General features: G+C 33.6%; 6 protein-coding genes across 7 annotated transcripts; 3 read left to right on the forward strand and 3 right to left on the reverse strand.

Annotated features, from left to right (window-relative positions):
- The first annotated feature begins 945 nt into the window (after positions 1–945).
- LOC142548014 (dnaJ protein homolog ANJ1) lies at positions 946–3,639 on the forward strand. The gene is made up of 6 exons (XM_075656388.1): positions 946–1,224; positions 1,854–2,019; positions 2,115–2,256; positions 2,377–2,653; positions 2,748–2,946; positions 3,048–3,639. Exons 1-6 carry the CDS (start codon positions 1,075–1,077, stop codon positions 3,365–3,367), a joined length of 1,254 nt encoding a protein of 417 aa, XP_075512503.1. The 5' UTR covers positions 946–1,074; the 3' UTR covers positions 3,368–3,639.
- A 571-nt stretch (positions 3,640–4,210) lies between these two features.
- On the reverse strand, positions 4,211–8,410 carry LOC142548025 (putative receptor-like protein kinase At1g49730). The gene is made up of 7 exons (XM_075656398.1): positions 8,095–8,410; positions 7,003–7,258; positions 6,414–6,466; positions 6,275–6,342; positions 5,273–5,362; positions 5,117–5,186; positions 4,211–5,050 (listed from the first exon to the last, which is right to left on the reverse strand). Exons 1-7 carry the CDS (start codon positions 8,165–8,167, stop codon positions 4,746–4,748), a joined length of 915 nt encoding a protein of 304 aa, XP_075512513.1. The 5' UTR covers positions 8,168–8,410; the 3' UTR covers positions 4,211–4,745.
- Positions 8,411–18,649: 10,239 nt separating this feature from the next.
- Positions 18,650–20,377, forward strand: LOC142519457 (E3 ubiquitin-protein ligase PUB23-like). Its single transcript, XM_075622488.1, has one exon. It carries the CDS (start codon positions 19,070–19,072, stop codon positions 20,273–20,275), a length of 1,206 nt encoding a protein of 401 aa, XP_075478603.1. The 5' UTR covers positions 18,650–19,069; the 3' UTR covers positions 20,276–20,377.
- A 3,501-nt stretch (positions 20,378–23,878) lies between these two features.
- On the reverse strand, positions 23,879–25,464 carry LOC142519466 (E3 ubiquitin-protein ligase PUB24-like). The gene is given in 3 exon segments (XM_075622499.1): positions 23,879–24,273; positions 24,275–25,275; positions 25,352–25,464. Coding segments are annotated over 2 exon segments (1,236 nt in total). The 5' UTR covers positions 25,274–25,275; positions 25,352–25,464; the 3' UTR covers positions 23,879–24,036.
- A 5,309-nt stretch (positions 25,465–30,773) lies between these two features.
- On the reverse strand, positions 30,774–39,187 carry LOC142548037 (BEL1-like homeodomain protein 1). 2 transcript variants are annotated; one of them, XM_075656412.1, is made up of 5 exons: positions 39,085–39,187; positions 37,891–38,732; positions 36,693–37,036; positions 36,561–36,621; positions 30,774–31,817 (listed from the first exon to the last, which is right to left on the reverse strand). In XM_075656412.1, the coding sequence occupies exons 2-5, from the start codon at positions 38,593–38,595 to the stop codon at positions 31,032–31,034; spliced, it is 1,896 nt and encodes a 631-aa protein (XP_075512527.1). In that variant the 5' UTR covers positions 38,596–38,732; positions 39,085–39,187; the 3' UTR covers positions 30,774–31,031. The 2 variants fall into 2 exon arrangements, with proteins under 2 accessions (XP_075512527.1, XP_075512520.1); XM_075656405.1 differs by having other exon boundaries at positions 37,891–38,757.
- Positions 39,188–65,090: 25,903 nt separating this feature from the next.
- On the forward strand, positions 65,091–70,386 carry LOC142548054 (transcription factor LHW-like). The gene is made up of 10 exons (XM_075656418.1): positions 65,091–66,004; positions 66,821–67,051; positions 67,145–67,226; positions 67,418–67,459; positions 67,554–67,613; positions 67,704–69,104; positions 69,217–69,318; positions 69,398–69,538; positions 69,623–69,748; positions 69,826–70,386. Exons 1-10 carry the CDS (start codon positions 65,910–65,912, stop codon positions 69,964–69,966), a joined length of 2,421 nt encoding a protein of 806 aa, XP_075512533.1. The 5' UTR covers positions 65,091–65,909; the 3' UTR covers positions 69,967–70,386.
- The last annotated feature ends 1,583 nt before the right edge of the window (positions 70,387–71,969 follow it).

Here is a 71,969-nt window from a genome sequence, read left to right on the forward strand (position 1 = left end):
TTAAGAAATTTTAAACTGATGCTCTGATATCACTTGTTGGTCTCACGTGCAACATCTTGAGATATAAATATGAAAATAAAGAATAAAATTGAACATTGAGATTTATGTGGAAAACCCCTTAAATTTTTTAAGGTAAAAATCACGGACAAGATGAAAAGAATTCTGCTATAATATTTTATGACATATAACCACTAACTTTGTTTCCAAATAGAACAAACATTCTCTTAATATAGAATAACAAACACCTCATAAATATTATAGATCTACACACTCAAATGCTATGAGATAGAGAGAAAGAACTCGAAAGAGATGCTCGGGATGTTTAAAAATAATTCTCACGTCTAAATGCAAAAGTTCCTCATATTATTCGGCCAAATTTAACAAACATCTTGTCAACTTTTTTTATTAAATGACATTCATCCACCATTGAATATATTAATTTTGTCGACAAGATAGACAAGGGATTATAGCCTTTCATAAAATAGATGCATTTTCCGCCATGAGAGGAAATAACTTTCTTTCCATGGTTGATTACAACTTTAAGCCTCGAGAAATTTCGAAACCGGACGATCAAGGAGAGAAATGTCGACGAAAGACGAGAAAATAAAATAGAACCACACAAAATCTGAAATCGCGTTTAGGTTGAAACGTTTTCGAGAACCAACTGGCCGAAGAGTCGTTAAAAACGTGTTTGCTTGAATAATTTATCTACTGGAACATCTACACCGTTGATTTCAATCGACGGTTCAGAAATTAATAATTAATTACATTTTTTTTATATAGAAGGGAAAGCGCGACGAAAGAGGTCGAGAATTCGAGATCCTTCTACCCGATACAATAAAGTAAACAAAAGAACCCGCCAGTCTAAAATTCAACGGCCAGGATACGTTTGTTTCTCGATCTCTACCGTGGAAGAACAGTATATATATATAAAGCCATATGCGCCTGACTCACTCCAAATTCTGTTCGCAGCCTCTTCCTTTTCTTCCTCCGAAGAACGCTTTTCAGTTTCTCGATCTGGTTGCGCGTTAGATCAATTGATTCGATACTAGGTGAATTTGACTGAGATCAACGATGTTTGGGAGGGCGCCGAAGAAAAGTGACAATTCGAGGTATTATGAGATTCTCGGGGTGCCTAAAGCTGCGACGCCTGATGATTTGAAGAAGGCGTACAAAAAAGCAGCTATTAAAAATCATCCTGATAAGGGAGGTGATCCAGAGAAGGTAATTACACTCAATTCCTTTCGATGATCTAGGTTTTGCTGGTCTTTTCCGGTAATTGACTTAAAAATTGACACGGTGGATTCGGTTATGATTTCGATATATACGCGATTTTTGTGCTTGATTATTTGCTGATTTTTAATGGGCAGACGTGATCTATGAGTGACGAAAGTTTTTTGCATTGATGAGCTTTGAATCTTAAATATAGTAGTTTACAAGTTTGGTAGTTGCAGTGTTATGCCTATTGAAACTTAAGATCGTTCGAGAAGTATGATGGATATTGATCGAATTGTTTAGTAGCAACTGCATGATGGATATTGAGCGAATTTTTTTAATAGCATCTGTGACGGACAATACATCTTCACATCAAGATTCTGTCGAATCCAATTATTTCGTGTTTTTCCTTTTCGGTTTTTGCCTTTGTTTAGACATTCTGTGTATTGGATCTATTAGCCATGCGGTATGTAGCTTGTGATTGTGGGCATTTTTATGATACAGCTTCTCTTGGTTGTTGTGTTGTGTGATTTAAATTTGGATTGAGATTATGACGTTTCAATTTTCTCTTCCAGCTGTTTTTTTATTTATGTCTTTTGTCATAACTGAAACCTAATTTTGTGTTTTTTATGATGCAGTTCAAGGAGCTTGCCCATGCTTATGAGGTGCTCAGTGATCCTGAAAAACGTGAAATATACGATCAATATGGAGAGGATGCACTTAAAGAAGGAATGGGAGGCGGTGGCGGCATGCACGACCCATTTGATATCTTCTCATCCTTCTTTGGTGGGAACCCGTTTGGAGGTCGGGCACATTTCAGTACACTTTGATTTGACACTTGCGTTATTGCTTTAATTGGCTGGTTATATTTCTCTAAACGCTTGTTTTGTTGGTACCAGGGGGTGGTAGCAGCAGAGGTCGAAGGCAAAGAAGGGGTGAGGATGTAGTACATCCGTTGAAGGTGTCTCTTGAGGAGCTTTATACTGGAACAACTAAGAAGCTTTCTCTATCCCGCAACGTAATATGTTCGAAATGTAGTGGGTAGGGATTCATCCTTTCTTTGGGTTTGAGTGTGTTGCGGTGGATTTTTTCGTTGGTTGCAGAGTTTACATCTTTCTATCTTGTTTTTTTAGCTTAACTGTCAATCTTCGAATTCTGCAGTAAAGGATCAAAATCAGGAGCTTCAATGAAGTGCTCAGGGTGTCAAGGATCTGGTATGAAGGTCACAATTAGGCAGCTTGGGCCTGGAATGATTCAGCAAATGCAGCATCCTTGTAATGAATGCAAAGGCACTGGAGAGTCTATTAATGATAAAGATCGTTGCCCCCAGTGCAAAGGTGAGAAGGTCTCTCAGGAGAAGAAGGTCTTGGAAGTCCATGTTGAAAAGGGCATGCAGAACGGACAGAAAGTGACATTCCCAGGGGAAGCTGATGAGGCGGTATGTTGGCATTCTCTTGAATGTTTTTTTAGGATTAATATTCTAGCTGAATTTCCCGGATCAAAATGTTCTCGAATTTGTGTTTTCATTGCAGCCTGACACAGTCACTGGAGACATAGTATTTGTACTCCAGCAGAAAGAGCATCCTAAATTCAAAAGAAAGGGTGACGACCTTTTTGTGGACCATACACTTTCTCTGACTGAGGCATTGTGTGGATTCCAATTTGTATTAACTCACTTAGACGGTAGACAGCTACTTATCAAATCACAACCTGGAGAGGTCGTGAAGCCAGGTAACATATTTCGTTATTCGCTCTGCTTCATGAACAATCAGTGTACTAGTTTATACGGAACTACTCACACATCTTCTCTTTGTGCTTAATATTTTTTAAAGGTTCTTACAAGGCCATCAATGATGAAGGAATGCCAATGTATCAAAGGCCATTCATGAGGGGTAAACTTTATATTCATTTCAACGTTGAGTTCCCAGATACACTAAATCCAGATCAAGTTCAGTCCTTGGAGAAAATTCTTCCTCCCAAGCCTGTTTCGCAGCTGACAGACATGGAAATTGATGATTGCGAAGAGACGACTCTGCATGATGTCAACATTGATGAAGAAATGAGAAGGAAGCAGGCTCAGCAGCAGGAAGCTTACGATGATGATGATGATATGCATGGAGGAGCCCAAAGAGTGCAATGTGCCCAGCAGTAATGTTTTAGTGGGGACTCAGAGATGATATTCTGAATTAGAAGTATTGCAAGTGTTATTGCGGTTGTTTTTATTTCTTGAAACTGTGTTTGTTTGGCCCCAAGTGTTGCGACCTTTATGACCATATATTTCTATGATATTTCCCTATAAATTGCTGGTGTTCTGATTTTGGCTTTTGACAGTAAAAATGTGCGATATGGCTCGTAGCTCCTTTTGTGGATTTGTTTGGCAAGTATTGAGAACAATGTTTACTGTGATCGACATCATTACGTAAATTTCTGAGTGGCTTGTCTATGCTTCATTATTACAGTTCAATCCGTCTCATTCGATTATTACTCTAAAATTTTTTTATGGAATATTTGTTTCATTTTATTTTCAAGAATTCTTATTATTTATGAAATATATTTAATAAACTTGATAATGTAAAAATAATTAAATTTAAATTATATTAAAAGAAACTATATGCTATTTGTAAATCTATATTGATAAATTATGTAGTATTAATTATTTAAACTAATTTAATTATCTTTTATTAATTTTATACTTTTAAAATTGTCATTAAATTATTTTTCGTATAAACTGTACATTTATAAGTTATATTATAATATTTATAGTCACTAAAAATTTGGAGCAGGGCCAAATTTGGTGCAGGGAGTGGAGGTTATTTTGCCACCATTTGATATGATTTTACATAACTCCATAATTCTCTCGGATAGAATCATATCTCGTGTAGCATAGACTGGATCAGATGAATATAACATTGTAAGAAAAAGATGGAATTAGTCTTTAGTTGCGAAAGGACCTAAAAATCCGACGACCTTGGAATTAGTCTTTAGTACCCCCTCTTTGTAAAGAAATTAGAGAGCATTACTTTTGACTACTAAAATTCAGTGCATGTAATTGATGGCAAAATCGAACTGATTAAATAAATAAATATCTAATGAAAATCCCTGAAAGATACAAGTGATCAAGATCTTATAATGGTTGTTCTTCTAAAGCCGCGAAATATTCTCCTGCTGCTCATTGCGCTCTCCTATATGTTCTGAGTGATAGTTGGGTATTGAGACCTTCACTTTTGGATGAGATAAACGATGCCAAGTCCATCTTCGATCAGCGGTAATGTAACATGTAGGCCACCGAGTGTATGATGGTTTGTTTCATCCTACCCGTGCAGGCAGTGCCTGCACGGGCAATGAACGGCCCGGATCACTCCACATGAGTGATCCGGGCCCACCTCCATGTAAAAAAAAAAAAAAAAATTGGCTCGAAAAAATCCGAGCCGTTGGATCGACCCCTGCAGGCAGTGCCCGCAGGGGTAGGGTCGACCGAACCGTGTATGAGCAGGTATGTGATGTTGCAGAAAACAATGCAATTACACAAGTTATTTTCGGACGATTCCAACCTTCTTCTGCAAATACCACAGTATCTGGGGTGTATGGATCCTAGTTTTATCCACAGATCGAATGCATAATCTTGCAACTTTTAGAAGACCAATGAGTTCTCCTTGATCATAGTTGTTACCAAGATCGGGATCTATCATCTTATGCATTGATCTTGGAAAATTGGATTCTTGAACCCATTGGGCTAAATCAACGCCACCCGTTTCTGAGGATTGACCAGTAACCAGCTCAAGAATGAGCAACCCAAGTTGAAAGATCATGTTTTTACATTCTTGCTTCGTACATCCTGTAATAAAACGCAAATTAGAAACTGGTAGAACCCTAATTTGCATCAGACGAGTTAAAGTGATACCTTTTGAACAGCAAGAAGAGGTTGGCAGCACATCATTTCCGGCATAACCAAGAAAACCAACATCAGAAATCTGTATAAAGGGATTGGATAATTATTCCGAATGTCTGTTTTGAACAGTTTTATCAATGATAGTGCACTAAAAATTTTTTAAACTACCTTCGGAATCAAGTTATCATCCAGCAAAATGGTTCTTGAACTCAAGGAGACGAGATAAACAGGCGGATCACAGAAGAAATGCAAATATTCCTGCATCAATATATAGTTCATTATTAAGATTCTAAGTGTGAACCACAATCTGGTATAGAAAAAGATCAATCATTGATTGAAATATAAGTGAAGAATGCAATGTGATACCCCAGGAGATAGGCTCGACCCACTCTCAATAGCCCGTAGGAATTAAGGTCCAATATCCAGATAGTTCCGGGTGGTCATCTTAATGGCTAGGGTTGATCAGGAGGTCATCTCATTCATCCGATAGCTCACCCCAGCCGACCTCCCATGCTTCCATAATCTCATCGATCAGTAAAACGTGGCCGACCTCCCAGCAAGGTCTTGGCCAACCTCCCATAATATATTATCACAGCGATTGAGAAGGTCTCAGCCGATTTTCCGAGCCGAGGTCCCATAGAAATGCTGGACTCGCTCAGTACATGTTAGACGAGCTCATGTCTCAAGGAGCTCTCACTCAAATATACGAATATATAGTCCGCATAATTAAAGCTCGTAGAGATTTAATCTAATCTTATCAAAGATTCTGAGAATCCAAAGTCCAACAGATTTAGACCTTTACAAAGATCAAAGTTTTACTCATCAAAAATTCTAGTCACACAAGGACTTTTCTCCCATATATACTATGTTCCGGTCATTGTTTATTCAGTCACACATTCACTTATTTTGAACACACACAGTAGTTTTTCTATTTTCTTATTCTCTTACTTGAAGTCGGAGAGACTACGCCAGAACAACATTTCGGGCCCTTTCTAACATTCTTACTTGTGCTTCCAGATTCGAAAGTTCGACCCGAGCTTCCAAATCGAGATCCAACCTCCCAGCACCTCTCGTGATTTTCATCAGCATCACAATGCAAGTGTAAATTGTATGGTTGATTGATGCAGTAGAAGGTTACATACAAGGGGGTAATAAACTTTAAGAACTAACCAATGCAGCTGCTACACCAATGGCTATCTGCAGCCTTGCTTGCCAATGTAAGGGAGTCTTAAGGGGATCTGAAATGGGAAGGAATTTTCAAGACAAATGCAAATAGGGTGATTAAGAAGATGTTTTTCTGCCAAATTACCTGATAGATGCTCCATGAGACTTGTGTCTTCACTGTTTTCAAAAACAAGAAACCTGTAAATGCACAAATTAATGCTAACAGACTCAAAATCTTACCATTTAACCAGGTATACCATCAAAAGATAATGAAAATTAACTTTGGGAATATTCGCATCTATAGTGAACGTGAAAATCAGTAAATCATTGACCTTTTTGAGGCAAGAACATGAAGAAAGATGTGTTTACCGAAGATTTATTTCATTTTAACATGTCGAGTCCCAAGATCAGATGATAAGTTCTTCGAAAATACAGTACATACTGGTAAAAAATTGACAGAATACATCCCTTTCTTAAGTTGCAACAAGAGCATTCATCAGATGAATATAAATTTTCTATAAGTCGATCTAATCATAAACAGAGTGTGGAAGACTTAGAAATGTAGTATGGAAGCTTACAGATACCCAGAACACGGAGATAATAGATCAAAGACAAATACCTGATTCAGAATATTCATCCGAGAAAGGATCTAATTACTTATGACTAATCCCGTCATTTAGAAAATCAGAGCTCGAGAAAGAGTCAGAAATAAACCTCGGCCAGATTATTAATACCTCCTATAACCAGTGGAAAACCCAATCAGTGCAGCTATGTGGCGATGATTCAAACATCCCAAGAGTTTAACTTCCCTATAGAAGAAATCATCATCTTCATCATTTGCTTTGACTTCTTTTACCCTAGCGACAAGACCATTTCGAAATACAGCCTTGTAAGAATCTCCTTCAGGAGAGTTATGTATAACTCTTTTAAACCCATCAGTCGCCTTCTTTATATCATTGTAGGAGAAGCATTTCACAAGAGATGGTGAGCCTTGAATATATTCAACGAAATTATCTATAAGATTATTTAGAAACCTACACTCACCAAGATTAAGAATATGCAAAAGCTGCTATAAAGCACAGTTAATTACCATGCCACCATATTATGCAGAGACGTCAAAGTAACCATATAAGTAGGTCAAAAAAGTATTGCCAAAAACAACTTTCAAAAAGAAAATTTACAACAGACAAGTATTGAGAACATATCCATGGTGAAATCATGAGCCTAATGAACATCCTCACTTCTACAGTACTGTATAAAATAAAGTTTTCCACATGTATGACTTGTGCTAGCTACCAGTATTGATAATGCCTTTATATAAACTTCAATCAGGTTCTCATTTTTATATACAAGTCTGAACATGCCATTTTGTTTCGCAAAACCTCTCCGAATGGGTTCAAGACAGAAGTTCAAAGAATCAACTCTACAATGTTGGTCATAAAAAGAGAGTCAATTACTCAATTTCTTGCTCCACCATACAGTTCAAATCAATAAAACACAAAATAAATAACTCCACCACATTTTTAGCACAATTGACATTGCAAGGTGGCAATTGAATCAATTCATACAATAACGATTCTGAAAACTAATATTCAAACGCAGCAGAATATGCCCATGATTCAAACACAATTCTTGAAAACATAAAACTATTCATCACCAGTTATCTATTTTCTTCATCACAAAAATAACAACAATAACTTTCCCAAATATATATATATATAGACACACACACACACACACACACACACACACAAGGAACTTGCCAAATAAACCATAAAATTAATGAAGAAATAAATCCCACAAAATTTTCAAAATGAATAACCTACCGAGACTGGATCGGAGGTGAAACCAAGAAAATAGCAGCAGTCTGATCTTCAGAACCAGGTTTTCAGAACCCATTACTTTTCATTCAAAAATTAATTGTTACTGATTGGAGCTACGGACGACAGATATAGAATATGAAAGTGAAAGTGATGGGAATTATTGTGGGAAGATAAGCTGGCACTGTGAATCGTTGGATCCATGGCTTTCGCCTTAAAATCTGAGTAAGAATGTTAACTTTTCCTCGGCAGCGTCAGTTACTTTTCTGTTTGTTCCGTTAAAAAGAATTCCGAATTTGGGAAGCTCAATTCAACTTCACTGGCGTGGCCTCCAACTCCAAGATAATATATACGTATATATGATGATATTCCCGACATTTGGTATTCATTATAATATTTTAATTCAAAGTTTTGAGAGTATAATAATAAAAAAATTAGTGGGAGGCCCCTTGCCATTTCATTTTATAATTATTAACTTTTTGACTATTGAATTCGTGGTCATTGCAATTTATAAATTATGTTAGTTCAATAAACTGTACTGTATTATATGAAACAAAATCGACAACAAGTTACAAATTATGTTAGTTAGATAAATTACGAAACAAATACGTTGAAAAATTATTGGTAGGGTTGATTGAATACATACAATTGGTCAAAAGTTTATATATTTAATCTGCTTGGGACCGATGAGCTAAGGAGATTTTTTTATTATTATTATTGTAAAAAATGTTGTGACCATTACTTAAAAATATAATGTATTTTTTAAAAAATATTGGAAGATTTATTCTTTAAAAAATAAATGATCATTTTATTTTTTATTTTATTTGAAAATTTTATTTATTTGATGTATAAAGCATTATTTTTTAAAAGAAGTCTGCAACATTTACATTATACCACATTTCCGTCAATTACGAGGTCGGTTATATATACATTAGTTCTTCAAACTAAGCGATTTTCTCACAGAGTAGGTCTTTTGTGAGACGATCTCACATATTTTTATCTATGAGACGGGTCAATCTTACCGATATTTACAATAAAAAATAATACTCTTAGCATAAAAAGTAATACTTTTTCATGGAAGAGATCTGTCTCACAAAATACGACCCGTGAGACCGTCTCACACAAGTTTTTGCCTTTCTCACATGTCATTTCTTAAACCAAAATTTAAGATATTCTCCTTGAACACTTTTATCCAAGTTTTCAATGAGCTATATTTCCTTCCACTAGCTTCTTCCATTAACATGCCAATCAAATATTTGTCGGATTAAAATCGTGTTTGCTCTCCACTTCATATGACCAAATCATGTTAGACGTTTCTCTCTAGTCTTATCCTATATGAGAGCTATGCTTAAATAGTTCATAATACTTTCATTCATGATTTAATTCTTATGCGTTTTGCCACATATCCATCTTAACATGTGCATCTGTGCATCTTTGCTACCACTGTGATACCCTTGTCCCACATCTTAAAAATTAAAGTTTTAAAATGAGTTCATAATGGGCTTAAAATCGACTTTTATAGCAACTTGGGTTAATCATTTTCGTAAAATGAAGACGAATACGAAGTAGTTGCTATAGGGGCCAATTGTGCAGTCACGCCGGCACGAACCCTGGCTCAGGACATGACAGAATGGTATCAGAGCCGGTCACTGGCATGGAACACCGAGAAATAAGTGCTATGCGGGCAAAGTACTATGTGCATGAGAGCCACCTCTTGAACCTACGGAACAAAGTGCTACATGACGGGAGCCACCTCTTGAACCTGTAAGAGTCATCTCTAGATTCTTAGCACTGGTGGATCAAGTGGTCAGGCCGCGATGAGAACGTCACGTTCTGAAGGAGGGGTGATTATGATACCCTTGTCCCACATATTAAACATTAAAGATTTAAAATGAGTTTATAATGTGCTTACAATAGACTTTTATAACAACTTGGGTTAATCATTTTCGTAAAACGAGGACGAATACAAAGTAGTTGCTATAGAGACCCATTGTGCAGAGTTCAGTCACGCAGGCACAGGCCCGGGTTCGGACTCGAGGAGTGACAACCGCCTTCTTGTGCATATTAATTCATGTAGTGGCCCAACACTCTGAGCCATAAAGCATAGCTAGTCGAACAATAATCTTATAACATTTTCCTTTCAATCTCGCAGAGGATCTATTGCATAAGACACCTTCATCCATAGTGCTTTAATCATATGGTCTCTATCCTCTCTAATATCCTCAGTCTTTTGGATAGTAGATTCTAAATAACAAAAAAAGTCACACTTTGTAACTTCTCGACCGTCAATCTCAATTGAACTATCAATTCGTCTAGATTCAAGACCAAAGTTATAGGCTAAACATTCTTTTTTTTTTCGAGTAAGACAATTATCTTTTTTCCGTCTACTGATTTTTAAAAAATCGAGAGTTACGTCTAGAATGTTATCTTTCCTTAAACTAAGGTAGTCACTTTCTTCTGCTGGGTAATATCTCATCTCTGGTTCAATATTCTGGTATGTCTTGACTGATTTTTATCTGGAAACCATAATTTGATAATCAACATAAATATACTTTTCGGATAAACGATATTTAGAAAAAATAAGATAATGAAAATCGATATTATATATTGAAAGAACAAATACGATAACCCACAAAAAACTTGTACGAACTATTTATAACTACAAATTGAAATCCATGCAATGCAACACTATGTATCCTAAACTGTAGCCAAAATTTCAAATTCTATGACGACGTAGGCATTATGAAACGGCATAAAGGGCAAAAATGGCTCGTCTTCAACCACGGGATAACGCAGTCTCCATGAAATACATGCGAGCATGGAAGCTTAGTCACCTGCTCTTCCTCCCGCAATTCTCCCAAGCATATAGTGCACGAGCTTCTCTCAGAATCATCAACTTTTTCCAATGTCAACTTTTCGAGTGATTCAATGCACGACTTGGCCGCAGATTTGTATGCCAGCAAAGACGATTCATACCACAATTCATGCACAGTTCTCGGAACACTGATGGCTGTCCAGTATTCCTTCTCGAAACCATCTGGATTCACCCTCTTCTGCTCCTTGTACCAACTGGTCCACGCCTCGAACTCCTGATCCGGGATCGTCACCGATTTTTCCATCGTCAAGGATATCGTTAGATTCTCGCCACCTATCAGGCTGAATTGACTCATCGTGCAGAACATGAAATCAGCGATACGGCTGACCAAGTCGTGCTCGCCGTGCAATAGATTTTCGTAAGATTTATCGAGCATGGGTTCGAGTTCATCCGTCTCTCTGTAACACTTGATTTTGTCGAGTTTAAACGGCACAAGCTCCCTGTTTCCAAGAATTCGTTTGACCCATTTTCTTAACTTCTCGTCTGAGGCCGGTGGAACAGGTTGAATCTTTATTCCGTGGCTAAGCGCAAATCCACTGAAGGGAGATCGATTCTTCTTGTTAATATTATCGGAGTAGAATTTTACATCAACGTCGAACATGATGCTGATTGACTTCAGGTTCTGCGGTGATTGCGTTGATATTGGAAAAAAGTTGAATTGATGAATACCAACATTGATTGAATAATTCTCGTGGGAATTCAAAGGTGGTAGCCATGCGGGTCGCGTCATTTTCTTGGAACTTTAGAAGAGATCTACGAACGAACAAATATTAAAAGTTGAATGAAGGAATATATTGAAAAAATTAATGAATGGGATATAACTTTGCATCCTAATTGGTTTATAATCGTGTTTTGGATTGAATTTGGTCGGATTTGAAGTTATCTGATCGTATCAAAATATACTTTTTTGAATTTTAAATCAATGAAAAAGGATTTACTTAATATATTCCATCGTTGTGTGGAGGCATGTCAAATTATAATTAAAGAATTTAAGGATTCTAGCCAATTTCAAAATCATATTCTTAAAAATAGCTTATCTTTATAGCTACTAGCTTCCCATATTTTAAAATTAATAAAATGCCTTTACTTATTAACATTTTTCTAGCACTCATAAAAAATAATTGATGTATTATAATAGTTAAATTCATAAACAATTTTTATGAGATGGCTTTTACGTACAAATTTATATTTTGGAGTTTGATTATTGTAATTATTCAATTTATAATAATTAATTTATTTCAATAACTTTTTTTATATAACAATACCAATAGATACTTTTAGGAAATTATAGATTTGGCTATTCATTGAAGTCCTCGGGTACCACCTGGCGTGGCATGCTTCCGTAAGAATTTCATATATAACATGAAATTTTATATAATAATCATTAAAAAAAAAGGGTTGAATTCAAAATGTGATATGGTTATTTTGTAAACGTACAACCCATTTCGGCACATCTCCTTTAATTGAAATTCCTAGCAATCAACTAAAATGCAACTCTGTGTATAACCACGAATAAAACTTTAGTTGGCTCGAAAAAAAAAAAATATATATATATATATATATATAGCAATAAATTGTTTTAATTTTTATAATATATACAATTTATTGCTATATATATATATATATATAAATATTTAAAAGTCATGGTAAATTGGTGTATGTGGACATCAATATCGATCCTATTATAACAACAAAAATAATATTTATAATAATACACATTATTGACAAATGAGTTTTAATATATTTATAATAAAAATAATTTGGATATATTAAAGATATTTTTGATATTACAAAATCTGTGTGTACACCATACTTATTTAAATGTAAATAATACAAAAAAATAATTATTTACCAAAATATCATAGGAATTTTTTTAATTAAAATTTTATAAAAAAGTGAGGTTTCAAACCCCAAACCCATCATATGGTTTATTTTTATTTTTTTTGAAGGACATTATATGGTTTATTTAGATGTATACTGAAAATAGATTTTAATTTACAATTTTTAGCTCTGTATATATAATGCTCCGATCCGCCAAAAAGTATTTCCACCATCTCTCAGTCATTTCTAGTTTAACTATTACAAAATCACCTGAAATCTTGATCTGCCCTACCGGCAAACGATTATGTTAGCTACGGGAACTAAACTAATTAAGACATGTGAAATCATATCGACCAAGGAGCTACACTAAGTCAAGAAAAATTAATACCATGGATCTGATCAATTTTCGAATTAATTAACGTACTCGGATTTGTCAAATAGGGATCGGAGAATGTTAAACCTTCATCTATATATACGCAAAAAAGAATTTCATTAATCGTTCATACCAAAACTTAAAGATCTAACTACGAACCAAATTAACTACGAATTGAAAAGAGATTTAAAAAAAAAAAATTATGTCAGCTACGACGTAGGCAACATGAAACGGCATAAAGGGCATAAATGGTTGGTCTTTAACCACTGGATAACGCAGTCTCCATGAAATACATGCGAGCATGGCAGCTTCGTCACTAGTTCTCCCTTCACCAATTCTTCCAAGCATATAATGCACGAGATTTTCTCAGAATTGCCAACTGATTCCTCCAGTGTCAACTTTTCGAGTGATTCAATGCACGAATTGGCCGTAGATTCGTACGCCAGCAACATCGATTCATACCACAATTCTTGTGTAGTTCGCGGCACACTGATGGCTGTGTAGTATTCCTCCTCGAAACCATCGGGATTCACCCTCTTCTGGTCTTCGTACCAACTGGTCCACGCCTCGAACTCCTGGTCCGGAATCATCACCGATTTTTCTATCCTCAAGGATATTACTAGATTCTCGCCACCCGCCTGTCTATATTTACTCATCGTGCAGAACAAGAAATCCGTGATACGGCTGACCACGTCGTGCTGGCTGTGCAATTGATTGTCGTAAGAGTGATCGAGCATGGGTTCGATTTCATCCGTCTCTCTGTAATACTCGATATTGTCAAGTTTAAACGGCACAAGCTCCCTGTCTCCGAGAATTTGTTCTACATGTTCTCTCAACTTCACCTCTGATGGTGGAACAGGACGAAACTGGATTGCGTGGAAAAGCTCAAGTCCTTCGAAGGGGGAAAGATTCTGCTTGTTGAAATCATCGGAGTAGAATTTTACATCAGCACAGAACATGATGTTGATGGACTTCAGGTTCCGGGGTGGTGATCGCGTTGATGTTGGACAATAGCTGAATTGATGAACATCAAAATCGATGGAATAATTCTCGTGGGAATTCAAAGGTGGCAGCCATGCGGGCCGTGTCATTTTCTTGAAATTTGAGAAGAAATTTATGAATGAACAAATACTAAAAGTTGAATGAAGGGGAATATATATAATTAATTGTATAAGTTTGAATCCTAATTGCGAATCGGTGGTTTGCTTTGATTGAATTTTGTCCGATCGTACGCTGATTTGAAGTTATCTTATCGTATCAATACTTATGAAAATTCACTAAATAAGAACTTTTCGATCGATCGGATGTGTAATACAAAGGCGGCTTTGTATTAAGGAAAGTTCTGGATATAATACAATCTTTGTCAGTTGGTGGACTTTTGATTAGATGGGAAGACTTCATTATCACATCAGTTAACAAATAATTTATCGCTTGACCAACATACGAAAATTTCAAAAACAGCAGATTTGTTTTGTCAAATCTCTCCCTCAATTTTTGTAAGATATATCAATGATCTATCATAGAGACGGATTTAGTTGATTTGAATGGGCCAATTTATCAAAATACAATTCACTGATATATGTAAGTAACTAAACGATAAATTTTAGTCATGATTTGTTTTGATGAAAACTTGTCAAAATTTGATTTTCATGTATTAATTTGGATTTCTGTATAGTTTTGGTCATTTTTTTGTCCAAAACAATTAAATTTACTTTGCTTATTTGTAATCGTATGGCTCATTTGAGGTTGAATCAAGGGCCCAAATTTAACCACACATACATGGTGTCCACTAATTTTTTTAAAATCACATATGTATGTGAATTTTGTCCATCAAAACCATGTGGGGGCAGTGCCCCCACATATAGCATCGAAGCTACCCTCATTTGACAAGAATAAAATATATATTACACATATTAAAATCTACCTAAACGAAAATAAAAGAAAACAAAAAAAAAATTCTTCCCATTTTGAAGTACTCAATACAAGAAAAAATACATACGACAACAGTGAAAAATCGTTGTTGTATGTGTTGAAAAACGTTGTTAAAATTTCTGTGGTTAAAGGGTTCGCTCAAAGACAACGATTTTGCACCGTTGTTGTAGCTACAATTAGCGACGGATTTATTCAAAACCGTCGCTAATTAGCGACGGTTTATTTCATGTTTTCTGTTGCTAATATTAGCGATGGTTTATTTCATGATTTTCGTCGCTAATATTAGCGACGAAATTTTCATGAACTCCGTCGCTAATATTATTGACGGTTTTTTCATGATTTTCGTCGCTAATATTTTCAGTAAAATAAAAAAAATTACTTTTAATAATTTAAAAAAACTCACAATTTGAATATGCTAACAATATTCATGAACTTAACTAATACTTAAAAATTTACCAAAAGTTAAAGCGAAAAAATTTACCCTAAATCGAAACTAAAATCGTGTAAGAGAGAAAAATTTTAAGTGTTGTGAAGTGGTGTAGAGAAAAATGGATCGAAAGTGCGGATATTTATAGACAATTTGCGACGGTTTTTGCATTAGCGACGGTAATTGCAAAACTGTTGCATATTTTAAATTTGCGACAGTTTTGTTAACAACCATCGCTATATGTAGCGACAGTAGCAAAACCGTCGCTAAAATTAGCGACGGTTTTTAAGCGACGATTTTACTTAAAACCGTCGCTAAATTTAGCAACGGTTTAAGCAACACCGTCACTATTTTTAAATTAGCGACGGTTTACTGTAAATGTTGCTAATTTTAGCGACGGTTTCATCAAAACCGTCGCTAAATATGGCAACAGTTTCTCCACACCGTTGTTATTTGTCCAAAAATCGTTGTCGATTGTCGCAAAAAAAAAGCTCAAAGACAAAGGTTCTTTGACCCTAAAAACGCTTAAAGACAACGGTTTTGTAGAACCATTGTCATTGACCCAAAAAACCGTTGTACGTTGCCCTCGAAAGACAACGGTTTTTACAAAATCGTTGTATTTTGCATAAAAAAACTCACATACGACAACTATTTTCACTAAAACTGTTGTTAAAAAGCATACGACAACGGTTTTAGTACAAACCGTTGTCGTATGTGCGTTGTTGTTTTGATTTTTTCTTGTAGTGACAATTGGAGATCGATTTGCTATATTTTTCTCTTTTTTCACTTAGATAAATTTTAATGTATTTATTATATAATTATTGTCTCCACATGTGTTACGTAAAAGAGAATCGATGCCAAATAAACTAAGGCAAAAATTTATGTGAGACGGTCTCACGGGTCGTATTTTGTAAGACGGATCTCTTATTTGGGTCATCCTGAAAAAGTATTATTTTTTATGCTAAGAATATTACTTTTTATTCTGAATATCGGTATAGTTGACCCGTCTCACAAAAGACCTACTGTTAAACTAATTTCGAACAAAAAAGACAAAATAAATCAATTTACTAGATGAAAACAAAATTTTGATAAGACTAAAATTAAAAAATATCAACTTACAAGACTAAAATCGTTATTTTTCTTAACTAATTCAACAATTTGTGTAAAGCTTATGCCAATGTCTCAACTTATAATCTCACAAAAATTCTCTTAAGTTGTCTATATATACGTAGTCTTATCTATGTATGTTTACGTACCCTTCACTGGTGTGCGTATTGGAAGGATTGGCTCGGTCTTTATGAAAATTTGAAGAACGAGACCAATTCTGTCAGCTTTGCATAAATAAAAATTAAACCAAATTGTTAATAATTTAAAACCAAACCTAATTTAATTTGTTTGGATTATCTAGTTTCAATGTTAATTTTTTTCGAATAAAATATTTATAAACTAGCTACTTTAGATAGACAAATATATATAGTCATGCCGATAATAAACGATATATCAATGTTATATATGATAATGACATTCCAAATTTTCCATTCAAAAATATAATTTATTCAATTAAATTTTTATAAGTTTAGTGTAAGCTAAATAGATAAAAATAAAAAGTTATTAAAACTTTTTATATTGCAAACTAAATTAATGGGCATATATGTTTTGCACAAATAAAATGGCTCAACTTAAATAACTGTAAGACTGAAAATTTATAAAAGAAATATCAATTATCAAGTTATCGTACTATTAATAAAGTTTAAAAAAAAGATCATATATTCTTCTTAAAAAGTATATTATTATATAATCGATTGGTTCGGATTATTTTAATCTAAATATTTTTTTTTTTCAGAAATTTTAAAATCAAACCAAACCAAACCAGCTGTTTGATTTTATTTTCTGATTTAAATATACAAATGTACAATCATTTTTTTAATGAATTACATAATGATAAAATATGATTTTTTTTGTAAATCTTATTTTTTTCAAACGATTTTCATAATGTGTATGATGGTGTAACTTATAATAATATCCGATAATAAATGTAAATATAAAACGAAATTATATTTTTCTCTTATTTTAATTAATACAAATGACTAGGTGCATTTAGACGATGCTTCGTTAAACTCAAACCACGTAATTTAAGAAATGTTGTGAAGCTAATTAACTAAAGGAAAGATACGGTATCTATAAATTATTTTCTTGAAATTAAATTAATTTTATAAAAACCAAAGTCAAAAGATACCCATCCATGCCTCTTCCAACCCGGCTGGCGCAACTTTTCGTTCATGTGGTATATATATAATATTTTTTTTTTCTCTATATCGGATTCTGTATTTAATAATAAATGATTCGTATATTTATTTATTTAACAATAATATTAATATATAGAATATACAGTCACGAATTACGCCGCGTGAACCCCGGCATGTGACGGCAAGCCCTCTCGAGCATTGAAACGATGCATATACATGCAGCAAAATCGAGGCTATAGTTGGTACAAGTCCCATTAATTTAATTTAAAATTAATTAATTTTTCTTGCGACGGTGACATAGATTTCATCTATACATACGGTAAAAATTAATAATTTCAGTATAAAAATATATATTTTTCAAGATTCGAAAAATCGATCACATAAAATTAATTTATATTTAAAAATTATTATATAGTCAACCACAGAGTAAAACAAATACTGATTCCGTGAAATCAACACCGTCGTCTTGTCGTCTGCCCCCACACTTATTTTATTATTATTAATTCCTGACGCATTAATTCATCTACCAAATTGAATTATAGAGTAATTACTACATGCAAAAAGAAGTTGACACATCAAATTTCGACATTAATTCTGGCACTACCTTCCACTAAAATAATAAAATAATAACGATGATATCTCATAATAGCTCGGGTCATGGATGACTCAGAATATTGAATAAATAGCCCAAATTAGAGTCAATATGCAGATTATCTTCTTCAATGGCCGGGCATGGAGACGCCCGGGAATAAGCACGCGGATATTATCAAATAATAATAATTAAATATCAATTTTATGTAGACTAGAGTAGTATTTTCTACGTACATTTTAAAATTAATTCTGGAAGTTTACAATTGGAGTTGAATTACGATAATTCAAAATGTAGCATTTAAAGCCTTGAGTTTTTCAAAAACCTTGGAAAAGGTCAGCTGTCGACTCTCGTTTCTCCCACCTTTCTTTGAATATCGGCGTATATATCTGACTTGCTCAGCTCTTAATTACCCAATCGGTTCTACAACTTGCATGGATCCCTTCTTCTTTCACCATACATAGTCATAGATATAAAAACCTTATCTTCCCCACTTCATATATATATATATATGTGTGTGTGTGTGAGTGATCCTAAGCTGCATATATTCCAAATTCTGAGACCACTCAATTAATTGTTGAAAATTATAGTTGGATCTGTGTTTCTTCATTTACCATCGGTTTCGTTAATTGCTTGATCCCCGCAAGATTTTGTTATTTTTCGTCCATTTTACGATCTGCTGAAATCTAAGGAGTGATCTTAAGTTTCCACAGCAACAATGGAAGAAGCACAGGAAATAGAGGTCCCTTGTTACTTCGTATGCCCAATATCGATGCAGCTGATGAAAGATCCAGTCACGGTCTCCACTGGAATAACCTACGACAGAGAAAGCATCGAAAAATGGCTGTTTCTGTGCAAGAATTCCACCTGCCCGGTCACGAAGCAGGACCTTTCGAAGACTGATCTCACCCCAAATCATACTCTCCGGCGAATAATCCAGGAATGGTGCACTATCAATGCGTGTGAAAGAATCCCAACGCCGAAGGCCCCTGTTGAAAAATCTCAGATTCTCAAACTCCTCCAGGAATCGAAGGCTTCACGAAAATCACAGATCAACTGCCTTCACAGGCTCCGATCCATTGCGCACAGAGACGAGAGCAGCAGGAACCATCTGCAGCAGACTGCTGGAGCAGTTGAATTTCTCGTAACAGTTGTGAGGAAGAACGAAGATGCAATGTATAGAAGTGAAGCGTTGAGTATTCTTCATCAGATTCAGTTATCGGAAACGGATTCAAAGAAATTCTTATCAGATAATGGTGGGTTTTTGGAGTCACTAATGCAAGTATTGGAAAGCGGGAATTGCCAATCCCGAGCACACGCTGTAATGCTACTGAAATCAGCATTATATGTGGCTGATCCGGAACATCTGATTGGATCCAAACCCGAGATTTACAAACACGTAGTCCGTATTTTACGCGACAAGATCTCTCGGCAGGCTACAAAAACTGCGTTGAAGCTTCTAGTGGAGCTCTGTCCATGGGGAAGAAACCGGATCAAAGCGGTAGAGAACAGCGCTGTCTCAGCCCTGATCGAATTGCTTCTTGAAACCGAAGAAAGACGGATATGCGAGCTAGTGCTAGTAGTGTTGGATCAGCTTTGTGGCTGTGCCGACGGCCGAGCTCAGCTGCTCGAACACGGAGCAGGCTTGGCTATAGTATCCAAGAAAATCCTCAGGGTTTCGAACGTGGCGAGCGAGAGGGCGGTGAGAATCATCTGTTCGATAACGAAACATTCCGCGAATTCGAGAGTTCTTAATGAAATGATGCAGGTTGGGGTGGTTTCAAAGCTGTGTTTGGTGCTGCAAGTGGAGAGCAGTCACAAGACGAAAGAAAGAGCTAAAGAAATTCTTCGGTTGCATTCTAGGGTTTGGAAGGATTCCTCGTGCATCCCACCTCATTTGTTATCTTCTTATCCATCGCCATAGATGATTTCTGTGTACGTTTTGAAGGATTTGGTTTCATGAAATTATGTTTACGAAATCTGAATTTGAAATAGGAAAAATATATTGTATATAATTTGAAAGATTTTTATCGAGTTAGCTTCTTTTTATTAGTAGGGATTACATGCACGCACAAAATTTTAATGTTCTTCCCGTTTAACATATTCCCGAAATATAATATCTCAAGTTGAAGTTCTTACTTTTTAATTTTTTTCCCATTTAAACCATACACATGGATATAACTAAAAAGTTTTCAACCATAGAAGTTGATTCAGAGAATTTTTTTTTTTTTTACTAAAATAGCCATATAAGTTCGTCTCTTTTAAGTTTTGATTGTCTAAGTAACTAAAATTGGGTTTTCATAACGTAAATTGTTTTTTTGGATTTTAGTCATATTTTATCGGAACGTTGGTATATAATATCAACAATATCCAATTCTACGTTAATAATATCAAGTGTCATATATCAGTAATGTTTTGCGTCACTCCACCACGTGCACCTCAAACAAAATGAGACTAAATAAACGCCAGAAGATCCCAATTAATTTACACTGCTTAAACGACCAAAACCTAAAATAAGTTAAAATGATTACTTTGAGCATTCACCCTTCGATATATATATACAATCGAGGGAAAATTATAACCCCCGAGATTACCATTCAAAAATAGACAAAAACTTGTGTAGACGGTCTCACGGGTTGTATTTTGTGAGACAGATCTATTAATTGGTTCATCCATGAAAATGTATTATTTTTTATGCTAAGAGTATTACTTTTTCTTGTGAATATCGGTAGGAAAAACCCGTCTCACAGATAAAAATTCTTGAGACCGTCTCACAAGATACATACTCTCAAAAATAATAATAACAACTCTCGAGATGTGTGATAGTCTATGCATTTCGTTGAAATTTCATGGGAGTTATTTTTATACATATATATGACTGAATTTTTTTTTTAAAAAAATAACATAGTTGGAATTAAGTGTACATAAAATTAATGTAGTTAAAAACAATAGTCGATGATTGTATGCGGGCGTTGTGCGAATGGTTAGCTGGTAATAAACTTCGATGAGGTTTTAATTATTGTGGGTACAAAAGCCAGGCCAACCGGTAGTTGAAGCATTCAGACGCTGAAAATCCTTAACAATTGGAGATGAAATAGACCACATTAAAATCCAAATTAATGACAAATCAGACCACTTCCAAGCATGGAATTCTTGAACTATAATATCCTAACTCATGGATATTATTATATATGTTGGAAATATTATTACAATGTCCATACAAATTTTATTCATTTCATATCATATGTAATAAAAAAAAAAGACCCAAGTGACTCTTAAATAAAATAAAAATAAAAAGAGAATTATCTATATTACAAAACGTGAAAGGAAGTATAATTTATGAAAGAGCGTGAGTGTGATTCTCAAGAACTCGTGAATCAGGAAAACAACTAGTAAAGATTTGAGGTGAATTAAATGGACCAAACTGCAGAATTGTAGGCCCATGGTGGACATTATTGGGCCACATACTGGCCCATTTATTAATTCGTCATACTTTTCACGAGAATCATATTATGCTCTTGGCGGCTCATTATTGAGGTGGCGCATGTAGTTTAGTATTTTTTGCAACGTGGCACTGATGTGACATCAATGCAACGCTTACATATATAATGTCACGTTAGTACTCCCAATGAAACATGATTGAAATAACAAAAAAATTGGAAGGTACATGAATAAAATTGAAATTTGATAATATAAATGAGCAAAATCATAAAAAGACAAACATACATTATTAAAATTGTAATTTTTTCTATTATATTATATTATATTTTAAAAGGATGGGGAACTTAAAATATGATTATATATGACTTTAAAGAACAAAAATTCACGTTAGATCGTGTCAGAAGTCAATTTTATGTGAGGAATTTATGACTCATTTCATGAAAAATAATAGTTTCTATGTCTAAAGTATTATTTTTCACTGCAAAAATATCATTTTTTGTTAATTATATTATGAAGAAATATTGTGTAATACATGTTGATTTGAGTGAAAATATTATTTTTATCTCCAAAGTATGTTTTTTAATAAATAAGAATTTGAGTAAAAAATATTATTGTTTATGTTAAAGTATTACTTTTTACTATGAATATAGATTCGGGCAGATCCATCTAAAGATTTGTAAGATCTTTGCATAGGAAAGCTACTTAAATCAAAAAAATAATTAAATAAAGTCGGAAACTAAATAAATAAATATATTTTTTTATCAAAATAAACTTACTGAAATTCAGTCACTCAAATTCCATTTGTTATTCTTTCCCAATAAAATGGAGCCAAAGCGCCGTCGGCTAAAATTCAAAGAAACAATTTGACAATTCAACACAAATTATATAACAAAGTATACATAATTTAATCATTCAAATGCTGATTATTCTTGAGCAGCTGCGAACCATCCAGTTATTTGGTAAAATATTCAATGAAATTTGTTTAATTTTTTTTCCAATAATCTATACTATTCTATTAAGTTTGAGAGATTTAGAGTAACTAACTTTGATGTCATGATCTGTTTTAATAATTATATATATTAATAAAATATTATAATTTTAATGTAAGTTATATGTAGTTCAGTGGATAGAGTCATTGTTTATTGGAAATTAAGTTATAGGGTTCAATTCTTATTGAGTTCATTTTTTTTATTTTTTTCTATTTTTTTAAATTTATATATCAAAATTACAATGTAGTCTATAACTATTTTTTATAATTATATTTTAATCCTCGTTTAAATATAAACCAAATGAATTATAAAAAATATTATGCATCGACGCACTAGTAACAATAAAAGTTCAACAGAGTTTACTTATATGTTTAATTTTTTCCACTTCATAATAGTTAAATTTTGAGCTTTAAATCTAAACTTCTTCTAAGTATAAAGTTTATTTCAAAAGTAATACGATAGCAAGGAAACAAGCTTAATTGAAATTTATTATTATAAAATTTAATTAATAACAAATACTATCAAATTTCTAAACCTTAATAGAGAGATTGTCTTCAGAAATTCAAATTATAAATCCGCTCTTTCAAATTAAAACCTTTAATAAAAAAATTAAAATAATTCGATTACATAAATCTTGTGCAACTTACAGATCACAGAAATCTTCTCCTTAAAAAACTTTAAATAATATACAAAATATAAGATTTCCTTTTTGACTGTTGACCAGGAAATTGGTTTGTTCAGTAGAGTTAAAACTTGTTTGCAGAAATTAACCCATTTAATTCCTATAAATTATTTTTATTTTAGAGAGAAAATAAAGCGATAGACCTGATCAATTAAATATTAATTTTTTTAAAAAAATAATATTTTCACATAGCTGAAATGTTACGTCGATTTGAGATGTAGCATTGGTCGTACATTAAAATTACATGGAATTATTCATTACATTTGATAAAAGAAAATGCCCAGAAGTTATATTTAATTAATTTCACCCCTTTGATCCAGTGAAAGATAATCGTCAGAATTTGGAGCGTTAAAATATATCTCATAAAAATTTCCCGATCAAGTGTTAGGATTCCAAACGAAAGATTGAAGAAAGAAACCCAACATATGAATTGATAAAAAAATTTACGAAACAGATCTAAAGTGTTCATTCATATTCCATTAAAAATCAAAAAGGAAAATAAAAATCGAAAAAGGGAAAAAAAAAAAACAAAACATATCAAACGTTAATCGATCGAGCTTTGTTTTCCATGTCCTATCGAGGATGCATTGTCAGGAGATAAACTTGTATACAAGGTGAATTGTTCCAGGCATTTGAATGCAGTCTCAAAATCTCCCTAGCTTTAATCTTCAAATAGCCCGCACAATCTGCCTGAAGCACCATGCATAATTTGGACACAGCACTCACCCTTAACATCTCCGAAACCACCTCTCGTGTGGCTGAGAATCTCGCGAGTGATTCGATTATGCAAAGGGCTCTGTCGTCGGTGGCAGGAAGAAACCCTCAGCAACCGCTTCGCCACCATGGCTATCCCGCCGGCGTGTTCAAGAAGTTTCTGCCGGCCATCGGCACAAGAACATAAGTTTGCTAATAGGGTGAAGATTATCTCCGTTGTTTTCTTATCCGGCTTGCTTAATTCGAGCTCGATTATTTCGAACACTGCCCCGGCTTCGACTATTTTCGTCCTGTTTCTTCCGGAAGGAGACGTCTCGTTTAACACATGAAGAACAGATTTCATGGCCTGCGGGGATGTTTTCTTCCTCAAAATGGTCACCATTTGTTTGAAGAAATCGAGGTCAAATCTCTCCATAACACTGGAACTGGCTACTTCTGTGATGTTTTTTAAGACTGTGAGAGCTTGATTCTTTGAGGTTCCATTTTCTAACTCACTGTTCAAAACCCACAAAATCGATTGAATCAAATCCATATTTTCTTCAACAATCTTCTTGTTTTCTGCACTGGGAATCCACGTTAGCTGTAGAATTCTCAGAGCTTCTTCAATGCCCGACAGTTTACCTTCTCTAAATCTTTTCAAGATTAAGGAAATCATAGCTTGTGGCACACCTGCTTCCGCCATGCATTTTCGGTTCTTTTCATCCTCATCAGCTAATTCATCCAACTTCTTGAGAGCATTTACATGTAATAATCTGTCACCACTTTTAACATCCCGGATGAGTTTGAATACTGCAGATTTCTGAACCGGATATTTCGGTGTTGGGATTCGATCGATCCAGCTTTTAGCATTTGCAGTGCACCAAGCCTGGATTAATTGTCTGAGAATATGGTTGGGAGTCAAGTCGGAGTCCCTGGGCAAGAGCTGTTTCGTGACAGGACACACGGCAGAGCAGTTGTCTTCTGCCGGGGCTGTGAGCAGCCATTGCTGGATGCTTTCGCGGTCGTAGGTGATGCCGGTGACGGTGGTGACCGGATCTTTCATGATTTGGAGGGATATTGGGCAGATGAAATACTGAGGTATCTCAATTTCATCCATATCTGTCAACAAATTGGAAAACTATATACAAATTCGATGATTCAATAGCAAAGATATAAAAAAAAATAAAGTATTTACAGAAAGTTGGCGCAGACTCTGTCTATCTCGAGTCTCGACAGATACGATATCACTAAATAAATATGTTTTTTCTGTCTTCGCATTCATCCTCCGGAAGCAAGAATTTATACGATCATTACTCAAAAAAATTTATATATATATATATATATATATATTTTGTGGTTTTGTTAATTAATGTTGTTGATTTTCATTTTTTTATTGAAAATTTTAGTCATTTTTCCAATTTGATGTATATACGACTCTGACATGTATATTATTACGTCGACACTAATTATCGAAAATAAATAATACATTACTATAATTGAAACTTGACAATACAAAAAATCAAAATCACAATCTGAACAAATTACACGATGAAAATTTTAAAAAAAACTTAGGAAAATCTAAATATTAAATTTTTATTTATTTGGTAAGGTTCATGTTCACACTCTTTCTAAATTCCACTTGTTCTTATTTTCGATATAACTATTTTAAAATTTAAAAATATTATACATAAAGTTTAATTTTTAATTAACGTGATAAAATTAAACTAGATCCACATATCAAAATCACTTGCTTCCTCAATAAAAATCCACAAGTGGTAAGAGAAAGTGGCTAATTTGCAAGAAATTTTTGAATGACGAAAGTGTCTTAAGCAAATAATAAATAAATTGAAGTTTTTGACCAAAGAAAATTCTAGTAACTTGTTTGGATTCAAATTGAATTATTCGGTCATATATAACTTTTTATATATATATTTTCCGTAAGTATTCATTTCGACGGTCAACGCACGGGGACATGTGGGGTTAATGAGATCCTACTTATGTGGGCATTACTCTCACTTCATTTCAACGGGTAAGATCTTGCCACACATATAATTTCAAAAAAAAAAAGTGGGTCCTATATATGCATGGGCAAATCTTGGTCATCCATCATATCACAGAGGCTATAACCATATGACTTCAAATTAACACATGGCACGTCCTGAGTGGCGAAGCCGGCAGCTGCACAGATATATTGTTCATTGAATTTTAATTGTATTTTTCGGTCAAACAAAATATAAATTGCAAAATGATCTAAATAAAAATATATATTATATATAATATTTTAGATATAATAGAGACAAAATATCTTCTTTATATAATTTTTCGAATCCAAAAATATCTCTCTCTCTTTTTTAGCTCTTCAATTTTTTTCATGAAAAATTAAATTTATGTAAGTAAAATCTAAAAAACTCATTAAAAATACAAATAAAAAAATTATTTTAAATTTTTTTAAGTAATACTTATTAAAAAAAAGTGTCTGAGGTAGCTTATAAATTAATAGGTATTATATAATTTTTAGGCTTTAATGAAAATTTTATGTTTTTTAAAATTAAATTGGTAACTTTAATATTCCTACTTACACAAATTCAAGTGTATAAATCCACTATAGAAAAGTATTTTTAATTATATCTTATTTATTGATTTACGCCTTCTAGAAATTTAGGCTGACTCTCTCTCTCCCCCATTTATGACTTCTGGAAATTTAGTTTGTAGTCAAGTTAGGAGGGTTTTGAGATATCGATTCTATGACGATTTATATTACAACTTTGAAGGTAGGGTAGTGATATAAGATCCAGGGGTGTTATACTTGAGTTTAAATCGAAAAATCTTAAATTCGAAAAAAAAAACGAATTTTTTAAGTTGGATATAAATATTAAAATTTAATTTTATATGTTTCTAGTTTTTATTATATTTGTCAAAACCGAACCAACTGAAAAAATCAAAATTTATTTAGATTGGTAATTTTATTTATATTTTTATTTAGATTACATATTTTATGAGATTATATTTAGTGAATTATGAATATTTTTGTTAGTTTTTATTTGATTTTTATTTATTTAATTCATTTACATTTTAAATTTTTATTAAAAAATTAAATAAAAATAAAATATTACATTTTAATTACTAATTTAAATAATTGTCAAAATCGAATAAACTGAAACAAAGTAACTGACCCGTTTTGTTAGAAAACTGAATCGAAATAAAATGGTTCAGATATCATATTATATAATTTTAAAACCGAAATAAAAAGCTGAAAATCAAACCGAACCAACCGATGAATATCCCTAATAGAATCTTTAAAATCGAAACAATAACACCGATTTGAATATATCCTTGCATATTTCTATTTTTTCATGTTATCGGTCAATTTATCTTCGAAAAATGATGATGTAACGATTGTTATTGCTAATGTAGCATCGAATAAGTTATCGCTTCCGTGAAAAAGACTAAAATTGAAAGGAAATGCAAGTTTGTGGGGATTAATTAAACCATGAATTGACTAATAATAATATAAAATGAAAAACATGCAAATTACATTACACCAAAAATAAAATTTTCCCTAAAATTATATATTTTATTATAATAAATTCGACAATTTACCATAGTTAGTAATTATTAATTTATAGGCAAAAACTTATGTGAGACGGTCTCACGGGTCGTATTTTATGAGACATGTCTCTTATTTGGGTCATCCATGATAAAGTATTAATTTTTTTTGCTAAAAGTATTACTTTTATTGTGAATATCAGTATAATTGACCCGTCTTACAAATAAAGATTCGTGAGACAGTCTCACAAGATACATACTCTAATTTGTATATGTCACCACCACACCTAAACTTGGCTCTAAAATTTTTATTGGGTAATTTACTTTTATATTACTTTATATATTGACATTCTTCTCTTCCCTTGATATGTTATGTAGACGTGAGAGTGAAGATAACCCTTTTTCTTTGCCTTAAAATTTGGGTGATGAAATCATTATATTCATTTCCAACCAAATGCGTATTAATAATTGGCAACGTGATAAGCATCCTTTATGAAGTCCTTGCACATCTGGTATACGAAACTAACACAATTTATATCTAGAATATATAGATAATACAATAAAATTAGGATATATATTATATATTTGGCAAATAAAATTATTATTACTACGCGCTACATTTGGATTCATGAGCATGTGTTTCACCTAGCGTGGGAAAAATAACGAATTTTCGATATACCGAAATTACCGTACCAAAAAATACCAAAATTATCGAATTTTCGGTTTCCTAAAAATTTTGTTACGATACTGGTAACGATACCGAATTTTTCAGTGTTATAATAATATGAAACTTTGGTACGATATCAGTATAAAATTTTTTTTTACTGTAATTTTAGATGCGATATACAATTTTTTCAATGCAGTACGATATATTACTCTAGTTTCACCTGCATTTTGGGTGGGATACCTGTGACCCACAAAAAATATTTTTTTCCTTCTTTGTTACTCCAGCCCAAATGTTTTTCTTTCTCATGTTTTCTCGAGTCTTATCTTAAATTTGTTAGGAAATCATTTATTTTGTAAAATTTCAATTTTAATTAGTCTCTTATGTTAATGAGATCCTACATATGTGGGCACTATCATCACTTCATTTTAACGGGTAAGATCTTGTCACACATACAATTTCAAAAAAAAAGTGGGTCCTATATATGCATGGGCAAATCTTGGTCATCCATCCGATCAGTGAGGGCAATGTCCCACATGGGTAGGATGAAATAAACCAGTTATTTTTTGTAACATACTCCCTTTCCAAATCGCAAATAAGCAATACTTGTTGAACTCACGCTCCAGATTTTATTGACAGTCATGTTGGGTAGGATCTCCTCATTTTCTCATATTACCGTTTTATTAATTAACTGCAGGGTAATTTTTTTTATTCGTAAGTTTTTCCCTTTTGGTTTTTCTACGAAGAGTTTTTAACAAGGTCCTTCGCAAAAACCTCGTGACATTCCAGATTATGGACTGCATGAGTTATTTACCTTATTGTTGACTTTTAATTTGTATATTTTTTCTCTTTATTTTATTACATCTATTCATTGGAAAAAAAATATATCTTTGTTTTTATTTAACAATTTTATTCTTTTTTCTGATATAACATCATACCGATTTGTAGTGCCATATTATCATCCTCAGTACAAAAAATTACTAAAAGTCTCAAAATAAAAAATATCTTGTCAAGACTAATATTTGATAATTTAGAACATTAAAACATAAACAAGCAAACATATTATATGACCAAAAGTGAAACTTTCCCATAATATTTTCATTTCACGACATTTTAGGACATGCCAATGACACTGAGATACAATAACTTAAAGAGGACATGCTGCAAATTAAACCATCTATGAGTTGCTTAATTATATCTATTGCTTAAACATATACAATCATTGGGTCAATATTCTAAATGGTCCTGTAAGTTTTGCTTATTTATATTTTGATTTGTAATTATTTTTGATTTTGGTCGTGTAAATTATGTTATATTTTGGTTTTTAGTCTTTTTTTCAATTGAGTGCTGACGTGGTGCCTGGACACGTAAGCCGTTGATAATATACTTGTAGAGGGCGAAGACTTGAAACACGTACGAATAAACTTTCCTAAAAATTATCGAAGACACCGGAATTGAAACGCGTACGAATACGCTTTCTTAAGAATTATATTTGTCCCCTCTCAATGTTACTCAAGGAGTATGATGAATAGTTTTTGTGATACGACAAGTCTTTGCAATATTTTCTACAAGTAACACTAAAAAATATTTTGGAACTTGGAAATGTGTTGAGTTGGAATAAAAGATTTCAAATGAGTTGTAATAATTATTGTTTTTAAAATCACAATCACATGCACTATTTGTAGCCACCGAGATGTCATCTTCAAAAGCCACAATGAATGGGATGCATCTCTTCTCAAATATTACATGCTAATAGACACGATGTTAGATTAAAAAAAAGTGAAAAATAATTTATTTATTTATTTTTTAAAAAAATAATAATTAACAATAAAACTACATGTTGCAGTTAATTTCAATAGCCATGTCATTTATAAATAATGATTTGAAACTAACATTTTCAACGGACATTTCCAACGTCTAAGACTTTGAAATTTCAAAATGAAATCAAGATTTTATCTAATTAATTATATTGAACAAATTCTAACATAACTATTTTTGGGGTCACATCAGTATTTCCAACGTTACATTTGTTTTCTCCGAAAAAAAGGTTAAAAATCAAAACATAACCTAACTTGCAAGATCAAAACACATGGAAAAATGTAAAGGACTATTTTGACTATTTTCTCCCACAATCCTGTGTATAAAATCGCATACGGTATGTATAAACATATATTCAACGATTTCAATACATAAATGTGATAATACGCTAGTTCTTTGTAACGTTAATCTATATATTCAAGCTCTAAAACCCTGATTATATATAAAGATGAGTAGGTCTCTTGTGAGACGGTCTCACAAATCTTTATCTGTGAGACGGGTCAACCATAACGATATTCACAATAAAAAGTAATACTCTTAACATAAAAAGTAATACTTTTTCATGAATGGCCCAAATAAGATATCCGTCTCACAAATACGAACCGTCTCAGATAAGTTTTTGCCTGTAAAGATATCAAGTATGTACATAAATATTTACAAACAGACTAGCACTACAGGTTGATCTAGACTGTACATATATCCTCGCTTCACATTCAAATGTTATTTTAAGATATAGTTGAGAAGATGGAGAAACAAGGTATAAATTTTATGAATAATGCATATCCCGCGTGCATATAGGTATCTGTTGTGCAATTTTGTACGCGATGTTTACTATAACTTGAATTTGTCACGCCATAAAGTCTGGTAAAAGCGTTGCAGGGAAGGGGTTTCTGTTCTGAAAATCAAGAATCTCATACCCGATACTGGATTCTTGAACCCGTTTAACCCAACTGCCACTCTCAACTATACCGGTTTCAAGAGTTCTTTTTCCAAACTCAAAGGTCGAATTCGATGGGAGATTCTGTTGATGTTGCCTTAATCCTTGTGACCAATGTGAACTTGCTGAAGGGGGGAGTGTAAGAGTGAGGGACACGCTGTTTCCATGGAAACCTGTGGCCTTTTGCTCTGTACTGATGAATCTGCCATGTCTGCTGAAGTATCCATGACTGCTACTGCTTGTGTTTGCTACTGACATGCTGAAACCTTTGCTTATTTGTGAAACGAGGTTAGTACTGTTTAGTGAATTATCCTGATCAGTATCAACGTCATCTTTTCTTGCTTTTTTGGGATGAGCCGGAATACTATTTTCCATGTTCAGCGAACTGATGAGTTCTGCGATGCTCGCTCCAACTGTAGAAGGCTTGATTACCTGGTTTAAAATCCGGTTATGTTTCTTGGATTGGAAGGCATTGAGCTGATCAATCTTCGGTGTCGCACTGCAGTTTTCAGGTTGATCATTTGGAGCGACGATTAATTTCCGTCCTCCTAATTCTTTGTCAGTTGATATTCTTTTTGATTTTGTAGTGGTTTCCTCAGAGTGAATCTGTTGTTGATTCTTCATTTCTTCCAAGTACATCTCCTCCACCATGGGTTTCCAGAGACGAACACGAGCATTTATGAACCAGTTCGATACCTACGTGCATTTCGTATTTCATTGCGTTAGATGCAAGAGTTCCAACCTCAAAGCTAGCTAGTGTGATTGAAGAAATTACAAGACAAGTTCACAGATATTCTTTTGGAAATGATCATAATCAAATTTGATATTTCACTAGCTTGTGTTTTTAGTTTTTAACAGTTTTATAAGTTAGGCTCTATCTTTTCCTCAAATGTCCCAATATATTATAACGGGATGATCATATATCATTTGTACTCAAGCTTCATAAGTGATCACAAGGCCATTGGATGTAACTGTTACTAATTTAACAAAAATTGAGTATAATTTAAAATCCACCGATGTATCATTCAAAAAAAAAAAAAAATCGTCACATGTATACTTATTTTCATCCGAAAAATTTTCATAAGAAGCACTATAACAAAAATAACTTTTCGCATCGTGTAACTTTGCTTTCCGCAGCGCACTGCAAAATTAAAAGCTGTTAAAAGTAATTGGTATTGACAGCGCACAAGGCACGCCACGGATACTAGCACGCCACGGATATTAACAGCGTGCTTTTAGTATGCGTCGTTAATGTTGTGCTGTAAATATTAATATTTCGTATAGTGAAGTTAAAATGAATTCAATCTACCTAGCTATGTTCAAATAATACAAGTCTGTAAAGATCGATACGTGGAAATTTAAAATAGGAACAAATAAATTTCCAACCATTCCTATTGAGAAAATTACCTTTTTTTTTTTTTTCATTTTGCATGTTTTTCTTTTTTTATTACGATATTAATTAATTCACGATCTTAGTCTACTAATTGTTAGGTGAGGGGTGGGGTCCACATCTTAAATAAAATAATAATAAAAATCCCACATCGAATGTTTACAATAGTTGCAGGAGAGAATTAGTTATAAATAGAGCTCAATTCATTCAGTTATTGTATCTCAAAATCAAAAGCTTTTCAGCTTTGATAAAAAGAGAGTGCATAGAAAAAAAGAGTATATTTTTTTCTTGAGTGCGGGAATTCTCTTGTGTGAAGTTAAAGAAATTATTTTCTCGATATACTCGGGGTTTGGGAAGTGAGAAATATTGAGTGTATTGTTGTATGCACTTGTTGTAATATTTATTCCAGTTATAAAAGTTGCAGTGCTCCGTGGACGTAGCCTATATTGCGTGAACCACGTAAATCTTTGTGTTCTTGTTGATTATTTGATTCAGCATTTTTAGGTACTATATTATCATCGTTGTCGGCATCACTTCGGTGTAATTTCCCAACAACTGGTATCAGAGCCTTGTTGTGAAAATTTTTAAGAATTCTGAGTATGCTCTGTGGTTGCGGCTTTGTCTGATCTTCCACATCAGAAAAGATTTTTTAGGTTTTTTGCTAAGGCTAGAGAAGTGATGGCCGGAGATGATGGATCAGGACCTGGTATCAACAAGTTCGACGGAACAGATTTTTCGTTCTAGCGGTTATAGATTCGAGATTATCTGTATAGCAAGAAGTTGCATCAACCTCTATCAGGAAAGAAGCCGAAAAAGATGGAGGATGATGACTGGAAGCTTCTTGACCGAAAAGTGTTAGGTGTAATATGATTGACCCTAACGAAGAACATGTCACATAACGTGGCAGAGGCAAAAACAACGGAGGAGACGATGTCCATTTTGTCGGACATGTACGAAAAACCATCAGCAAATAATAAAGTACATCTCATGAAGAAGTTATTTAACTTGAAGATGAGAGAAGATGCATAGGTGGCTAAACACATCAATGAATTCAACACGATTGTTTCACAGCTAACATCGGTTGAAATTAAATTTGATGATGAGATTCGGGCACTTATTCTTTTGGCGTCTTTACCAGATAATTGGAAACCGATGCGGGCAGCGGTTAGCAACTCTGTTGGAAAAGAAAAACTAAAATTCAATGATGTCAGAAATCAAATTCTTGCCGAAGAAGTTCGCAAGATGGATTCTGGTGAAGGAACATCATCAAGTTCTGCTCTAAATCTCGAGAACATAGGAAGGGGCAGTAGTGGCATAAAAGATTTTTAACCAATGACATGGTAGGTCCAAGTCAAGAAATGAAAAAGACAAAAGCAACTTTGAAAAGAATGTGAAGTGCTGGAGCTGTGGTGAGACTGGTCACTTGAAAAAGAATTGCAAATCAACAAAGAACGACGCTAATGTTGTTACTGAGGAGGTACATGATGCTCTATTACTATCCATGGAAAGCCCGGTTGATTCTTGGATTATGGACTCGGGAGCTTCGTTTCATACTACTGGTAATCGTGATGTATTCGATAATTACATTGCGGGAGATTACGGAAAAGTTTTCCTGACTGATGGAAAACCTTTGGAAATAATTGTTATGGGTGATATCCGGATGAAGATGACAAATGGATCTGTCTGAAAATCAACAAAGTAAGGCATGTACCAAAGTTGACACACAATCTGATTTCAGTTGGACAGCTTGACGACGAAGGTCATAAGGTGACCTTTGGTGATGGTTCTTGGAAAGTGAAAAGGGAGCCATGATTGTTGTCGAGGAAAGAAAACGGAAACACTTTATATGACTTCCAGTTTGAGAAATAAATTAGCGGCTGTGGACGCTGGAGCTAATTCAAATCTATGGCATAGTAGGCTTGGGGATACGAGTGAGAAGGGAATGAAGATGCTTGTTTCAAACGGAAAGCTACCGAAATTAAAGATCATTGAACACAAGCTGTGTGAATCTGTATTTTTTGGAAAGCAGAAAAATGTGAGCTTTTCAAAAGAGGTTAGAGAACCGAAATCAGCTGATTTGGAGCTGGTACATACTGATGTATGTGGATCATCTCCTGTGACATCCTTTGGAGATCACTCGAGATATTATGGCACTACTGTTGACGAAACGAGCAGGAAATTTTGGGTTTATTTTGTGAAAAATAAATCGGATGTTTATGAGACCTTTAAACAGTGGGAGTTAGCCATGGAAGATGTGATGGATTCACTGTCATCCAATCACATGTGGGAGTTGTCAGAACTTCCTGAAGGTAAAAAGGTTTTACATAGCAAGTGGGAGTACCGGTTAGAATATGACGGTAGCAAGCGGTACAAAGAAATACTTGTTGAAAAAGGTGAAAATAAAGTCATTGGTTACACTGATATTTTCTCTCTGGTGATAAAGTTAACTACTATCAGGACTGTACTTGGATTGATGGTAAAGGAAGATTTACATTTGGAACAGTTAGATGTAAAGACGACGTTTCTTCATGGTAAGATAGATGAAGAAATGAATCAATCACAGGGATTTGAAGTACGAGGGAAAGAGAAAATGGTGTGCAAATTTCAGAATAGCTTGAATGGTCTCAAACAAGCTCGAAGACAGTGGTACAAGAAGTTTGATGGTGTAATGAATAATGATGGTTTTCGGAGGTATCAGGCTGATCACTATTGTTATCTGAAGCTTGATGGTTATTATATCATACTACTGATATATGTAGATGATATGTTGATAGCAGGAGCTTGTCTGGAGGAGATTGATAAACTCGAGAAAGAGTTATCAAAGGAATTTGCTTTGAAGGATTTGGGTGCTGCAAAACAAATCCTTGGAATGAGGATCCTTAGAGATCGGGTTAATGGAGTCTTGAAGTTTGAGAAGATTCCTGGAAGCAAGAATCCAGCTGACATGCTCACGAAGGCTGTTATCATTGAAAAACTGAAGTTGTGTTTGACTTCAATTGGTCTCCTGGACTAACATTGGAGATATGAGCTGCTGCACTGATGATATGAAGACATGATTGAAATCAAGTCGTCAAGTGGGAGAATTGTTAGGTGAGGGGTCGGGGTCCACATCTTAAATAAAATAATAATAAAAATGAATCCCACATCGAATGTTTACAATAGTTGCAGGAGGGAATTATTTATTAATAGAGCTCAATTCCTTCAGTTATTGTATCTCAAAATCAAAAGCTTTTCAGCTTTGATAAAAAGAGAGTGAATAGAAAAAAAGAGTGTATTTTTTTCTTCAGTGCGGGAATTCTCTTGTGTGAGTTAGAGAAATTATTTTCTCGGTATACTCGGGGTTTGGGAGAGAGAAATATTGAGTGTATTGTTGTATACACTTGTTGTAATATTTCTTCCAGTTATAAAAGTTGCAGTGCTCCGTGGACGTAGCCTATATTGGATGAACCACGTAAATCTTTGTGTTCTTGTTGATTATTTGATTCCGCATTTTTAGGTACTATATTATCATCGTTGTCGGCATCACTTCGGTGTAATTTTCCAACGCTAATTTGAATTTTTCAAATATAATCATTTTTATCAGAGTATCGTTGTGTCAAATAAACATGTCACCAATGTCACGTTCTATCTATAATGAAAAATTACTACATTTTTTTTTAAAAAAAAGTGCAGTTAGTTGATTAAAACTGTGAATTAAATTAAATGTCAGAAAAATGAAAATATTTTTGTCAATTATACGATCAAAAATTCAATTTTTCTCCATTAATATTGAATTTGAGATAAAACAGACAAGATTTCAGTAACACCCGGAGTTCTTCTAGAATATATGCAATTGTATAAATGGTGATTAGTTAAAGAAATCCAAATGGGATACCGGTGAATCAAAGTTCAGATAATATTTATCATCTTAATTCGAATATAATCTTGATTTTGTATTCCTTAATTATGAGACGCCTACCAAAGTTTAGTTTTATGAATTATTTTTCGAACCATATTAAGCCAAGGAGCATCTGTTCATCATGTGAATGGCAAGCTAAAAGAACATATACCTGATTCCTGGTCAGTCCCGTCTGTTTAGCCATCATGTTTTTGTCTGAATCCTTGGGGTAACTGCAGTTCATCAGAAACAAAATCTAAAATCAACAAAGATTCTTCAAGTATTACATTACAAAAGCACTTACGGGTGAAGAAAATGCTCGAAAAGCCAAGCTCGAAGAACGGACACAGCTCTTTCAGGTAATCCTCTCTGAGTCCTCCAGGCACATTGCTGTCGGAAACGATGAACAAGAAATTCAAGTCTCGACCCTCCAAATTTTGTGTCTTCTATTTCGTCCTGATCACGTAGTCTGTTCTTTAAAGCACTTATTTGGGAAGAAATCTCATCTTTAAGACACCGGAATCGCTTCGAGATCGTCCTGTAGGCAAGCTGAGTGTATCTTTTTGATGATCCTATCCCCGCTGTCTGCTCGAATAATGCCACCATCATATGCATCTGGTGCTGGTAATTCCTGTATCTTTGCTCCACCTTATCAAGAAAAACTAACCGATTTCGAAATGATTAATGTAAAAAAAAACTATTATATTTGTACGTGGGTTGTAATATGGCTCTTAATTAGCTGTGCATTAATCTATTAGACAGGGAAATTAAATTCATAGGGTTGCAAGAAGTATTCTGGGCCTTGGTTGGACCCATGTCCAAGAAAATGAAGCTCCTCCTTAGTGATAAAGGCGACGAAGGATATTTCGCATTTTTTGAAAAATATAAAAGAAATCAATATATTTTTATTTGAGAATGTGACACGATTGCCACTTATTAATGGATAATAAACCTGAAATTTTATACTGATTAATTAAGGACCAAAAGTTTGATTTAATTCTAATTTAAGATTGAAGCAATAAACGAGTGATAATTTATTTATTGGCAATCCCTAACCAGGACTAATTTCTTGAATTTATTTCTTGAATACTACATTTTTGTTTCAAGAAAAAAGATAAAATTAGTCCCTATGTTGGCTTATATAAACTTGACATGGTTAGATTTCTTTATATTTTGCAAATTTAGTTTGAATTTTGATGGAATGCTACCGCAGAATATTGATGACATGCTCAGCTGCAACTGAAAATTCAGGCGGAAATTGGGGGATAATTACTAAGTGGGTTAATCGAAAAAGCAACTTTTCCTCGAGGAAAAGGAGGTAAAATTAGCTAGCCTGTCGACTGTCGTTCAAGGTTGATGGCCGGCCACTTAAGTACTATAAAATCTTAAAATCTAATGTGTCAACTTTTTAGAAATTTGTATGTCGCTCCCTTCACCGGGATGCATTTTCTAGTCCCGCTTTGCTAGTAGGAGGTAAAAAAACAAAGGAAGGAAAAAAGTACATCATGTAGAATGGCCACGAGTTTAGCTTTCTTCATCTGAATCTCCTGCCTTTGAGCCGTTGTATGTTTCTCAGCTCCGCCATGATTCGATGCTGTGATTATCTTAGCCTTATCTTTCGATCTAACTAATCCATCAATCGCGATGCCTTCTCCAAAATTTGCAACCTCATCTAAAATCTGTTGAGCAGCCTTGAGGTACTTGGAACCCATAATTTTACCCCGCTTACTTTCTACGCCACTAGATAATTTTGGTAAAACCATCCCGATTGAAGATTGGCCGAGCAAATCTTGATCGTTTAGAAGCGACTTATTCAAGGATGTTTGGTCGGATGAAAGGCTTAAAGACAAGCATTTGGGTGTTGGTAAGGTGGTGTTTGGATCATGATCGCCTGAGCGCCACAAGTTACAGTCGAAACTTGGGATTGTCGTTTGATATTGATCATAAGGGGCGTGGACTTCATCTTGCTGGCCAGGAAATGACAATGGACGCTTGGGATCCTGAGATAGTTGGAAGCCCACAAACTGCTGTGCTTGAGGGAGTGGCGCGTGGGGGCCAGGCCCACGCACGGTGGTCGAGGTGCCGGCGGAATTCAAGAAAATAACGTTTGTCTGTGGCGGCTGTACATTATTAGGGTTCATCAGATAAAGTGTTTGAAGGTCATCAGTAGCTTGTATTGCTGAGCCACCTTGATGGTACATATACATAGCTGCGACGATTTTCTTGAGAATTTTCTGTGTTTCTGTTGGAACCAATCAGTAAAACATAGTACTTTTTTTCATAATTTATAATAAATAATTTTCTGATACACCCAGGACGCTTCACTTCTCTTTTTCAAGAATTACTGCACGAAAACCAATAATTAATTTCTGTGAGGACAGGAATCCCTGTTGCCCGAAACCGTTAACATAAATACGCAAGAGAAAAGATAGACGAACATGTATCCATGCAATAACTCGAAGATGCCAAAATTACTGTATATATATATATATATATATGTGCATTATTGGTCTGCAGAACCAATCAATGATTGATCAGAAAATTAACAGTTAAATCAAAGATCCATCGGGGGATGGAAAACGACACAGATTCTTTTTTTTTTTTTAAAGAGATATATGCAGAGAAGTGAAGAAGAAAGATGGAATATAAGAAGCAAATCAAGGTGTGCGCGAATTACTTCTATCATGGGAACTCACATGTATATGCTTAATAATTGATCTCTTTCTTGTCAGGCTCAGCTTCTGCAGCAATCTCATCCTCATTTCTCTTTCTTGAAATTGGATTTGAGAACGTAAAATACCGTACTCCATCGGTTCGTAATTTTCAAGATATTCATAATTTTATTTTCAATATAAAAAAAAAATTGACGTACGTGTCTACCACTGTGTCTGTCATTGAGATGAACATGATTGGTGTATAATATAATAAAATTATTATTTTATATATATATATATATATATTTTATTTTTGAATATAAATTTCAATTAAATAAGTTGGTTGGCGAATAACCTAACGGGAGAGAGATTCATATGGGCACATAAAGTTTTCAGTTCATTAACTTACTTTATTTTAGGCTTTTCATCCGTTGAGTATTCCAAGTTTAATTTTGATGTAGTGATTTTGAGATTTTTTTTTATTTTTAGTATTATTTCGTCGGATTGCTAAGACGGCACTTGATATTATTGATGTCACGTCGTAAAATACTGACGTGTCACCAGAAATTACTTATGTGATACTGGAATTGACTATACACATCATCAATTTGATCAAAATACTCGAAAGTTGATTTGCATGTTATTGTGTTGAATATTCGAGTTTATCTAAAGTAAATAATTGGTTAGATATTTATCAAACTTTGACCAATAATTTGAGTTGGTTCCATATCATTGATTAGCTTCATTCTTTAATTTTCTTATTCTACTCTACCCAAAAGATTGATCCAACATTCTTCTGATATATTTGGATGGTTGAATTTGAAGCTTAATCCAAAATAACAAATACATTGATTTATTTAGATAAATCTATTTGATAATAAATTTTAAATCGACAACTCATTATTTTTTAAATCATTGTAATGGATTTCAAATAGAACATCTCAATATTTAGTCATTTCAATTCATTTATTCAAATATTTTTTTTTTCAAATTTAAATCCTCTTATGCAAATGTAAACTAAATAAGAAAAAAATGAAATAAGTTGATAATGGAAAATAGAACTATATATGTCGTAGAGTGTAAGGATCGTGTATCGTATTATCGTAAATCCTATGTTGATTATCGATAATTCATGAAATTGTCATGTGATTATGTATATGATGTATATCATGACAATGAAAGTGAGAAAATAGGTGGTGAGGATGAAAGATTATATTAGAAATTGATTTGTATTTGGAACATGTGATGAACCGCAACAGAAAAGTGACACATGTTACGGTTTTTAGCATAATTAACAGAGTATTGGTCCAAATGACATGAGGCCAATTTCATTGGAAAGATAATACATAATACTAAAACTTTCATGTATTGAGTTTTGTCCAAATCCACTTGGAAATATGGGCAAAATCATCCCGAAGTGTATCGTGTGCGTTGTAGTTCCTACAATGACATAGTTTGGGAGAATGAGCATAACTCTCGCATCCTATATCCGAATTGAGTGAGGTCAGTGGCAAATGAAAGCCAAGACATAGATCTACAACTTTTTTATTTACCATTTTTGATAATTCGGAACCTAAAATAGCGTTTCGGACAGAACAAGACGCGAACCTGCGCAGGCCCGTGCGCGGGGGAAGAACATATCGCGCATATGGGCGATTTCTGGCGCGCATATGTGCGCGCCGCTTCAACTGTATGGTATTTAAGATTGCTATGGACGGTTTTGGTGAGAATTATCTTCATTTCTCTTCTCCCTCTTCGAAGAAACATAAGAAAATCGAATTCAAGCGTATGAAATCACCTCGAAACGTTATCCAAACTTAAAACAAATTATATATTCGGAATCCTAGCGTTGAGAGCTTCCTTTTGAGGTAATTTTTTTCTAGTTTCAGTACCTCTAAATATGAAAGTGCTGAAATAGCATGTATTTGAAGTCGAGATTCCAATATGTGATAGAATAACCGACAAGAAACTCGTATTCGAAGTCGGATTTGAATTATGTTATGATTTTGATTTGATATGAATTTTCAAAGTTTCAAAAGATATTTGGAACTTATATTATTGATTTTGAATCAGGTTATTGATTGAAATGAGTATGTTATTGATGTAGATAAATTATTATACTGATATCTTCAAGCTACATCAACTGGAACGAAGAATTGAGGTATGTTGCGATCGGGTAACATACGACAGGTATCTGTATTATATGATATATGTCGGATTGATTTGATTGATTGGAATGATATTATGTGTCTATATGCCTTATTTGTTGATTGATGTGGCATACATGACATTGAGATTGAGATATCGATGTATAAAATAAATGTTTTGTTAACAGACATCATTTTATGCATACATCGATACATGACATGCACGTTGAGCTATGATCCTTGGATACCCTGATATGATTTGATTGGATTCCGGAGTTTGTGAACACAATCGCTATGCCGGTATTATATGACCCGTAAAGCATAGACAATTGTGGCCCCATATGATTGGATATGAGATTTGGGACTTGATGGCGCTTTGCCGACGCTATCATACGAGTATCCCATATTGGCCGGTGTGCCAGCTCGAGCATTGATTTGATAGCGATTCGATTGATTCTTACATGTGCTCAGTGGATGGGCATTTGACCCGATACCTCCACGACATACATGCATTGCATACCATATATCATTGTTTAGATACTTGTGGTATATATGATTGGTTGTTCCATACGGAGCTTTGCTCACCCCCAAGGGGGGCTGTTGTTGTCTTTGTGTGTAGACAATGGCAGGTACTCCAGGATATCAGGAGACCGGAGAGGGTACTTCTGGAGGGAGCCACAGCTTGGGCTGAGGTTTTATGTTTATGTTTTGTTTCCAGTATATATGTATATGTATCTATATACCGGGGCATGTCCCGAGGATATGAGTTGTTTGTATGTGATTGGTTTTGATTACGTGTGGGCATGTTTTATGATTTGAGATTAAATACTATTTTCAGTATTTAAGTTATAGAAGAAATATTTTGGGCTCATTTTAAAGAAATTTTAAACTCGTTTTCCGCTGTAATTAGTTAACCATAATCAGATTGCATTGTAATAACAATTAGAAGCTAAGGGCCCCACACAGTATGGTATCAGAGCATAGCTGGGAATGCTCGATTGAGTCTTGTGTACACGTGAATAGGCACCAATGAATTGTGCGTATGTGTTTGATTTATTTGTATTACTTGCTCCTACTTGATTTGATTCGAGTAAGTATCTGATGAGATTGACGATATGAGATGATGAGATTATGAGATTGATATTGATTTTTGATATTCACCATTTGATTTGTAGATGGATCCCACAAATGAGACTGCGAGTAGCAGTATTGAGAGGATAGTTGGACAATTTGAAAGGTTGTCCATGGATGTTGTGATGGCTCGATTCCAGGATCTGAAACCACCGAGGTTCTTTGGCACTGAGAGTGCTGAAAGAGCTGAGGCCTGGCTGAAAGATATCGATCACTTGTTTAATATTGTTGAGTATTTCAAGGCTCGGAGACTGAAACTTGCTTTGTATCAGCTGAAAGACCGAGCTAAATCTTGGTGGAAAGCCGCTGAGATTGGACTGAAAGAGGCCGGGATTGAAGTCACTTGGGATGTCTTCAAGGCCCAGTTTTTGGAGCAGTACTCTCCTCCTTCTTATTATACTGCTCAGGAGAATGAATTTAATAGTCTGCAGCAGGGAACGATGACTGTTGCAGAATATGCTTCGAAATTTTCTACTCTGTTGAAGTATGCACCTCACGTAGCTGGGAATGCGAAGGCAAAATATAACAGGTTTGTGAATGGATTGCATCCTGCTATATATACTTATGTTGTTTCTGGATTTCCTACCAGCTACGCAGAGGCAGTTGAACGAGCCAAGGCAGCCGAGGCTGGACTTAGAAGAGGAGGTCCACAGTATACTCCTCCACCTCCGGTGTCAGCTCAGCAGCCTACTTTGCGGCCGAGGGGTAAGAAGTTCAAGAAGACTAGCTCTGTTTCTTCGTCTTCTTCGAGTTCGAGTGGATCCCAGAGAGGGAGTCCTGTGATTGCTCCCTACTGTAGTCATTGTGGAGGTAAACATACCATCGAGCAGTGTCGAGGTATGTTTGGTACTTGTTATCAGTGTGGGCAGGAAGGCCATTTCTCTTGAGTATGTCCGAACAGGGGTACGACTTCTGCTCAACCCCAACCAGGATTTAGAGGTGGCCCTAGCATGATGAGACCTGCTGTTCCTGTTCCATCCTTTCAGCAGTCGAGTGTCCCACGATATCGAGGACCGGGTGGTCAGAGTGCCCAAGTTTCTCCTCAAGTAAGAGTGTATGCCATGACCGAGGATCAGGCGAGAGAAGCTCCTGGTGGCGTGATTGCAGGTATTTGCACGCTTTGCGATTATCCTGCACGTGTTTTATTTGATACAGGAGCATCTCATTCATTCATATCTCCTGCATTTGTTGCATCTCACGATATTGAGTGTACCCCGTTGTATGATACCCTATCGATAGCCACGCCAGCAGGGAAGATTATTTTGTCTGAGCAAGTTGTGCATAATTGTGTATTAATATATGAGGATAATGTGATGTTCTTGAATTTGATTGTCCTCCCAATGCACGACTTTAATTTTATTGTTGGCATGGATATCTTGACGACAAATCGAGCTACTGTTGATTGTTGTCATGGGGTGGTTCGATTTCGACCGATTGATGGACCCAAGTGGAATTTTTATGGCAAGGGTTTCCAAGCCAAAATTTCATTGGTATCTTCCTTGGAAATGTCCCAATTGTTGACTAGCGGAGATGAGGGTTATCTTATCTACGCTATTGATATTTCGAAGAAGGAGTCTTCTTTATCTGAGATTCCTGTTGCGAAAGAATTCCCAGATGTATTTCCCGATGAGATTCCTGATTTTCCTCCTCATCGAGAAGTTGAGTTTAGTATTGATCTTATGCCAGGGACTGCTCCTATATCTAAAGCTCTCTATCGCATGGCACCTCTGGAATTGAAAGAATTGAAAGAACAATTACAGATTCTTCTCGATAAGGGATATATTCGACCGAGTGTATCACCTTGTGGAGCTCCAGTTTTATTTGTTCGAAAGAAAGATGGTACTATGCGAATGTGTATCGATTATAGACAATTGAATCGGGCTACTGTGAAGAACAAGTACCCACTTCCTCATATTGATGATTTATTTGATCAGCTTCAGGGTACTTCTGTATACTCGAAGATTGATCTTCGTTCTGGGTATCATCAAGTACGTGTTCGAGACGAAGATGTGCCCAAAACTGCTTTTCTTACGAGGTATGGCCACTATGAATTTCTGGTTATGCCTTTTGGTCTCACGAATGCTCCTGCTATTTTTATGGATCCAATGAATCGTGTCTTCCGAGATTATCTTGACTGATTCGTTATTGTATTTATTGATGATATTCTTGTGTATTCGAAATCGAAAAAAGAGCATGCTGAACATTTGAGACTGGTGCTTCAAACTCTTCGTACTAGTCATTTATATGTCAAATTGTCCAAATGTGAATTCTGGATGGACAAAGTGGTATTTCTGGGCCACGTCATTTCGAGACATGGCATATCTGTTGATCCTGCGAAGGTTGAAGCCGTATTGAATTGGCCGAGACCTACGAATGTTTCTGAGATCCGTAGCTTCATGGGTTTAGCTGGATATTATCGTCGTTTTATTGAAGGATTTTCGAAAATCGCTAAACCTATTACTCAACTGACACAGAAAAATCAGCGATTCATTTGGTCAGATGAATGTGAAGCTAGTTTTCTTGAATTAAAGACGAGATTGACCACAGCACCTGTGCTTACTATTCCCTCAGGTACCGGAGGATTTGTGGTATGTACAGATGCGTCTGGTAAAGGTTTGGGCTGTGTTCTGATGCAACATGGCAAAGTGGTTGCTTATACGTCTCGTCAATTGAAATCTCATGAAACTCGTTATCCTGTTCATGATCTCGAATTGGCCGCCATTGTGTTTGCTCTGAAGATTTGGCGCCATTATTTGTACGGAGAAAGGTTTGTTATTTATTCGGACCATAAAAGTCTGAAATACCTCTTTTCTCAATCTGATTTGAATATGAGGCAACGCAGGTGGATGGATCTCCTGAAGGATTTTGATTGTGAGATTCAATATCACCCTGGATCGGTGAATGTTACTGCGGATGCCTGTAGTCGAAAAGTTTATGATTCTGTTTTAGCCTCTGTTTGTGTCGCCAAAGTACACGAGGATATATGTACTTCTGGCTGGACTTTTCACTCGAATTGGAATTCTGTCACCGTCTCAGCATTGCAAATTGAGCCGAACTTAATATCGAAAATACGAAAGGCCCAACGAAGCGATGCTCAGATCCAAAAGTCGAAAGAACTTGTATCTGCTGAACATCAGTCTGGATTTCAAATTTCTTCTGATGGTTCTTTACGACTTAATGGTCGGCTGGTAGTTTCTGATGGTTCAGATTTGAAAGATGTCCTTCTTAGAGAAGCACATTGTAGCAAATACAGTATTCACCCTAGAGGTTGAAAGATGTATTTGACATTGAGACCTCAATTCTGGTGGAAACGTATGAAAAAGGACATTGCTGAGTTTATTTCGAAATGTCTTGTCTGCCAGCAAGTGAAAGCCGAAAGAATGAAACCTGGAGGTTTACTCCATAGTCTCGAAATCTCAAAGTGGAATTGGGAACATATTGCTATGGACTTCGTGACTCATTTACCTCGTTCGCCCAAGGGCTGTGATGCTATTTGGGTTATTATTGATCGGCTTTCGAAATCTGCACATTTTATTTCGTATGAGCGGACTTATCCTTATAAGAGAATGGCCCGTTTATACATTCAGAATGTGGTGAGACTGCACGGTGTGTCAGTCTCGATTGTATCTGATCGTGATCCCAGATTTGCTTCTAAATTCTGGGGTAGTTTTCAGGAAGCGATGGGTACGCGTTTGGCTATGAGTACTGCTTATCATCCTCAAACTGATGGCCAGACCGAGCGTACGATTCAAACGTTAGATGATATGTTGCGTGCTGTTGTGATGGACTTCAGAATGGGATGGCAAGATGCCTTACCATTGGTCGAATTTTCTTATAATAATAGTTTTCAGACGAGTATCGGTATGGCACTGTTTGAAGCTCTATATAGGAGACGATGTAGATCACCGTTATTCTGGGATGAGATTGGTGAGAGACAATTGACTGGACCTGAAATGATACAGGAAATGAATGATAAGGTTCAGTTAATTCGGCAGCGGATGAAAGCTGCTCAGGATCGTCAAACGAGTTATGCGAATAAACGAAGACGACCCTTGGAATTCCAGAAAGGTGACAGGGTATTTTTGAAAATATCTCTCTTTAGAGGCACTGTTCGATTTGGCATGCGAGGGAAATTATCTCCTCGTTATGTTGGTCCATACGAGATTCTGGATCGAGTTGGTGATCTTGCGTATCGATTGGCATTGCCACCAGCTCTATCTGCTATTCATGATGTGTTTCATGTTTCTATGCTGAGGAAATATGAACCAGATCCATCACATGTACTTGCACCTGATGAGGTTGAACTTGATCCTTCTCTTTCCTATGTCGAACAACCCGTTCGTATTATGGATCGGAAGGAGAAAGTATTGCGTAATAAATCGATTCCGCTAGTTCGAGTGCAATGGACACGACATGGGGTGGAAGAGTCGACGTGGGAATTGGAGAGCAAGATGCGAGATTCATATCCACATTTGTTTGATTCTCTTCCATCTGTTCCATTGTATTCAATGTATAGTGATCCATTTACTGATTTTAGTTTTGATATATACTATAATTGGTAACGTACTATATGTTTGCCAATGTTATGTATATATGGACACTTGAGATTTCGAGGACGAAATCTTTTAAGTGGGGGAGAAATGTAAGGACCGTGTATCGTATTATCGTAAATCCTATGTTGATTATCGATAATTCATGAAATTGTCATATGATTATGTATATGATGTATATCATGACAATGAAAGTGAGAAAATAGGTGGTGAGGATGAAAGATTATATTAGAAATTGATTTGTATTTGGAACATGTGATGAACCGCAACAGAAAAGTGACACATGTTACGGTTTTTAGCATAATTAACAGAGTATTGGTCCAAATGACATGAGGCCAATTTCATTGGAAAGATAATACATAATACTAAAACTTTCATGTATTGAGTTTTGTCCAAATCCATTTGGAAATATGGGCAAAATCATCCCGAAGTGTATCGTGTGCGTTGTAGTTCCTACAATGACATAGTTTGGGAGAATGAGCATAACTCTCGCATCCTATATCCGAATTGAGTGAGGTTAGTGGCAAATGAAAGCCAAGACATAGATCTACAACTTTTTTATTTACCATTTTTGATAATTCGGAACCTAAAATAGCGTTTCGGACAGAACAAGACGCGAACCTGCGCAGGCCCGTGCGCGGGGGAAGAACATATCGCGCATATGGGCGATTTCTGGCGCGCATATGCGCGCGCCGCTTCAACTGTATGGTATTTAAGATTGCTATGGACGGTTTTGGTGAGAATTATCTTCATTTCTCTTCTCCCTCTTCGAAGAAACATAAGAAAATCGAATTCAAGCGTATGAAATCACCTCGAAACGTTATCCAAACTTAAAACAAATTATATATTCGGAATCCTAGCGTCGAGAGCTTCCTTTTGAGGTAATTTTTTTCTAGTTTCAGTACCTCTAAATATGAAAGTGCTGAAATAGCATGTATTTGAAGTCGAGATTCCAATATGTGATAGAATAACCGACAAGAAACTCGTATTCGAAGTCGGAATTGAATTATGTTATGATTTTGATTTGATATGAATTTTCAAAGTTTCAAAAGATATTTGGAACTTATATTATTGATTTTGAATCAGGTTATTGATTGAAATGAGTATGTTATTGATGTAGATAAATTATTATACTGATATCTTCAAGCTACATCAACTGGAACGAAGAATTGAGGTATGTTGCGATCGTGTAACATACGACAGGTATCTGTATTATATGATATATGTCGGATTGATTTGATTGATTGGAATGATATTATGTGTCTATATGCCTTATTTGTTGATTGATGTGGCATACATGACATTGAGATTGAGATATCGATGTATAAAATAAATGTTTTGTTAACAGACATCATTTTATGCATACATCGATACATGACATGCACGTTGAGCTATGATCCTTGGATACCCTGATATGATTTGATTGGATTCCGGGGTTTGTGAACACAATCGCTATGCCGGTATTATATGACCCGTAAAGCATAGACAATTGTGGCCCCATATGATTGGATATGAGATTTGGGACTTGATGGCGCTTTGCCGACGCTATCATACGAGTATCCCATATTGGCCGGTGTGCCAGCTCGAGCATTGATTTGATAGCGCTTCGATTGATTCTTACATGTGCTCAGTGGATGGGCATTTGACCCGATACCTCCACGACATACATGCATTGCATACCATATATCATTGTTTAGATACTTGTGGTATATATGATTGGTTGTTCCATACGGAGCTTTGCTCACCCTCAAGGGGGGCTGTTGTTGTCTTTGTGTGTGGACAATGGCAGGTACTCCAGGATATCAGGAGACCGGAGAGGGTACTTCTGGAGGGAGCCACAGCTTGGGCTGAGGTTTTATGTTTATGTCTTGTTTCCAGTATATATGTATATGTATCTATATACCGGGGCATGTCCCGAGGATATGAGTTGTTTGTATGTGATTGGTTTTGATTACGTGTGGGCATGTTTTATGATTTGAGATTAAATACTATTTTCAGTATTTAAGCTATAGAAGAAATATTTTGGGCTCATTGTAAAGAAATTTTAAACTCGTTTTACGCTGTAATTAGTTAACCCTAATCAGATTGCATTGTAATAACGATTAGGAGCTAAGGACCCCACATAGAGTTTGTTATAAAACACTTTATATTTAGCTCAATGTTATCACTTAGTATATAATATAAATTTTCTTTAAAATTATAGTACTCTTTAACTTTCGAATCTTTTCGATCAATCATGTATGCTGAAAATTTTGTTTAATTAGAGTCTTGAGTAGTATTTTGTCTTTAATCAGACTTTGTTTAGCCATGTATCATTTATTACCAATTTATTTTCTCCTTTAGTGACCTTTTAAGTTGCTTTGTGAGTATTTAGAATATTGTCTATTCTAGATGGCCCTGATGAGATATTTGAGCTGGTTGAGTATGAAACTTGTGACGAAGGTATCAAGTTCGAATCTCACAAAAATTTTATCTGTCTGGGTCTACCTGCAATCTTCTACAGGTTTAGTGTATATCTTCAATTTTCAAATGTCTAAACTTATTCTGGTTAGCAAAAACTTGTGTGAGACGGTCTCACGGGTCGTATTTTGTGAGACAGATATCTTATTTGAGTCATCCATGAAAAATATTACTTTGTATGCTAATAGTATTACTTTTTATTGTAAATATGGGTAGGGTTGACCCGTCTCACAGATAAAAATTCGTAAGATCGTCTCACAAGAGACCTGCTCATTGTGGTTTGTGGTTAAAATTCTTCAACTGAAATATACAAATTAATTACAACTTAAATGTTTTGTAATCATCTATCAATTAATAGCTAACCACTAGAAACTCGAATCAAAACACATTCAATAAAAAATAATATTTATAGAATCTCAAAATTTTATTTTTTGTGAGGTAAAATTATTTTTTTTTGTCATGTAATTTGCACGTTTTTTTGTATCATATTGTTTGTTAGTCAATTTACGAACTCATTCCATTACTCTGCATGTTAAGTTCAGTTGATAAAAACAAAAACAAAACAAAAAAAAAAAAAAAAAGCCATACAAGTTACAAGTTAAAAAGAGGGTAAATTTCCCAAAAATACATCTGTCAATGTTTTCATTAAAATTAATTACCCAGCAATTATTTTCTAGAAATCAGTACCTGACAAATCTATATATTTAGTTTTAACTACTCATTAAGCAAACTTTACATTTTTACCCTTTATTATTTAAATAAATATATTATTTTATCCACCAAAATTATATCATTTTTCTCCATTTAAAATATAATTTTATCAAAATATTGTTTCTCAATTATCATGGAATAAAAGTAAATACTTATTTTGACATACAAAGTACCTATTATGGGGTTTCAGATACTTGATTACGTTCTTTGAATACTCTAAATTTATAATAAAATAATATATTTTCGAGCATTCACCGTAAATTCAGTCATTGTTGGTATTTTAATGAAAAATGCATTAGGATGACTTATCCTTGTCATTTTATTTTTTTAAAAAAAAACATAGGTCATCACTCATCATGAAATAAGATTAAGTATTTATTTTGACCAACAAAATACCTATTTTGGAGTTCCAAATGCTTGATTTTACTCTTTGAATACTCCAAATGTGTAAGAAAATACTGGATCTTCGAGCTATCACAATAAATTCAATAAAGTTGGTATTTTCATTGAAAATACATTAAGATGGCTTATTCATGTCATCTAATTTTTGAAAAAACACAGTTTCTCACTCATTGTTGAATTAGAAAAATTACTTATTTTGATCAATAAAATACCTATTTTCGTGTTCCAAATATTTGACGTGGCTATTTGAATACTTCAAATGTGTAAGAAAATACTTAAGTTTCAAGTCATATTAAGTGACTTTTGATTGTGTCATTTGTGAAGTTAAAATGTGATACTTAAATTGGTACAAAGAGTGTCTAATTAGAGTATATAAATACATTATTTTAACCCGTAAATACTCATATCCAATTAATTGAGTATGACAAAATATAATTTGAAGTTAATATTAAGTGACATCGATGATGATATTCGTGAAACAAAAATGTGATACCTAAATTAATACAAATAATACATAATTCGAGTTCACAAATACTTGATTTTACCTTTTAAATTCTCAAATTCGATTGAGTATGTCAAAATATATAATTTGAAGATAATATTGAATATTTTTTGATGATGAGATTTGTGAATAAAAAACGTGTTACCTAAAATTGGTACAAATAATACCTATTTTGATTTCACATATCTTGATTTTACCATTTTAAGACTCAATTTTGATTATTTCGAGATATAAAAAAATATATTTAGTAATATTGAGTGACTTTTGATGTGTCATTTGTGAAGTTAAAATGTGATACCTAAATTAGTACAAAAAATATCTAATTTGAGTCTACCAATACTTTATTTTACTTCCTAAATGAGAAGTATTTTAATTTGAGTTTGCAAATACTTGATTTCGTAAATGATATACTCACACTATGTATTAAAATACTAGATATTCGAATAAGCAACGTAAGTTCATCAAGTGTTGGTATTTTTATGGAAGATAATGACATATTCATCTCATTTAATAATAAAAAACAAAACAAATTCTCAACTAAGCATGAAAATTTTAAAGTACTTAGTTTTACTTGAGAAGTAACTAATTTGAGTTTGCAAATACTTGATTTCGTAAATGAGATACTCACAATATGTATTAAAATACTATATTTTCGAATAGACAACGTAAGTTCATAAAGTATTGTTATTTCCATGGAATAAGCATTTGGATGACATATTCATATCATTTAATATTTTTTCTGTAAAAGAAAAAACAAATTCCCAACTAAGCATAAAAATTTTAAAGTATTTGTTTTTATTTGAGAAGTACCTAATTTGAGATTGCAAATTTTAATTTGGTACATGAGATACTCATAATGTAATGCCCTAGATTTCATATCATGTTAAGCAAAGATTATTGAATTTGAATTAATGTGATTATAGTCGGGCCATTACGAGACCAAATTGGGCCAAACATATGAATTAGACAACTTGTAGATAGAGAGTCTGGCGCCCGAGCGGTAGTTTTTGACCGCCCGAGCGCCAGTGTTCATCCAATATATGTTGCGGGCAGAAGAGGTGGCACCCGGGCGGTAGGTTGTGACCGCCCGAGCGCCAAGGTGCAATTTGGAAATGCTTGGACAGAGAATGCCGCGCCCGAGCGGTAGTTTAGTACAGCTCGAGCGCCGACCCAAGTTCAAGAAAAATAAGCCACGTTGCTTTACATGCAAACTTGATATATATAAATGCATCCCTTCAGAAATTGAAAGGAGAAAGAAAGGAAAACGAGAAAGATTGATAAAAAACCTTACGCCTTTATATTTTGATTCATCTGTCCGATTGTGAATCCGACTTCGGTATTGTGTTCCTATCGACGCAGGCTTCAACTGGACGTAAGTTTGGTTACGTTTTTCATGTCTTGAAATTATGATATTGTCAGAATCGAATATGATTCAAATATGGTGTTCTTGACATAATAGACATCATAGAATCGAAGTCAGATTAAGAAACAGATTGATTATGGAATTGTTATGAAATTTAGAGTTAAATTGACTGAGATGTGATGTCAGATTTGCACTGTGGTTGATTATAAGTTATTGGAATTAGTATATACTGATGTGGCATCACCGGTATCGCAAGATTGTACTGTTGTACCGTCAGAATTTGATAAGACAGAGATGTCTTGATTTGAATAGAATATTAATGCAGCATATTGATATTGTCATTGTCAGATTGAACATTGATTGACATTGAGTCGAGACTTCGATTGTATCAGAGCGACATAACGAAAGGTATAAATAAATGTTTGATTCGGGATTGCACAACTCGAGTTAGGTTTGACTTGAGTTTCCCAAAATCACATACTTTATTTTATTGCATCGATATTTGCAAATTATCATATTGATATGTTCAGTCTATTGAATTCATAGCAGAGCAAGAGTCCGAGTCTAGGGCAGATCAGCTTAGCTAGGGCAGAACCGCCGAGTCTTTGATAGAACAGCTAAGACTCTAGACTTACGGTGTATCGATGAGGTTAGATGTAGATCGACTTCTATTGTAGACATTCGATACAGCATGCCAAAGTCTAAATTAGATCGGGATCCCTAGATTAGAAATAAGTTGAGATGAGATAACGAGTCATTGATTTAAATACAGATTGGTATTGATTCATGGAGTCAGATTAGATACATGTGTTAATGTTTGTTTATGCTTTTATATATGTGTTATATGATTGCATTGATACATTGTTTATACAGGGATTTTATTCTCACCGGAGTTATCCGGCTGTTGTCGTGTTTGTATGTGTGCATGGCAACAGGTGGGACAGGTTCGGGGTCACAAAGGTGAAGAAAGATCGAGATTAGAGTGGTGGCTACGGACTTGGACAAGAGATATGGTTTAAACACTTGCGATATAGTTGTTAACCCTTAGTTGAGACTGATTGTATATAGTGCAAGACTTGTACTTTTAATACGGAGATGTATATATGTTTTATTTCACTACGTTCCGCATTTTAAAAAAAAATTTAGACCCTGTTTATTATAATTGATTACATTAGTCCCAATGACGATTAAGAAGAGGATTAGCGTCCGGGTCCCCACACATAATATGTAATAGAATACTGGATATTCGAATATGCAACGTAAGCTCACCAAGTGTTTATCTTTCCTTGGAATACGCATTTGGATGACATATTCATCTCATTTAAATAAAAAAATACTAATAAATATAATGAATAATTACCAATAAGTATTATGTCAAATAAGTATAATGGTCAAATAAGTCATTCAATGAATATCAAAAAGTATTGTCGAATAATATTTATGAGTATTTTATAAATCATTGATTCAAGAATCGATAGATATGCTTAAAGTCCAAACTTCAAGCTCATTTACGAACTATGTTCATAATGCATCTTTCAATTAGTCCATGATGAATAATGAACTATGCTTATTTATTTAAATGATATGAATAAGTATACTAATGAATTTTCCATGGAAAGATTGCATATTCGAATATCCAGTATTTTAATGCATATTGTGAGTATCTCATTTACGAAATCAAGTATTTGCAAACTCAAATTAGGTACTTCTCAAGTAAAACTAAGTACTTTAAGATTTTCATGATTATTTGAGAATTTTTTTACCAAAAAAATATTAAATAAGATGAATATGTAATCCATGCTTAGTGATCGAGCAAAACTTTCATTGTAAAATTCTTAATAAAAATTAATAATATTCAAGCTCGAAATAATCGTAAGTGCACGATGTCAAGTAATAATATAATCATGGACTTTCAATAATCGCAAGTGCACGATGTCAAAATGTTCCATGCTTAGTGATTGACCAAAACTTTCATTGTCTAAGGACTGTATTTCTCAATTATTATTCTCAGTTATTCAATTTGTAGCAGGGATATTTCATATGATTATTTACTACTACGATTATTAAATAAAAACTTAATGAAATGATTCAAGGATTAAATGATGAAATAAATAAGCTAGAATGATTGATTAAAGTTCAATGAGAAATGAATTTGTTGGGAATCTCGGTTCACCTACCCCTCGTTAATCTACTTAATTCGTTCGACAATGATCTATGCTTTCGAAGAGATTTCATATCCAACTGAACACGCCCTCTCAAGCTATGCCAAACTAATTCAACTCAGGGAAGTAATTAAATCTCTTTAATTATTTATCAATGGTGAATTGCATATCGTTTTATTTAATCCCATAGCTTTCGACCTACTGGACTATGACTATCGACGTGTATCCGACTTCATATTTCTCTGAAAATTGTAAATCCACGGATTATACTACTCGTTTCTATCATGGGCTATTCTCTCGAAAACATTGTCCGAAAATCTTCAAATCTTCGCTATGAGCCTTTTTTCTCTTTCAAAGCTTTGTGGCTGCTGAAATGTACTTGAACATGTCATCCAAATACATCTTGGATGGAAACGTGAACACTTGATGAACTTACGTTACATATTCGAATATCCAGTATTTTAATACTCATTATGAGTATCTCATTTACCAAATCAAATATTTTAAAACTGAAATTATATATTTCGCAAGTAAAATTAAGTACTTGAAAAAGTTCAATACTTAGTTGTGAATTTTTTTTAACAATTAAAAAAACTATTAGATGAAATGAATATGCATCCAAATGTATCTTGGATGGAAATGCGAGCACTTGGTGAACTTACATTGCATATTCTAATATCCAGTATTTTAATACTCATTCCGAGTATCTCATTTACCAAATCAAGTATTTTAAAATTGAAATTAGGTATTTCGCAAATAAAACTAAGTATTTGAAAAAGTTCAATACTTAGTTACGAATTTGTTTTTTTAACAATAAAAAAATAATTAAATGAAATTAACATGTCATCCAAATGCATCTTGGATGATAATGTGAGCACTTGGTGAACTTACGTTGCATATTCGAATATCCAGTATTTTAATACCCATTCTGAGTATCTCATTTACCAAATCAAATATTTTAAAATTGAAATTAGGTATTTCGCAAGTAAAACTAAGTATTTGAAAAAGTTCAATGATTAGTTACAAATTTGTTTTTAAACAATAAAAAAATAATTAAATGAAATGAACATGTCATCCAAATGCATCTTGGATGGAAATGTGAGCACTTGGTGAATTTACGTTGCATATTCGAATATCCAGTATTTTAATACCCATTCTGAGTATCTCATTTACCAAATCAAATATTTTAACATTGAAATTAGGTATTACGCAAGTAAAACTAAGTACTTGAAAAGTTCAATGATTAGTTACAAATTTGTTTTTTTAAACAATAAAAAAAATAATTAAATGAAATGAACATGTCATCCAAATGCATCTTGGATGGAAATGTGAGCATTTGGTGAACTTACGATGCATATTCTAATATCCAGTATTTTAATACTCATTCTGAGTATTTCATTTATCAAATCAAGTATTTTAAAATTGAAATTAGGTATTTCGCAAGTAAAACTAAGTACTTCAAAAAGTTCAATGCTTAGTTGCAAATTTGTTTTTCTTTTAAAAATAAAAAATATTTAAATGAAATGTACATGTCATCTAAATGCATTTTGGATAGAAATGCGAGTACTTGGTGAACTTACATTGCCTACTAGAATATCCAGTATTTTATTAATTTTTATGAGTATCTCAATTACCAAATCAAGTATTTAAAATTGAAATTAGGTATTTCGCAAATAAAAGTAAGTACTTCAAAATGTTCAATGCTTAGTTGCGAATTTTTTTTTAAAAATAAAAAAAAAATAATTAAATGAAATGAACATGTCATCCAAATGCATATTGGATGTAATGCGAGCATTTGGTGAACTTACGTTGCATATTCAAATATCCAGTATTTTAATACTCATTCTGAGTATCTTATTTACCAAATCAGGTATTTTAAAATTGAAATTAGGTATTTTGCAAGTAAAACTAAACACTTGAATAAGTTCAATGCTTAGTTGCGAATTTGTTTTTTTAATAATAAAAAAAATAATTAAATGAAATGAACATGTCATCCAAATGGATCTTGGATGGAAATGCGAGCATTTGGTGAACTTGCGTTGCATATTCGAATATTCAGTATTTAATACACATTCTGAGTATTTCATTTACTAAATCAAGTATTTTAAAATTGAAATTAAGTATTTCTCAAGTAAAACTAAGTATTTCAAAAAGTTCAATTAGTTGCGAATTTTTTTTAAATAAAAAATATTTAAATTTAATTTACATGTCATCCAAATGCATTGGGAATGATGAGTGGAAAGAGAAGATGACCATTAGAAAATAGGTATTTATATCATTTTTTATTAATTAAAAAGATAAAAAGGTAAAAATGCATAAAACATATATTAAAAACTAAGTTGATCTTTTGTCAAGTATTAAAATACAAAAAAAAAACTCCTGGGTACTGAATCTTAAATAAATCATAAACAGATGTATTTTTCTTCAAATTGCCCTCGCAAAGAATGTACTCTCTCTTTTTTCTACAAGTTTGAAAAATTAAGTCCAGTTGATAGTAACCGACAAAAGTTCAATGCAAGAACAAAACATGAGATGACAAGTGTGTTAAAAAATGAAATTAGCAAAATCTAATCAATAATTTCCACCGTTACTTTAAACAAAACGTGTCATTAATTAATTAGAACTTGAATGATATCTCATCTATTTAATTATATAATAGATTTTTTGTGAGACGATCTATATATGTGATATGGGTCGACTCGGTCTATATCTAGAATGAAAAATGATATTTTTCATAAAAAAATAATATATTTTCATGAGTCAGATAAGAAATTCGTCTAAAAAAATAATGAGACATAATTTTTATATGAGTTTTTTTGCTAATTATATTAAAAGCTGGTTAATTAAAGTTGATTTGAAAAGCATGGTTCTTTGATAAATGTTAGCAACAATAATGGATTTCACCCTACTTAAGACATCTTTGTTTAATCATTTCTTTAAGAACCTTCTTTGCATGTCAATATAACCCACAATCATTTTAATTTATGAAACTAATGAATAATCTTCAAACAATGACACGAATTTCATATTTTTTATATTCGAAATTTAATATTTATTTATAATTTTCTATATATTTTTATTGTTGAGATGAATACTCTCAAAATAAGAAATTTTCAAATTTCTTAAGCAATACATTCTAAATTGGTGAAGATTTCTTTCGAATCGGTTAAATATTTTTTTTTATCTCTATAAATCCTTTTAAATTAGTACTGATGTTGTTGCAATTATTTATTTTTTCGGTTTGGGTTTGAATTTTGATGAAATTATTATTTTTAGTTAGGTATATAATATGTTTAATAAATTAACTTTTTTAACAAAAATAATTAAAAATAGATTTGAAAAATTATTTTAATTCGTCACGCAATAATTCGCGATGTGGTCTATCTAATAGCTAGATTGAACTAATTACGTAGAATAATTTACAAGATTAAATGCCGATTAGTTAATTCGAGAAGAACAATCTAGAAAACAAGTTGAAAAGCCACATGAGAGACATAACAAAAAATTGCATCGGGGTAGGGTATATTTTTGTTATAGTTGAGTTCCGAGTCTGAGACCTCGTTCCAAACCTAGACCCTTTGTGTCAGATGTATTGTAAGTTATCGATCACTTGAGACAAAAAAAATTGACGATATACCAAATTAGTCGGTCTGGCAACCCTCTCGCTGCAATTGTTAAAATATTATCTAGTTTCCCCTAAAAATTTAAAATTTTGTTCTGATCAAATACAACTCATATCACTTCGTTTTGTCAAATTATATGTCTTTCGATTGCAACAAACTTTATAAAATGGTAAAAACTTGTGTGATACGATATCACGGGTCGTATTTTGTGAGACATATCTCTTATATGGGTGGTCATCCATTAAAAAATATTAATTTTTATGCTAAAAGTATTATTTTTTATTGTGAATATCGGTAGGGTTGACCCGTCTCATAGATAAAGATTCGTGAGACCGTCTCACAAGAGACCTACCCTTTTAACATATAAGTTGACTTGATATTATTACCAAAATCACGAAGTCGCCTTAGCAAAATCTATGAAGCTTGAAAAAAAAAAAAAAACACGTAATTTATATTAGGTTGGTTTCTACTTGAACGAATATTGGGCCGAACACACTCCATTCATTAAGAATTGGCCCACTCTGAGGTCCAGCTTTACAGTGAGAGGGGAATTTAAGCCCACAGAAGGTAAACATGGGACAGTTTAGAAGGGAAATACTACGAATCAAAGATCATATAAATATATAAATAATATATACACATACATATAACATCCACTCACCATGTCCATCCATAAAATATAAATTCTACATCTAATAGGTGAGTGACACATCATCTGAGAACACTGATATATATATATATATATATATTAAAAAGTATTATGATACAACTATTATTGATAAATTTAAAATTTGGAACATGAATTATTGTAAATACCGTGATTGGTACTTGATCCAACTAAAAAGCTATCAGATTTTGTCTTAATATAAATTGTTTTTTAAATCCATTTATTGCTAACAAATTCAACTAGATAAACATTTTATTTTTCAAAATATAATATTGTTATTATTTAATTTTTTTTTAGTTTGAATAAAAAAAATTATATATAACTTTATATCGTTTAAAACATTGGCATCCACATGGAACGATGAATTTCTCATTTCATTGACCAACTAACTCAATATGTCACTTCCAATGGATAGGGGAACATAATATATATGATTGGCCATGGATTCATAGGGGGAACAAATCTGTCCAATCAATTTTCCCATGTATTCTAAATTTAATTTTGACTTTATATTTATATGTTTATTTTATAAATCAAACAACTTAATTCTATAAACTAAAAATGTTTTCAACCATATGCTTATTATATTAGAAAAACATATGAAATATTTTTTAACAGTATAAAAGCTAAAATTAAAATATCAGCTAAGAGAAATAATATGTATCTTGTGAGATAGTCTCACGGATCTTTATTCATCAGACCGATCAACAATGTATATATTTATAATAAAAAATAATGTTTTGACATAAAAATTAATATAATTTCATGTATGACTCAAATAAAATATTAATATCATAAAATTAATCTACTTAGGAGGAGAAATGATTCAGCACGTGGACTACAAATTTTTCAACTAGTTAATAAATATTATCCACTCAAAATGAGGTGAAAGCCCATTAACGACTTCAGGCCCACCTCAAGTTCCCATCAAGGGCATAGTGTACTAATTTATCAACACTCGCATACTACCTCCACTACAAACAAACAAACAAGAAATTATCCACAATAATATTTTTAAAAAATAATAAATTTAAGATTTATTTATTTTTTAATAGAAAATTTAACTTATATAATTTTCTTTCATCTTCAATAATTTTTTTTCATGAATTTTATGTTTACTACTAATTAACGACGAATGCCACCAAACGAGATTGCGATTCGAGCTATTATTTCGCCACACAAGGAATCTCAGTTGTTTTTATAGAATTATCATATCAACTATAAATCATCTCCCAAAATCTTAAAGTTTTCAATATATTGTAGGTGAAATATATTACTTATTCATATGATGAGATAATAAATCGATACGATTATAATTATTTATAGAACTAAAATCAAGTAAAATATATAACAATTTAATATCTTATCATTTACCCCGAAGGATGGAATAAAACAGAACAAATTGATGTTTCTTTAGAATTCATAGCTAATCATTCTACCGTTAGAAAAAAAATAGATTATAAAATTTTGTATAAAGTGTTTTGCATTATGCATCCCACTATCAACCTAATTATATCATATTTTTAAAATATAAAAATTTTTCCCAGAGAAAATAATTATATCACATCACTCTGTGTGTGTAATTAGACATGATTTGGTCAAGGCATGCCCGTGGCTTATGGCCTACCCCAATTTTCGGTAATAATAGTTCATCATTCTCAAACTTAAGCCAATAATAATAAATAAAATTTTCATATTATTGTTGTCAAGCGTAGACGTGTATAGTGTCTCACCTTCACTTTTGATAAAAAAAAAACTAAAATTATTAAAAATCAAAAAATACAGAACTAAAGCTGAACTTTGACGTCATAAATTACTAAAATCGCAAAGCGAAAAAAAATGCGATTTCCCCAACACTTTATAGGCTTGAATTTATTTTCTCCAATTGTTTCTTGATAATAATTTTTAATATGGAGTAGGTCTCTTGTGAGATGGTATCACGAATTTTTATCTGTGAGACGGGTCAACCCTACCGATATCCACAATAAAAAGTAATACTCTTAGCATAAAAGGTAATGTTTTTCATGGATAACCCAAATAAGATATCAATCTCACAAAATACGACCCGTGAGACCGTCTCACGCAGATTTTTGTTTTTAACAGGACATTAATGACAAAATGACAGTTAAAAAGTGAGAAATATTATTATGAAAGTGGAGACATGATGAAGGCTAAAATGAAATGAAATTAAGGATGTCAAGATTGTCCAGCTCTAAAATTTCATGCCTTTTTGAATCGACATTATTCGCAAATGTCATCCCTTTGTCTGGAAGCACTAGCTAGTTGTTATACGATATATATACATTTTAATACTGAAGCAAACTAAATTAAATTTAATGGATTTATTGAATGTATCTTTAAAATAACAAATTTTGATATCATAACCAAAAAATTCATGGAAAGGAAGAAGTTCAATGCAATTCGAGATTGCGAATTTTTTCTTTATTTATTTCATGATATTTTGATTGATATTAAATTTTGTAAACGTATATGTAATTTGATCGATGACTTGTAATTCATCGGATACAAAAATCACAAATTTAAAAAGATATTTAAAAATAAAAAAGACAAAAAATGACTGAGCTATCCTCAACCTTGACATCGTTTTGTCTGTCCCTGGTTTTGTATTTTGTCCCCCATCTCGGGTCCTACTAGCCGGCTACTCTGCGAATATTTCAAAATAAAAATATTCACAATTTTAAATGTGGACCAATCAAATTCCACCATCCAATTTTTTTTTAAAATATATATAATCACAGACAAAAAGAGCACCTAAAAACTAAAGAACAGTGTAAATGGAGAGAATCATTCATTCTCTTTTACTACATTTAATTTTTTTTTTTTTACAGAATCTTAATATTGAAATTTACCACTTGTAACTTTTTAATTTTAAAATTAAAATATATATACTAGATAGAGTAGTTTTAAATTGTTGGGATGGGATGGGATGGGATGGGATGGGATGGGACAATAAGGTTAAAAAAAGTAGTAACAAACCCGAAAAGGTGCACTAACTAATGTGCATCCAACTAGGGATCCATCTTTTTATGCCTCCTTTTTCGCTTTCTTTATTATTTTATTTCTATTATCAATTTTTATGAAATAAAGTTAGAACAGGTTTTCGGCAATACGATCTCATGGAAACAAGTTGATCTGATATATATTTAGAGCAAAAAATAATTTTTTTCATATGTCGGATTGGATTGGAGATTCGTTCAACAAAATTGATGAATGAGATCATCTCACGTGGTTTTTGTGTAAAAATTAAAAGGTTTATATAAATTTTTCTGAATTCATTATGTACCATAAAAAAACTTTGTTGAGTTTTAAATAATCAAAATGCATTAACCATAAAATTAACTAACCATGTCAGAGGTAGTATTATTTAAGAAAATACAAAAATTTGTGTGAGGCGGTCTCACGGATCGTATTTTGTGAGACGGATATCTTATTTGGTTCATCCATAAAAAAATATTGTTTTTTATGCAAAGCGTATTACTTTCGGATTGAGTTTATTTTATCCTACCCATGTGGACATTGCCTCCATGATAGGATGAATGGCCAAGATTTGCCCATGCATATATAAGACCCACTTTTTTTTTTTTGAAATTATATGTGTGGCAAGATCTTATCCGTTGAAATGAAGTGAGGCTAGTGCCCACATAGATAGGATCTCATCTACCGTGAGACCGTCTCACAAGATACCTACTCTTAAAAAATATTCTCACAATGGCGTTTCCTATTTCATACAACATACAGTTGATTTCGAGAACTTTGAACCATCCGCAGGTTGGGATGATATATATATATAACTTTTGTGTATATATATATAACTTTTGACTCTAAGATTAATGTCGAGACCTAAATAATACAACCTCATAACAATAAATTTAGTAGAGGTCTAATCTTTTTTTAAAAAGTACATGTTAATAGATTAAAATTATAAATTGAGCGATTGGATGACAAAAAAATTATCAAAATTATAATTCTCTCCTAGAAATTATTTAAATTTAAAAAAATGAGTAAATCAATCAATCTAAACGAATATTAACAGACACCCGAAATTTGTATTAAATTTACAGGTGCACACAAACCGAGTAGAGCAAAGATGTATTTTAGCAGAACAGAAACATCATAGTTTCACAATTATCAAAATTCATTTACATATTAAAGAAAATAAAGTGATTGTTTCGAGTCAATAAAAAGTTAGAGGGCAAGCACATATTACTGTAATTTTAAGTCAGGCAGACTGTACTTTGAACAACCTGACTTGAAATAATCAACTTTCTACATTTATTTATTTGATGTAAGGAGTAAACTATGTTATATCAGAAGACACACTTTGAATAAATCCACGAATTAAACCATCTCTTAATATTTAACTACGTACATATATGTGCGTATAATAACGGGGACCCTGGTTTTATTTTAACGTAGACTCGAACACAAGTCTATCTCTCCGTGCATAAAGTGCGACGATCTCAATCGTATTCTGTGAGGTGGATCTCTTATTTGGGTCATCTACAAAAAATATTAATTTTTATGCTAAGAGTATTACTTTTTATTGTGAATATCGGTAGAGTTGATCCGTCTCACAGATAAAATTTCGGGAGACCGTATCACAAGAAACCTACTCTTATCGGGAGACCGTCTCAGAAAAAACCTACTCTTAATTTTATACATCTTAATATTTTATTGGAATATCAATTGAATATTATTTTCACATAACATATTACACATATCCTGAAGAGTGTGAGATGATCGACTTAATCCACATATACATGAAAAGTAATATTAAACGATACTTTTTCGTGAGTCATGTCAAATTAAAGATCTGTTTCGTAAAATTGATACGTGAGACGATCTCACGAAGATTTTTATAACTTTTTTGAATTTGAACCACCGTATGTTTATTTATTTGACAGAAAGTCAATTTACTACCAAATATAGGGACAAAGTTAAAAAAAAAACACCAATTGATAATTAAATATATATTTACAAAAAATGAGTATCACATCCATCTCCCGGAGTCTCCAATTTTTTGTTACTATATTTTTGCTTTGTCTTTTTTCCTTTCATATTATTGTCGACAGTCTCTCGTTTATTAACATAATAAAAACAAAATTCTAGTTTAATAAAATTGGTACGGCATTACACTTTCACACGCCATTTTTTTAAAATTTTTTATTTTAGTTAACCAACCACGACGAATAAAATTAATGATAAATCAAAACTATTATTTGAAGAAAAAGTAAACGAAATGACAAAAGATTAGCATCATTGTCCCAGTGGTTCGTGGTCCTGACCCGACAGAGATCCTGCGGTGGAGAGAAACTCCCTATATTTCAAGATTTGTGTCTTTTTGTAATTTCGATCAAAGGTTGAGGGTAATAGTGGGAATTCAAGATAAGAGACACCAACTCCCACTCCCTTATTCGGTATCGTTTCGTTCAACTATACGGACATGTATAATACAGCGATAAGTAATATTTTATAATAATAAAATAAATAGAAAATAATAGTTAATATATTGTTTGATTTAATTGATTTGATTAATTAAATTTGAGATAATATGATATTATCATTTTGTTATTGTTGAAAATATTAATAGAATATTAATAATATTATTTATTAAGGGTAATATCGTAATTTTATATTATTGATCTGATTGCTGTGAGATAAATTATTACGAATTTGATTGATGTAAAATAAATAATTAATAATTTGATTAATCGAGATAAATAATACTTGTACAAAACAAGTGATATGATAGAACCATTTATATTAATAGTTACAAGTACTTGAACCAAACAACAAATGTACAACAACAGTCTCTGAATTCTGCTTCCGACTCTGAACTCTCGATACATAACATAAGATGGCAAAATCGGAAATGAGTTCAAAAGTACGACTTTAATTCTTATTCTTTGGTTTCATACAACCTAAGTATTTTTTGTGCTTCAAACAAAAAAAAAGAACCCCGATTAGTTCTTTTTTTCCCCCACAAAAATTAATGGCAAAACATGGTTATTATAATTGAAAATTGTTTGTTTTCTCACCTAATGAATCAAACGTGTTTGTTTTGAATGAATTGGAGTTGGGCGAAGATCAATTTAATTTAGCAATAATAATAATAAAACATGGTTATGTTCCAAATGGGTTTTATTTTTTAAAAAAAATAATAATTTTGGGGGTGAATGTTTTTTTTTTTTTTTTGAGTTTTAAATTCAGCTTTTGAGGTGATAATTTGAAGAGAACAGTTGTTGACTGAACCAAATTCCAAGATTGTTCAGTCCCAAAACACAGCCCCCTGAAATTAGATGAAAATCAACAGAGAAAAGCCGACAAAAAACACACCTCCACAGCCCCCACCTTTCCACCAGTGGCAGCCATGGCAATTCCACACAAACTCCAGGCCCGTTTTCGTCTCCCAGTCTCTCATTGATTAATAATCATCATGGCGCATTTTAGCACACTCCCTCCCATCCCATGTAGTGAAGTAGTGTAACAAATGCAAAAGCAGTGCACAGAACATCATTCATTTCATACATAGTTCGCCCCAGAAAAGAGAACACATTACTTCAAAGAAAGACACAATGCTAAGAGTGACATCCTACATATTCCTCCAACTAAAATTCGCATAAAGCTCCGATCTTTGCTATCTACGCTTGAAGTTTTGTACGAACATTGTCGTTACTCACGTTTCCTCTGTTTTTTGAAGATGGAGAAACTAATTCTTGTGGTCAACTGCGAGCTTAAAGCTTGTGGGATAGTGTAGGATTAGCCCAAGGGTCTCCAACTTGCGGCGGTCCTTCTTCCACTTCATCCACCGTCTTTCTTTTTTCAAAACTCCTCCGTTTTTCAGAGGAATGGGTTGCAAGAGGATGATAATAGGTGATTTGGGACCGGAGAAGAAAGGGAGCGGTGGGTTGAGAACACAACAGGCTGGGCGTGCGTCTTGCAGAGGAAGTTAGACTAGTTTATTGTGGAAAGAGAAAAAGGAAAATGGTTTCGTTCTAAGCGGAATAGTTCAATATTCCTTTGTCCTCTCAGTTCTAATTTGAATCTCGCGGTACATTTTCTTCTATAGATAAAATACAAGAATATTCTCAAATTATCGCATATTGCTGCTCTTTTAAGTTGTATGCCATGGGGTACTTGTTGAAAGAGGCTTTGAAGACTCTCTGTGGAGTCAACCAGTGGTCCTATGCCGTTTTCTGGAAGTTTGGTTGCCAAAACCCCAAGTAAGTTTGTCAAAATCAAGCCTGTTTTTTTTTCAATCTTTTTTGCTGGATTTGAAGATAAAAACCAGCCTTTCTCCCCCCTACTTGCACTCTGCTGCCTCTGTTTCCTTGAACATAAACTTCTATTTCATTCGTTGATTATTATAATATTTATTATGGATGGAGAGGCATTTTAATATGCTCCTCCTTTTCCAGTCGCCTTTGATTACTTGGGATCTAACAATGCCCTGTTTTCTTGAAATTTTGCTCTCACCACCATGTTGGAGAGCAAATAAGGGGATAAAAGATGAGCTCCACATGTTCTTTTTCCCTAAATCTAAACAACGAGCCAAGTGGAACCCAACAAATTATGGTCAAATTTAATGCCATTACGATGTTTGATCCGTAATTATATGTTTAACTACTTGTCATATACTGTTACAGCATCCCAATCTAGCGGTAACCATGATTTTGATTTGACATTTTACATATTTATTTGGTACGCTTGTCGTTTATTATCTTTGTGATCAAATAATTTTTCTTTTCTAACTTTGGAGTTTTGTGGTTGGTTCATTCAATTTGTCTAGGGGAATCTTAGTAAAAGGAACAAATATATTTGTTTTAATGTCATGAAAAAAAACCTTTCAACTGTTATGATTTCCTGTTTAAGAATTTGTTCGTTTCTGATAGTGTCCTTGTCTGCACCAATTTTCTAGCTCCCTGTATCATGTTTCCCTTTTTGAAAATTTACAGTTTTCACCACGAGTTCAAATGGTGTTTATATGATATTCTGAAAGTTTAGAATGCTAATATGAACTAAATTTTGAAAATTGGCAGGCTTTTAATTTGGGAAGAATGTTATTATGATTTGGATTCGAATTCGAATTCGAGACATCCATGGATTGTTTCGGGAAACAATAATCTGGAAAAAGTCTTCCAAGATTTCAGTAATTCTTGGGTTTCAGAAGAAAATTGCAATTTGCCTTCTGGTGTCCAAACACAGGACACAGTTCATTTGCTAGTAAACAAGATGATGATGGAAAATCATGTTAATATTTTAGGAGAAGGGTAAAGAAATCTAATATTGTGCATTACTTGTGCGGGGATTGCAATATGATTCTCCAAACATACTCAGATACTTGTCTGATTTCGTTTTTTCAGATTAGTTGGAAGAGTTGCATTTACTGGTAACCATCAGTGGATACTATCTGAGAATTATTGTGGAGAGGCCAATCTATCGGAGGTATAATATCGAATACTTGTGTTAGATCTGTCTTGACACAAGGCACACTTTTGCTTTTGATGAAAACATTCAATTTCAAATACGATGTTAGCTTTGGAATACTGTTTATTTCTCTTGGGTTTTTTAGTACCTGAGTGTTTTACACTAGCTGTCATATAAATAATAACCTTTAACTTTTTGTGGCGTTTTAGGTTGTGAAAGAGGTGTGCCAACAATTATCAGCTGGCATTAAGGTATAAAGATTAAGTTTTTGTCACAGTTGATCTTTTATTTTTTGTTGCCATGATTTTATCCTTTAGCTAATTCTCTACTTTTTTTGTTGAACAGACGATTGTCGTCATTCCCGTTCTTCCTCATGGTGTTGTTCAGTTTGGATCCTACTTGTTGGTATGTCCTTTCCATTTGATTATTTCCATTTAACTTTTACGATCACAAAAATTTGACTTCCTAAAATGAAGTTGTTGTGTACTGTCTCAGATATCGGAGAACGTGGGCTTTATTACCAGTGTAACGTCATTAGTACTTCAGCTGGGATACATACCTGGTACCTTACTGTCTGATAATTATGCATCAAAAGAACTTGGCCAAAAAATTGGGGTTCCGGTATGCCTTGGAAATTCTACTCCTCGTGGCCCGTCTTTTGAATCAAATACAATCAATGCCTCTTCTTTCGTTACTGACAGCCTAAACTATGTTGTTAGCTCGATTCCGGTTATCCCCTCGAATACAGAAATATGGAGGAACCAACATGCTTCTCTTTATGCACCAAGTTCTTCTCTTGATTTACCTTCTGGCAGTTCATCTTTAGTTATTCAAAATATGAAAACTATATCATCAATAGGTTATGGTTCAGATGGAAACAGGATTGGTAATAAAAATCTTGCTTCCAAGTTTTCATCTTCAAGTGGGCATATAAATATGAATTTGTCTAAAATGGAGTCATCTTTCTCTGTTTCCGTTGACAATATGATGGCAAATTCCTTACATGGTTATAGCTCTGTGAACCAACTTCGTCACTTCGACAAGAAGTGTGCACAAAGTGAGTTATTTGCTTGTAACAAAGAAATTGGACAAAACATAAATCAAATCAGTGATAATACACTGCCTCAGCAGGATAAGCATCTGAATATGATTCATTCTGGGAATTACTCCAAGTACGATGATCCATGCTCTCAACCCCAATCAGGAGACGATTTGTTTGATATATTGGGTGCTGACTTTAAGAATAATATGTTCCGTAGTTGCTGGAGTAGCTGTATGAGTTACGAATCAACCCCAGATAAGCATATATCCAATAACGATAATATTTGTTCTAAGAGTTTGGCTTCTTTGGAAGCAAATGGTACTAGCCGAGGAAACTCGGATAGTGTGATTCTCTCGATTGGCGCTGACCATCTCTTGGATGCCGTTGTCTCTAATGTTACCACTACTGTGCCACAGTGCACAAATGACAGTGTTTCTTGCAGGACATCATTGACAAACACAGGCACCTCTTCTGCACCAAATAGTTCACTTCTCCCGTATGGGCTGTTTGACCAGGTGAAGGGAGAACTATTTGGTGTTCCAAAATATTTGGCAAAGGCAGGAGCAACGAGTTCTTGTTCATTGAGAACCTTGTCTTCCAAGGAAGAGAAGGAGACATATTCCCCGAGTAGTTCAATTTATGGATCGCAAATAAGTTCCTGGATTGAAAAGGGTCAAAACACAAAACAGGATAATAGTGTGGCTATTGGATGTTCCAAGAAACCAAGTGAAACTTGCAAAACAAATCGTAAGAGGCTTAAACTGGGAGAAAACCAAAGACCTAGGCCAAAAGATCGCCAAATGATCCAAGATCGTGTCAAGGAGTTGAGGGAGCTTGTCCCAAATGGTGCAAAGGTAATATTTCCTGCTCGAGAGTCCATTTTTCCTGATTTTCTGTGTGTGTCAAGTTTGGCAGGTCCGATACGTAACTTCTTGTACATCGTTTGTACTTCCCTTGTGTTAACAGTGCAGCATTGATTCTCTTCTGGAACGGACCATCAAACACATGCTTTTCTTGCAAAGTGTCACCAAGCATGCGGATAAGCTAAAGCAAACTGGAGAATCCAAGGTGAGAACACCACATTTTGGGCTTTCTATTGGGATGAACGTTTTTTGATGAACTAATGTCTTTTCTTATCAAGTTTCAGTTAGTTGGCAAGGATGGAAATTTGCTTCTGAAAGAAAACTTTGAAGGAGGAGCGACATGGGCCTATGAAATAGGCTTGCAACCCATGGTCTGTCCTATTATAGTCGAGGATCTAAATCAACCCCGTCAAATGCTCGTGGAGGTAATAACAGACATTTTTTGATATTCTTCCCTGAAACCATAAACCACTGCATAAATATTAAGCTCAAAGATGTTTGTCCGACAGATGCTATGTGAAGAAAGAGGTTTATTTTTGGAAATAGCTGATATAATCAGAGGACTTGGATTAACCATTTTGAAAGGGGTCATGGAAACTCGTAATGACAAGATTTGGGCTCGGTTTTCTGTTGAGGTACGCCTTCGTTAAGAACAGTTAAAATAGCAATTAAAATTCCTTCTTCTCTCTTTACACGTCCTTTGCGGCAACAGGCTAACAGGGACGTCACGAGGATGGAAATCTTTATCTCATTAGTCCGCCTGCTGGAGCAAAGTGCGAAAGATGTCCCACAAGACAAGAAAATGGTCCAACAATTTCGTCAAACCCCCGCGCTTTCAATGTCTGGTATATAAGATATTATGCACTAATCAAATCCGTGACTAGTAACTTGGTTTGGAAGTTTTGAGAGCAGGCAAACTCTAAGCTTGCTATGACTAAGATTCCCAACTGAAATCGGGCATCGTTGTTATGGAAATATTATATCTTCCTCAAGCAAAGCTGTATGTTTCTGATGTTCGCTTTTCGGCTGTTATTGGATCTATGCATCGAACGAGTTCAAAGGTGGTTCGATTATGAAAACCGGCTAGGGGAGAAGTTCCGTTTTCTACTTGCTGTTGTTTCAGGGTGGGTTCTTGTAATGTATAGAAATTGTGTGCAATGGTTTAGCTAGGGAGACTAGTTTGTTTGCTTGCTTGCTTAGTTTACGGTTGTTTCTTTCTTTGTTCCAAATCTATGGATTTTTGCTCTCAAATTATGCCAGTGTCTGTTTTGTATCCTTGTCTGGTTTATTTGTCATCAAGACAACTCATGATACATTACTAGCTAGTTATGCCAATTATACATCTGGGTGCCCTGAGCCAAATCGAGTTCATGTGGTACTCCGGATGATCCCAAAACTCGACTTGATCGTGGCCTGACGCTTGAAATAATCGAGCTTAACTCGATTATGATTCAACTAATCTCAAGTAATTCGAACTAAATCTTGAATGACCATTGACCAATAAAACATTTTTTTTAATGAAATTGACGATGACAAATATATAATTATGATGAAAGCAAGGATAAACGTAGGGATGTAATCGAGCCGAGTCGAGCCGAACTCTTGAATGTTTGAGCTTGGTTCGTTTATAATCGAGCCGAGCTCGAGCTTTATTTAACGAATATATACATGGCTCACGAGCTTATTCAAGCCTTTATCGAGTCTAAACAAGCTTAATAAATATGAATTATACATTTAAATTTTCATTAAATTAATTAAAAAGTAAATTATATATATAAAGAAAAATATATTATTCTTATTAAAATTTGTAAATTTATTATAATAAATAAATTTAATAGATTTTTCACTATATTTCATAAATAATATGCAAAATCAATAAATCAAATATCAAAATTACTCATGAACTTTACCAACGAACATGTTCACGAGCTAACGAGCCGAATACTGTAAAGCTTGAGTTTGGTTTGTTTATCTTAACGAGCCTCATTAAACGAGCTCAAACGAGCTTTTATCGAATCGAGCTTCGAATAGCTCACAAACGGTTTGGTTCGTTTACATCTCTAGATAAACTAGTATTTTTTTATATATAAAAAAAATATCTTAACTATAAAATATATAAAAAAAATTATTATTCGAATTTAAGTTAATAAAAACCGAGTTTAACTTCCAATATGTTCGAGTTTGGCTACACTCTGTCAAAGTTGAGTTTTAAATCTAAATGGGTGTTTTGATTAAATTAGCTCATATCATAATCTATCTATTTTTTTAAAAAAAATTTGAGGTATATATAAACTTAATGCATAGCTATACAACCGGCCACTTCGAGATCACTTTTATTTTTCTTTTAGACGAGAATAAAAAATGCCTTACGGAACTACGAATCAGGCTTACCAACATAGGTTTTGTTCATTCGTCGTTCTTCTCTGACGTGAATGCTGAAGAATTGACAGTCGTCTCAGAGATTAATATGTCTGGTTGATGAGATCGGATATTACCCTTAATGTAAATCTAATGTTATCGTTGATTCAAATTCAAAAAAAAAAAAAAAAACGGAAAAAGAAATCGAAAAATGATGGTCATTTGATTATCTACATCGAGAGAGATATTATGAGATAGATTGAAAACCTAATCGAACGTACTATGAAGACTAAAAAATGACGTTCAAAGTTAAAGATATGATAATAATACATAGATAAATAATTTATATAATAAAAAATAAATGAATAATGGTAGTTAATATAATATTTGATTTTATGGATAAATAATAGTTTGTTTGATTTGATTGATTAAATTTTAGATAAGACGATAAATTACAACATTGTTCATTTATTAAGAGTAATATTGTAATTTAAATTC

Source organism: Primulina tabacum, chromosome 1 (genome assembly GCF_025594145.1).
Source record: "Primulina tabacum isolate GXHZ01 chromosome 1, ASM2559414v2, whole genome shotgun sequence".
In the NCBI taxonomy this organism is placed as follows: Eukaryota; Viridiplantae; Streptophyta; class Magnoliopsida; order Lamiales; family Gesneriaceae; genus Primulina; species Primulina tabacum.

Bases quoted from the DNA above. Each gene is read 5' to 3' on its own strand.
- LOC142548014 (XM_075656388.1), top strand. From the start codon at position 1,075: ATGTTTGGGAGGGCGCCGAAGAAAAGTGACAATTCGAGGTATTATGAG. The intron at 2,020-2,114 runs GTCGGGCACATT...TGTTGGTACCAG, and splicing joins TGGTGGGAACCCGTTTGGAG to GGGGTGGTAGCAGCAGAGGT. The intron at 2,947-3,047 runs GTAACATATTTC...TATTTTTTAAAG, and splicing joins TGGAGAGGTCGTGAAGCCAG to GTTCTTACAAGGCCATCAAT.
- LOC142548025 (XM_075656398.1), bottom strand. From the start codon at position 8,167: ATGGGTTCTGAAAACCTGGTTCTGAAGATCAGACTGCTGCTATTTTCT. The intron at 6,343-6,413 runs GTAATTTGGCAG...TTCCCATTTCAG, and splicing joins TCTCATGGAGCATCTATCAG to ATCCCCTTAAGACTCCCTTA. The intron at 5,051-5,116 runs GTATCACTTTAA...GTTTTATTACAG, and splicing joins CTCTTCTTGCTGTTCAAAAG to GATGTACGAAGCAAGAATGT.
- LOC142519457 (XM_075622488.1), top strand. From the start codon at position 19,070: ATGGAAGAAGCACAGGAAATAGAGGTCCCTTGTTACTTCGTATGCCCA.
- LOC142548037 (XM_075656412.1), bottom strand. From the start codon at position 38,595: ATGTATATGTACCATCAAGGTGGCTCAGCAATACAAGCTACTGATGAC. The intron at 36,622-36,692 runs GTAAGTGCTTTT...GATGAACTGCAG, and splicing joins TTCGAGCATTTTCTTCACCC to TTACCCCAAGGATTCAGACA. The intron at 31,818-36,560 runs GTATATGTTCTT...AAATGCACGTAG, and splicing joins CGGGACTGACCAGGAATCAG to GTATCGAACTGGTTCATAAA.
- LOC142548054 (XM_075656418.1), top strand. From the start codon at position 65,910: ATGGGGTACTTGTTGAAAGAGGCTTTGAAGACTCTCTGTGGAGTCAAC. The intron at 66,005-66,820 runs GTAAGTTTGTCA...GAAAATTGGCAG, and splicing joins TTTGGTTGCCAAAACCCCAA to GCTTTTAATTTGGGAAGAAT. The intron at 67,614-67,703 runs GTATGTCCTTTC...GTACTGTCTCAG, and splicing joins AGTTTGGATCCTACTTGTTG to ATATCGGAGAACGTGGGCTT.